The following is a 64,204-nucleotide window of genomic DNA, read 5'->3' on the forward strand; positions in this document are numbered from 1 at the left end:
AGGTCGGTATTTAGGGCTTGAGCCTGCCACTTGCCACAGCTGTCTGTACTTGAAATAAATCTTTCTCTCCCAAATCCTCCTTTCTTGAGTTACTGGCTTCTCTTGCAAAGAGTTTATCTGAGTTTGTTCAGGCAACACTGTTGATGAGCCCAGCCAGGGGCTGTGCTCTCAATTTGTCCACCCCCCTGGGGATTTCCAGGACCTGGCCATTGGCTGGGGCAGTGCCAGGGCCCACGTTCCTTTTCTGAGTTCCAGGCTGTGATTGATCATTCAGTAACAGCGCCTATATTCTTTGAGGGCAAAGCAGCAACATTTAAAAGTAACAGCAAACTAAAATAAGATGAAGACAGAGAGGAAGGCAAACCGTAAGAGCCTCTTAACTCTAGAAAACAAACTGAGAGTTGGGGGAGGGGAGGTGGGTTGTAGGATGGGGTAACCTGATGATGGACATTAAGGAGAGAGAGTGATGTGATGAACCCTGGGTGTTATGTGCAACTGATGAATCACCAAATTCTACCTCTGAAACTAACAATACAGTATATGTTAATTAAATTAAAATTAAATTAAAATTAAAAGATAAAAAATAATAGCAAAATTTAAAAATGCATACAAGTAGAATTGGATTGATGACATCATTTTTGAACCAGCAGAAAGGCAGGTCTGGGGTGAAAGTTAAGAGTTAATTTGGACATATTGAGCTCAAGATCCCTATCAGATGGCCATTTGGAGATGACCCCAGCAGCTTTTATAATCTGGAGACCTCTGCTCTGCCCCGTCCACCAGATGCATAGAGATGTCAGGAATCCTATTACTATTGCAAATCTTAAATTTTGTTTCATTAGGAAATAACTTAAGTCTACATACTTTCTGGTTATTTGTTTTTTACAGCTTATATTTTAATTAACTTCTTTCACTTTTCCATATTTTTAGATTTCATATTTATTTTAATTAGCAATAAAGAAACCTGGTTTTGAAAAACACCAGACATAGAGGGAGAACTTGCACACATGATAGACCTCTCATGTATCTTTTCACTGGTGAGCCTAGGGAAATCATACATGGACATCCATTTAAAATCTCTGGAAATGGTCCTGGGAGCATACAGCAAATGAAGACATGTTTACTTATTCCAGAACTGTGGTCCCTTTGCTAATGATGCACCCACAGAGCAGCACATTTCCCCATTGCTGGATTTTGGAATCTCCTGTAGGCAACATCTCCAATAGGACTTTGATCCCCTCTATCATGATTTGCCTTGGGCTTTGCACACATTCTTCCTTTAGGACAGGATGCTTCCATCCACTAAACCCACCTTCCCTAGTCCTGTAATTCTCCTAGTTTTTTTTTTTATCTTAGAATGCCTTTCACTTCCATTTTTGAAAGTTAGCTTTGCTGGATATATGAGCCTCTTTGTATCTTTCCTTGACCTGGTGGTCTTTCTCTTGAGGCACAGGTAGGTTCATGGAAACAAAAACTCAAATCATCACTAAGGAATCACTTCTGGGATTCTTGGAGAAGCCAGAAGATCAGTACCTTCTCTTTGGGCTGAACTTGACCTTCATCGTTGAGTCTTTGCTTAGTGTCACCCACCTCCACACCCCTCTTGGGCTTCATCTTCTCCAACTCTTCCTTTACTTGACATCTTTTCATCTCCATCATGGTCCCCGAGATACCAGATGGCATCCAGAAAGGAACAAAGCAATCACTTTGGCAGACTGCCTCGCCTGGATGGTTTTAGCTGGGATCAACAATTGTGTCCTTGACCATGATTTGTTTGTAGCCATTGCTGCCTGTAGTCTTGCCTGCCTTTATGGCCCACAGGCTTAGATCTCTGGACCCAGCCAGTTCTGCATCTTGGTTCATTACTCTTGTGCACACTCTGGTTAATCACCTGATTTTGATCAGGGTATTATTACATACACACTGAGACCTTTCTGATGTTTTCAGTTACCTTTTCAAGGTGCTTATGGGTACCAATACCTTTGATCTTCACTGAGTTCTCTTGTGTCTGAGAGTTCTGTGAGCACCCTTGGAGAATATGGATTAGAGAAGGGAATTACTCTAGAATAGGTCAAGTAAGTTAGAATAGATAAAATGAGTGGGGCTATTTCCTGGTTATTCTTCCAACATCAAAGCTTCATTATTTTGCTCAAAAGAGATTCTCTAAAATTAGAAATGTTTGTGTGTGTGTGTGTTCACGTTCATTTGTGTTCATGCTAAAAATAAATAAATAAAAGATCCTCACATCCCCTTCTTCCACAAGAGGACACATAAAGACTTCTGAATTATCTGATACTATTGTTTGGATTTAGATTTTTTTTAAAGTTGAGTAATCCACCACAGTGCTTCCCATCTTAATGGAATGGAAGGTTGGAGAATGTATCTCCTGGCATAATTTCAGTCTCAAGGGCTCTAGCTCCCATGGCTATTAATTTTCTCCCACTGACTAAAAAAGGGAGATTAAAAAAGAAGCTTTCTAATGCAACATGGTCCCCCAGAGCCTCTATCCTCAGACAATTTTGTCAGTCACCCCATAGACCAAGGCAAGACTCATTAACCAAAGGTGTTGGATTCCAGGGAGGTTTTATCAAGAAGGTATCCAGGATAAGGAGAGTTGAAGTATGCATGGGAGCCAAGAGGGGGTCTCAAACCCTAGAAAGTAGAGGTAAGAATCTGAAGCCTCACTGCTTGTGGAGATTTCCAGAGAGTAGGGATGGTTAGAGAGGAGATACTGATGTTAAGAAAGAGCCCCAGAAGTTGATAGTTTTATATTCATCTTTGTGATCCTGCCAAGTTTGAGTATATGCAGGCATTTGGAGGGACAAAGAGATTGTATATGCCTCTTAATCTTCCCTGACTCACAGGTGAGCATCTTCTTAAAAATATTTTTTAAGGATTTTATTTATTTATTCATGAGAGACACAGAGAGAAAGGTAGTGACATAGGCAGAGGGAGAAGCAGGCTCCATGCAGGGAGACTGATGTGAGGCTCAATCCGGGGACTCCAGGATCACGCCCTGGGCCAAAGGCAGACAGTGAAACACTGAGCCACCTAGGAGTCCCCACAGGTGAGGATCTTACTATTCGTTTTACCTCAGCCCATCAGTATTGCCTTGAGCCTCTGGTGGCAGGCGGGGGTGTGGGTGGGGGTTGTTTATTTTAACGTCCACACATGAACTTCCCTAGAAGCTGCTGAGCAGGAAAGACCTAGAGGTCTTGATCATTGCTGAGAGATCAGAGTTGACATACTCCCTGGCATAGCCCAGAGACACCTTCAGCTCTCCTTCCAGAAAGTATAAAACACTGACATCCCGAAGCAGTTTTCAGAGATCAGATCAGATCAGATCTGCTTGGAGAGCCAAGACAGAAAGAGCCAAACCTCTGCTCAACTGGTGGAGTAGAAAGAGCACATGACTGGAACTCATCAGAATATGTTTAGCTCCCAGCACTGCCAGTCAATCCCTGTGCCACCTTAAACATGGCATCACACTAAGTATCTCCTAGCAGATTTTGTTCATTCAGCCAATGTGGAATTCATGTTGCTATGCTCTTTGTACTGTGTGTGTAGGAGTGAGGGTCAAACAGGAAACACTTCATGAACTAGGCTCTCAAATACTCGTTGTTTGATTTCCAAACTAGCAAAGAGAGGGAAAGGCAGCAATGCAGTGTAATTTGAATGAGACAGGGGCACTTTCACTTCTGTAGACCCCTTCCTCCATAAATAACAACATTAAAAATTACATTTTAAAGCTTGTTTTGGGGTATAAAGACATTTATAGTTCTAATTGGATGCATTCTTCTTTTTGTTTCTGATTTTAAAAGAAATAAAAGCATATTAATGTACCCTGGACCTCCTGTCTGACAGAGGAAGGATTCAGCCATGCTTCCTCATAGGTGGGAGATGCTGTGGAGATTTTATTGGCAACAGATCTGCTAATTCCAGTGCCTCTTCTCTCTTTCATTTCAGTAAGGACATCAGATCTGAAAAGCAAACAGTAATGAGGGAAATGTAGAAAGAAAGAGGTTTAAAAGTCTTAAAAAACTGGTTGGAGGGGCACCTGGCTGGCTCAGTTGGTAGAGAATGTGACTCTTAATCTCAGGGTCATGAGATCAAGCCCCATGTTGGGGGTAGAGCATACTTTAGAAAAAAATGGTTGGAGTTGGAGGGACCCTTCATCCTAAGGTGTAAGATAGCTGACTTAAACAAGGAGACAACACACCCAAAGCCAAGGCTAGTCTCTGTCCAGTGCTTCCTGCTGCCTGATTGGGGAGGATAGGTTTACTGGGGGGGAAGCATCCTGTCCTAAAGGAAGGATGTGTGCAAAGCCCCAGGAAAACCATCAGAGAGTGGATCATAGCCCTACTGGAGATGCTGCTCACAGGAGATTCCAAAAGCCAGCAATGGGGTAAGGTGCTGCTCTGTGGATGCATCATTAGCAAAGGACCATCTGGCAATTGTGGAAGGGAAAGTGAGGTCAAGGAAACAGTGTTGAGTGTGAGGGAAGAAAGGGGGCCTTTCATGCATAAGACATTGGGAAGATATCATAGATATCATAGAGTCTTCAGAGGGAGGGGATCCCAGGTCCCAGGGCAAGTAGTACTGAGTTCACATCACACTCTAGACCAAGTGACACTATTTGGAGGTGAACCAGAGTGAACCTGGATGGCTTCTTAAGGTGGAACCTGCTGGACTTTGACTAAGCCACTGAAAAGACCACGGTGCCAAAGCCAGGTGAGTGAATGGGGAAGTGCCAGAGCCAGAGTATTCAAGACTGTGGAGCCATAGCTGGGGAGGTGGCTCCTTCCCCAGGCCAAGCAGTAGGATAATCGTCAAACAGAAGAGATAAACATTTCATGACTGGAGCAGGAATGCTAAGGTTTACCAGGAAAGCAGGATGTGAATGGTCCATTATTTTTTGTTGGAAAGTAAGATGTGAAGAATAAACACCGGAACCCTAAAATTATGCCAGCTGTTGTTTAAAAATGAATTCTACCACTTGTTTGCTGAGTAATCTTGGGTTGGTGTATGAGTGTCCTGGGTCTACTATAACATAGTACCACACACTGGGTGGTCTAAAAAAACAGACGTCTCTTCTCTCACAGTTTTGGAGACCAGATGTTCAAAATCAAGGTGTTGTCAGCATTGAAGCCTCCTGGAGGTTCTGAGGGAGACTCTGGCCCACAGCTCCCTCCTAGATTCTAGCAGCTCTGACAATCCTTCATGCTCCTTGGCTTGTAGCTGGATTAGTCCAATCTCCACCTCTGTCTTCACATAGCCACCTTCTCTGTGTCTCTCTGTGTCCTCTCCTTGTCTTTTTTTTTTTTGAGACCTTAAGTCCCATGACAATGGTTTATTATAAAGATGAATCCTCATCCTCATGACAGGTTTATCAGTAGGATTTCTGGTAGCGAGCACAGGCACCAGGACCACCAATTGCAGCGCTGGGGATTGGCCACAAGCAGGGTCCAGTTCTTTCCTTGTCTTACAAGAATGCTAGTCACTGGATCTAGAGAACACCTGAAATCCAGGATGATTTCATCTCAAGATCCTTAATAATTATATCTGAAAAGACTCTCTTTCCAAATAGGGACACATTCTGAGGTTCTAGAAGGACCTGATTTTGGGAAAAGCTATTCAACCCAATATAGCTGACTTACTATACTTCTTTGAACCTATGCTCCTTCACCTATACAAGGCAGATGATAACACCTACCAGTAAGATAAAGAAAAAAATGCCTGTAACATACTTAAAGTTATCCAGCCCAAAATGTCAATAGTGCAAACATTGAGACACCATTAACTGAAATCCATCAGCCTTTCTCTGACCTTACCACAGTGTCCAGTACACAGTAAATGCTCAATAGGAATTAACTCCCTTTTCTGCCCTTTGGTGAGGAGGTTGAGGGCAGATATAGGTGAAAAGAGAAGAACTAAGTACAATATCTGCTTGAAAATCCTTTGAGAGGGTCCAGAGGGACTATTAGCTGAGTTTGCCCCAAGAGATAATGATTAAAGAACAAACCCTTCTCCATACAGAGTCATGGAAATAATGCAATTATCCAGTGATTTAAGTTGAGACTAGACTTATTAATATTCCCTTTAAAATATATCTGGAAATTCAACTTCACAGACTAATCTCTAGGCATTCATATGACATGGAACTCATCCCCATCAGAGGAGCAAGACAATGGACTCAGGAGACCTCCCAGAGACTCTACTCCAGGTCAGAGAAGAGTTGTTGGATGTCAGTCTCAAACTTGGCACTGTTGAAATTTGGGACCAGACAATTCTTTCTGGTGGGACCATCCTGTGCATTATAAGATATTTGGTAGCAACCCTGATCTCTACTCACTAGATCCACTAGCAGCCCCAGTCATGACAACCAAAAATATCTCCAGACATTGCCAATGTCCAGGGAAAGAGGGCATAAACACCTCTGGTCGAGAACCACCAACTTAGGGTAAGAACAGAGAAATTGACATTTCAGGAGAGCATGACTGAGAATAAACTTGAATTGATTAGGTTTTGCCATGCAAGTTGACAAGAGTTATAATGTTGAATAACATCAACAAAAAGGGCTAATATTGCATAGTCTTACTATATACCAGATACTGAGCTAAGCACCAGGCATAAATTATCCTACTATAGGTGAACCATGCTACCCAGCTGAATTTTTTTATTTTTTTTATTTTTTTTAAGATTTTATTTATTTATTCATGATAGTCACACACAGAGAGAGAGAGGCAGAGACACAGGCAGAGGGAGAAGCAGGCTCCATGCACCGGGAGCCCGACGTGGGATTCGACCCCGGGTCTCCAGGATCGCGCCCCGGGCCAAAGGCAGGCGCCAAACCACTGCGCCACCCAGGGATCCCTGAATTTTTTTAATGAATATATTTCCTCTACAATGTGAGTAATAGTTGTGAACTTAAATCAAGAAATTGCCATATAAAAAAAAAAGAAATTGCCATATGGTTGTCACTGAGCTGAGCTGTTTAATTCATTATCTCATTTAATACTCACAGCTACTCCTACAAGTAAGTTGTTATTTATCCTTATAGATATATGGACAAACTGACCCCCAGAAAGATCAAACTTGTTCAAAGTCACAAGGTGAGGAAACAGCTGTGTTGGTATTCAAAGTTGGCTATATAATCCAGAGTATATCCCCTTAACCATATGCCAATCAATCCACACACCTCATATTCCTTCTCCAGCCTCATCATCCCTTCTTCTCTGGCAAGGTCAGCCTACTTGATATCTAATCTCTTTGGAATGAATACCACCTCTGCTTTGGCCCCACAGTGTCTGGGATGGGGTATATTCCAATATTTCACTGGGACTGACTTGTACTCCATAGTTTGAGGACAGGGAGTTCAACTGCAAGTGTTGGTGGATAGTGCATGCCTGGAGGGCGAAGGCAAGAACTTGCTGTTCCCCACCTTCTGACACTGAATCAGTGATGGATTGTTTTTGTTGTTGTTGTTGTTGTTGTTGTTTTCCTACAGAGACTGAATGTACTCATCATCCTTCTGGAGACTCCAAGGGACTGCTACCCAAACAATTCTACTCGGCATGTAAGACAAGACTACTATTCACTGAGTCTCCTTCCAAATATCCTGTTGTTCCTACAGATGAGTGATGCTTCCTGGAAGATGATGGAATCAAATCAGTCAGTGACCTCAGACTTCACCCTCATGGTGCTCTTCAGCCACTCAGGGCCACATGTGGTTCTATTCTTCCTTGTGACTGTCATATTCACTATGGGCCTTCTGGGCAATGCCATCCTGCTCTTCCTGATCCATACAGACTCCAGGCTCCACACACCCATGTACTTCCTGCTCAGTCAACTCTCCCTATTGGATGTTGGCTTTCCCTTGGTCACCATCCCCAAGATGGCAGCTGACTTCCTGCAAGGAGAGGGCTCCATCTCCTTTGGAGATTGTGCAGCTCAGATGTTCTTCCTGATGCTACTTGGTGTCTCCGAGGTTGTCCTACTATCCCTTATGTCTTATGACCGCTATGTTGCTGTGTGTCACCCCCTGCATTATCCTGTGCTCATGAGGCGTCAGGTCTGTCTGCTCATGGTGGGCACCTCCTGGTTGTCAGGTGTGCTTGTGGCCTCCATCCAGACCTCCATCACCCTGCACTTCCCCTACTGTGCCTCACACACTGTGGATCACTTCTTCTGTGAGTTGCCTGCTCTGTTGAAGCTCTCTTGTGCAGACACCTCTGCTTATGAGCTGTCGCTATCCATCTCAGGGGTGCTGATCCTGCTACTGCCCCTGTCACTCATCACCACCTCTTACAGCCATGTGTTGAGGGCTGTTCTCCGCATGCAGTCTGCCGAGGCCCGACACAAGGCCTTCACCACCTGCTCCTCGCACATCACTGTGGTGGGGCTCTTTTATGGAGCAGCCATGTTCATGTACATGGTTCCAGGTACCTACCACAGCCCACAACAGGACAATGTGGTCTCCCTCTTCTACAGCCTTGTCACCCCCACACTGAACCCCCTCATCTATAGCCTCAGAAACCGAGAAGTTCGAATGGCTTTGGTCAAAGTCATTGGCAGAACTGGCTTTAAGTCCAAGAGATGAATTCATGGAGGAATCTGGGTAGTTCCTGGGATCCTTCCTTACAGCTGAGCCTTGTCTCATTTGTAGTTCATGTGGTACAAGGTGTATTATCACCAACTCCCTTTCTTCTCCCAGACCAGCTTTATCTCTTGGGGATTTATAGAAAACAAAAATACTGAATCCAATCACTTAAGAGTAGGGGCTGTTTGCTTGGGGTTTTTTTTTCAGTCTTACACAGAAGGAAAATTTTACTAAAATAATGCCAACCCAACGGCTTGTAGATATTTTGGCCACCTGTTGTTAGTGTCCTGGCTTACACTCCATTCTTATACATTTCTGCACAGTGAGTGATGGGTCTAGGATCCTATCTCTGAAATCCAAGTAAGAAAGGGGATATGGGGGTTAGTGCTCTGGTAGTGATGTTCTATAAGTCCTTGCTCATTCATGTTGGTTCTCAGCAATATCTTTGAGTCACACTTTTAGGTTTCACAGAAGTAAAAGGCTGTCACTCAAGGTGATCCTGGTTGAACAGTCCAAGCTTGTGTTACTTTTACTGTTTCAATTACTATGAAGCAGAGATGTAAGATGGTAAAGCCCAGTCTTATCTGAATGTCAAAGCCATCTAAGATTGGATACTGCCATTTAAAATTTTTTGTTGTCATCACCATTGGGTACAAGAGTTAAGATTACTCAATGAAGGATTTCTAGAGGAAGGATACAATCCTGATCTTTATCTTTGCAGAGATATCTACCTAATATATCCTGTGGTTAAGAATCAGAGATGTTCTTATGCATACAAAGGCTGAGTTGACATGTTATCCTAAGCATTTTTGAATGATAGGTGCCAATTTATGTGTGTGTCAAAGAAAGGAGTTATTGATTGGGGGCTTTTAAGTATCTGGACTATGTCATGAAGCCCACATTTAAGTCCAAGCTCCATTTTTGGAGTTGTCTGGGACCAGTCAACTGATCATCAGGGATGATACCTATAGAATACTGTACTACGTGTAGTACACAATACTGCAATATACTATCACAACTTGACTACAAGTTGATACAGTATAGTATCAGGGTAGTATAGTGTGGTATCAAAGATGACCTACACTGGAATTTATTTGGGCAATAAATAAACTTTTACCTATAAAACCAATAGGGTTTCTATTATCACAGCATATACCCTCAACAACCCTGTGAGTGCATACTACTATTGTCTTATTTATAGGTGAAAAAACAAAAGCACAGGGAGTTCGGGCAACATATCCAAGGTCCCCCAGCTAGGAAATAGGGGAGCTGGGACTCTGCCACAGGCTGTCAGAGTCCATGTTCAATATATCACAGTGCTTCCAACTGGCAAATGGTTCCTGAAGACTAGAAAGGAAATTGTAAAAAATCAAGGTAAGGAGAATACTCTTGTCTCCTCCTGGCCGCAGTCATTCTTGGGCTGATCACTCTGAGGTCATAGGTGAAATGAAGGTCAGAGACATGAGTGGAAGCCCTTATCATGGTCTTGCTGCTCTCAGGACTAGGCAGTTGAGAGGGTTGCAGAGGGCATTTTTTTTCACTATACAGATATATTTATTTATAAATATTAGGTATGCAGTTTATAAAAGAATAAAAATCCTCTCTAGAGCATAAGACAATAGAACAAAGATAGGTGCTATTATACAAATGAAATGAGTGAACAAAAGACTATGTGATTTTCAAGCACATTTATATTACAGTTTTGAAACTATTGAATATTTGAAACTGTAGAATTGATAGAGGATAGTTTGGAGACTTATAAGACAATTTTACAAGTGATATTTATGTGTGGGGAGAAGAAACTTAATTGTACATAACTATCATGTTTTAACGGACATGACTTAATAGTAGAGTCAGTATTCTGCTTAAAGGCTAGCATGTATATTCTAAATTTTAATAACATGTCCACATAAATATATAAATTTAATCTAGAAGACCTTTTCTGGTGATGCACACTTACTTATATTTAATAGCTAACAATTTGAGACTATTAAAAGTGAACAAGCCAACATTATGATCAAACCTGTTTATATTCAAGGAATACAGCGAACTACTTGACAAAATTTACCTTTCTTAGTAACTCCCTCTGCTGAGATTGAAAAGGTAGGATTAGCTTTTTGCTGCACAGAAGGCAATCCCTGCTATGATGTGAGCATCAGTAAAAGAACTTACTGTCATGAATACTTAGGTATTTGGCCAACTCCTAAGAGACATACAAAACTATAACAAGCAAACAAAACCCTCAGAAACAATAAAAGCCCCATTTCTTATCATTGCTTTATTTCTCTCGTGCTGTTCCAGTCTCTGAGTACATCGGGCATAGGGCTGTGTTAGGACGCCATACAAAAGCATCAGTTTCACCTCCCAACTCTGTTAACTGCTCCAGTGAAGAGACACGTGGATAATGGTCTTTTAACATATCTGGCAATTTAGAAGTCTTCTCTTGAATACGTTGAGAATGTCTAACTGGTGTTAGAAACTTTAGCTCTTTAAATGTAGAATCTGTATTGTCAAACTGTATCTTCTTTTTTATACTTCGTAGGTATGGTGTAGTAGACACATTATATTTAATTAAGCAGCTCCCCCCAGTTTCTGCACTAGGAGTTTTAATATCATTGGTTAGATCTTTTGTTTTGTCATCTTGCTCTTTTTTGTCATCTTGAAATACCACATTTCTAGGTTTCTTTTCCATTTCTGGTTTTCCTGCCTCTAGATTAGCACCTATATCTTCACTGCTGACATCCTGGATGTATTCCTTGGTTGCACAAGTCTCAACATTTTCTCCATATTTGACTTTTTCTTGACTCTTCATTGTTAGAATATCTGCAATTACGTGTCGCATTTCTTTGATAGGCCGAGCCCCTGCCAAAATAGCTTTCTCATAGATTGTGATATTTTGAATAGGGCTTGTGAGTGGTTCAATACGTGCAAGGCATATACAATACTTAACACGTTTTTTGGTATCTGGAATATTTTTAATCAGGTCATTCAGTATGACTAATATTTCTTCTTTTGGGCACCTCTTATTAATCAGGTTTAGGCATTCAGAAAATGTCTTGTTCACATTTTCAGTAAATAATCTTTGTTCATCTTCTTCTACCATGGTAGTCCAAAAGGACCCAACTGAGTTTATTTCACCCTTCAGGCTGGGTAGTTCCTGAGCTAGGAGGGCTTTTCGGCACTTTTCTTTTGCTAGCTTTCCACTCACTCAGACAAGCTTTTCTTTCTTCTGCTGTTTCTTTGGGCTGAGTTGATCTATCAATAGTTGCTTTTGCTATAGTGTGTCTGTGAGAGTCAATGCTTTTTGACTTCTGAATCAGTCTGGAGTTAGAAGATGAAGCAGGCCTGGCTACAATTTCAGACGTCAGGTTTCTTGACAGTGTCTTCTTTCTCTCTACATCCTGAGAACTGGTTTTGGCTCTAGATGAAACTGTGTTTGACTGCAGTAATTCCTTCTCCTGAGGCCCTTTCTGGATTGTAACATTGGCAGCAGTTCTCTTGATGCCTTGTTTCACAAGGTCCCAAGCACTATTGCCGTGACTTCTGATAGGAGGCCACACCAGCTGTCTGTCTTGAGAGGCAGTGCTCACAAGTCTAGTGGTGGTCATCATGTTTCGGGCTGTGTCACTTCTCACTGTCAAACTGCAGGTGTCTGCAGGCAGAGGCTCTGGGGCTTTAGGATAGTAGCTGAAAGTTTCTTTGTTGCTGCAGAACTCTCATCTCTGACTGGTAGGGGCTTTCTTAATGAATTAATCTTAGACTGAACAGTTTGACCACAATAAGACCGAAGCACAAGCTTCTTGGACATGTTAGCATCTTGCTTCGGTTTTTCTGTGGATATTTGTTTCTTTTTACATTTTTGTTTTGAATTTCAGAACTTTAGTCTCTTCCTGGACCTGGCCTTCAGAGTTCATCACTTTCAGGTCTCTACTACCTGATACATGATTTACCTGTTTATGTACAAAAAAATGTTTCTCTTTTTAACATATGTTGAGTTTTTGTCTTCTTTGTTCTCTGAATGTGAGCTGAGTCCTCTGGCTTTGGGGCAGCTGCAGCTCCTGGGGCATGGCTAGGGTGCTCATTGCCCCATTTCTTATCATTGCTTTATTTCTCTCGTGCTGTTCCAGTCTCTGAGTACATCGGGCATAGGGCTGTGTTAGGACGCCATACAAAAGCATCAGTTTCACCTCCCAACTCTGTTAACTGCTCCAGTGAAGAGACACGTGGATTGTCAGTAGTGGAGCAGGACACATCTATGCTCTTACAGGCTCCCAGAGAGCATGTTTTAAACCAGTAAGAACAAGCCAGAAGGACCTGTGTCTTGTCTATTGCCTTTCTCTTTCATTTTTACCCCTGCTCCTCTCAGATCCAGTAAAGCTTCCCTGAAGTTTAAAAAAAGAGAGAGAGAGAGAGACTGGATGTGTATATATTTCTCCCCAAACTTGAGATATTTTTAAAGAAATATTTCACTGCAGTGGGTACAGTGAAGGGAACATAGGAAAGAGTAAGGTTTTGTGGGGCTGATTAGTTTTATTTCTTAGACATTTTATGAACATAGGCATGAGATGCTTTAAGCAAGTTTAGTGGAGAAAATGATACCAAACCTGGTTCTAGCTCTTTCTCCACCTTCACCTATACCACTGACCTTGTCAGAAGGACTGGGTCTCTCTCTCTTTCTCCCCTCTCTTTCTCCTTCTCACACCCAGCTGAGATCTGCAAAAGATGAATTGTAGGGCACTAAGTGCCTTAAGTCCATTAAGCCTTTGACTCTTGATTTGGCTCACATCATGACCTCAAGTCATGAGATCCAAACCCACATCACGCTGAGTGTGGAGCCTACTTAAGAGTCTCTTTCTCCCTCAATCTCTACCCCTCCTCCAGCTGCTCACCCACACTCTTTCTCTCAAAAAAATAAAGTAATTAAATTAAATTAAAAACTAAATAAAAGATGAATTGCTCCACAAAGTGTACACATTTTTGTTTGAATAGATATTGCCAAAGTATCCTGAAAATATTGCCACCCATGGAGGAGAGTGATCTTCCCAGCCATGTCACCAACATTTTGAATGATAAAACTTCAAAAATTTGACAGTTTCATGAAGGAAAATTACATGTCTTTGTTGCTTTACTTCCAACCTTCCCAATATCTAGTGAGGGTGAGCATCTTTTCATTGTTTACTGGCCATTCAAATTTCTTTGGCTATGGATTTCTTATAAAAGTATGGAAAGCAAATGATGAAAATACTAATCATAAGAAAATTGGGGCGTCTATATCAATATCAGAAAAAGCAGACTTGAAAGCAAGGAGAATTATCAGAGATAAAGGAGGACATTTCATAATGATAAAAGGATCAATTCATCAAGAAGATACAAACAAATGTTGTAGAGGAATTTGTTGCTCAACCTCATTCACCCTCTTCCTTGTTGTGTATTACAAACCAAGCGCTAGGGGACGCTAGTTTTTCTCAGTCAAGTGGATCATTCCCAAAGTTTTCCAGAGGCATATTTCACCCCTGGGGAATCTAACCAGGCCCTTATTTCTTTCTTCAAGCGTCAAAGCCAGAACTACCCACCAGCACTCTGCAGCATCCCAGGAGCTTCTGGAAATAATTGAGATCTAGGAATGAAAACAAAATGAAAAAAGAGAAGAGTTTTGCTCCAAGGCACCAAAGTAAAACCACAAAATTGAAATCAATACATGTTTAAAGAAATAACTAGCAAATGAAATGTTACATCAGTTTCACTAATCATTGGCTTTAGCATTTATAAAAATGACAATGCAGCCCACACACACAAAAATCCCTGCACATAAATATTCAGAGTCGCTTTATATGTAATAACCAAAACTTGGAAACTGTTCAAATGTCCTTCAATACATGGATGGTTGAACAAATACCAATACACCCATACAATGGATGTGTGTGTGTCTCTCTCTCTGTGTGTCTATCATAAATAAGTAAATAAATCTTAAAAAAAAAAAAAAAAAAAAAAAAAAAAAGTGTTGGCAGAGTTGGCTCCCTCTATGGGCCATGAGAGAAATTTGTCCCAGATCTCCCTCGGTTCATAGATGTCTTCTCCTTGTGTCTTCACATCATTTTTTCTCTGTGTGCAAAAGTCCTTTTCTTTTTTTTAAGATTTATTTATTTATTTCTGATAGACATAGAGAGAGAGAGAGAGAGAGAGAGGCAGAGACACAGGAGGAGGGAGAAGCAGGCTCCATGCCAGGAGCCTGACGTGGGACTCGATCCCGGGACTCCAGGATCGTGCCCTGGGCCAAAGGCAGGCACTAAACCGCTGAGCCACTCAGGGATCCCCGAAAAGTCCTTTTCTTATAGGGACACCAATCATATGGGATTAAGTCCAACCCTGATGAATTCATTTTAAACTTATTTATCTCTTTATCTCCAAACAGAAAAAAGGTCATATTCTGAGGTACTAGAAGTTAGAACGCAACATATGAATTTGGAGTGAGGGGCACAATTCAGCCCATGGCATACTCAGTAATAAAAACAACAACTTGAATGGATCTCCAGAGCACTGTGCTGAATGGGGGGGGGGAGCCAATCATAAAAGATTACATACTATGTGATTCCATTTCTATGATCCATCCTTGTGATAAAATCGCATACAACTATATAGACACATTGTACTAATGTGAATTTCTTGACTTTGATAATGAACTATACACATATACGATGTACTGCTGGATGAAATTCAGTGGAAGGTATGCAGAATTCTATGTACTATTTTTGAAACGTGTGTATCTGTAACTATTTTGAAATAAGTTGAACAAAAAAAAAACAACAAAATTCACTTTAATATACTCATTCTTGTGTTTAAAAAATCCAGTGGAAGTCATTTATGTGTTTGCTTTTTAACTTTTTTTTTCTTTTTAGCTTAATGAGAAAGTCTATTGATGCTCAAAGTATCCAGTTAAGGGTTAAATAGGCAATATACTCAGCAAAATGATTTCAAGAGAGAAATGTCCACTTTTTCCTCAAGAGATCATTTCCTTTTTTATAGAAAAAATACATATATGTTTATACATAAATATCTATTTCAAATATATATATGTCTTAATTTGTGCTATAGGAGATTGCGTGCTTGGTAAAGTGTATGAATGACTTGAATTGAGATTTCACTAAACCACCCTTCACATAATGGACAAGTGGCTTAAAGAAAGTTTCTTGAGGGGATCTCTGGGTGGCTCAGCGGTTTGGCGCCTGCCTTTGGCCTAGGGTGCCATCCTGGAGTCCTGGGATCAAGTCCCACGTCGGGCTCCCAGCATGGAGCCTGCTTCTCCCTCTGCCTGTGTCTCTGCCTCTCTCTCTCTCTCTCATGAATAAATAAATAAATAAATCTTTAAGGAAAAAAAAAAAAAAGAAAGTTTCTTGAAAAGAATCCACAGGACAAAAAGAAAGAAATGATGAGTATTGCTCGCTTTCCCCAAGAGGCCACTTCTAGCAGGGGTTCCATTTAAGGCAGACAATTATTTGGCACCTGGGTTCCTAACAAAGCACTCAGTCTCAGCCCAGGGTAATGGAATCGGAATATGAGCACTAAAGCCCCTTCCCAAGGGATTGAAGACCTACCTCCCTATCACTTACAGCCCCAGACCCCATTCTTTTTTTTTTTTTTTTTTTTTTTTTTTTTAAATTTTTTTTTTATTTATTTATGATAGGCACACAGTGAGAGAGAGAGAGGCAGAGACACAGGCAGAGGGAGAAGCAGGCTCCATGCACCGGGAGCCTGACGTGGGATTCGATCCCGGATCTCCAGGATCGCGCCCTGGGCCAAAGGCAGGCGCCAAACCGCTGCGCCACCCAGGGATCCCTCCCAGACCCCATTCTCCATGCAATCTAGCTCACCACTTAATAGATACCTCCAAATCCAGAAGGCAGAGGTATATGGCCTGCCCTGGGCTTAATGCCTGATGTCACAGCTCATCTGCCAGGTAAGTGCAGAGAGAAGCAGAACAACTGAGAACAGAAAGAAAGAGCATGAGTTCTGGAGATAGTCAGACCCATTATGTGACCTTGGGCAAGTGACTTTCACTCTCTGAGTTTTGACTAGTTAGTCTTCAAATTGTATGAATGGGACCAGAAAGTCTTTATGTGTGTAAGCCATGCTAATGTCTATGTTGTGTTGGTTTCTAGAAGTGGGCCTTGGAAGCAAGTAGATCTGAGCCATTCGACCTCCTGGCACCTCAAAGTCTTCCTCCTAGAGAAGAGGAGTAGCAGTAGGTGCCTTGAGAATCAGATACAGTCATGTGCGTAGAATCACTCACATAGTGAGCCCTCCGTACAGGTGAGCTGTCAGTAGGAAGAGCTATTTGCAAGGTTGCCAGCAAGAAGGAGGGTGAGGGAGAAATGGAGAATGTCCAACTTCTTGCTTCTGTTTCCCTTGCTGCTATGACCTGTAACTGAGAAACTTCTGATGAGCCCTGGGTGTAGGCATGTTAATCATCAAAGGAATTTTGCTTGTAGCTGAGATGTGCAAAAACTGCTTTTTTTATCCCAAACCTACCTCACTTGAGGAGATAAGAAAGGATGTACAAAAATGACTGTGCTAGATTTGCTATTTTCGGGAACAACATGACCAGATTCCTGTCTGCAAGGATCTATTGACCAAGAAGAAAGAAATCTCATAACCTTCCTGGGATGTCAGTCAACTTTCAACTCCAACATCCTCCTGTTTCCTCCTTTTGCTAACATAAAAGAAGCTCAAATTTTGTGTCCAGGGAGACGGCCCTTTGGGACAGTAGTCTACAATCCTCAGGTTCCTGGTTTAATAAATAAAGTCACTTTCCTACCCCCAACATCTTGCCTCTCCATTTACTGGCCTGTCCTGCAGGGAGCTTGGACTTGGTTACAAGGTTACTTTAGAGATTGTCCAGGAGACAGGAGAGAAAGAGGAGACATAAGAGTGGCTGATGAGGGCACAGACTAGTTGAGAGAGCAGAGAGGCAGGGGACTGGAGAGGAGAGTAGGGGACAGGAAGAAGGGACATTTTAGGAGGAAAGAGCAGCAGGAGGTGGTGACCTATTGGCCATTGATGTGAGGAGGTTAAGGGGAGGGGTGGACAGCTCCCAGGCTCTGCCTTGGGGATGGGAGGAATATCAGGGAGGCTGGAAGTCCTGGAGGATATCCACCAGGGAATGCCCCAAAGGGTGACATCACCCTGAGCATTGGGAACAGAACCAAGATACAGGCCAGTGGGTCTACTCTACTCGTTCCCACATTCTTCTTTAGGAATGGAGGACAGGAACCAGAAACTTTATCAAGAGTGTATGAGAGAGACAGGCAGAGACAGAGACCAGTACAGATACAGAGACAGGGAGAGAAATGGAGACAGAGAGACACAGATGCAGAGACATACAGAAACTGAGACAGAGATACAGAGAGAGAGAGTGAGGCAGAAACAAAGAGAGGCAGAGACAGAGAGGGAGAGAAATAAAAAGAGAAGTATTTGGATTTTAGGCATTCTAAAAATGTTCAGTATCTTGATTGTGGTAATAGCTTTACAGGCCATACATATTGTCCAAACTCCTCAAACTCTACATTCACATATACATCATTTATTACACAAGGTATACCTCAAAAAAGTAGTAATAAAGGTCAAAAGAAAAAAAATTTAAAGTATTGTTTATAATACAACAAATATCACCTACCTTAAGAAATAAAGCATCACATTGACAATTGAAACTCCGTGTGAACCTTCTCCTGTCCCACTATTTCTCTCCTCTACTGTGACCACTATTCTAAATACAGCATTTTTCATGCCCCTATGAGTTTTTAAATTTTTATGTAAATAAAGTCACTCTACACATCCTTCTGCATCTTGCTGGATTTTGTTTAGAATCATATTTTTAAGATCCATATCTGTTGGGGCAGCTGGGTGGCTTAGTCGGTTAAGCGTCTGCCTTTGGCTCAAGTCATGACCTCAGGGTCCTGGAATGAAGTCCTGCGTTGGGCTCTCTGCTCCTTGAGGAGTCTGCTTCTCCCTCTCCCCTCCCTCCACTCGTTCTCTCTCTGTCCTCTATCTCTCTTTTCTCTCTCAAATAAATAAATGAAATCTTGGAAAATGATTGATTCATATCTGTCAATACATGCGCCTCTTGCTTTATTGCTTCCAGAGTGATATGATATTTTATGGTAGAAATATACCCTCCTGTCTTTGTCCATGTTGCTGGTGATGGATGTCTAAGTATTTTCCAATTTTCCCTTACTATGAGAAGTGTTGTTCTTAATTTGTTTTCCAAATTTCATATTGTGGTAAAACACACATGACATCTCAACCACTTTTAAGTGCCCAGTTCAGTGGCATTAAATACATTTACACTATTGTATGACCTTCACCACTGTCCATATCCAGAACTCTCTACATCTTGCAAAACTGCAACTCTGTCCCCATTAAACACTGACTCCTCATACCCTCACTCTCACCATCTATTTCCTGTCTCTGACTTTGACTCCTCTAGGGATTTTACATGAGTGAAATCATACAGTATTTGTCCTTTTGTGCCTGGCTTATTGTGTTTAGCATAACGTCCTCAAGTTTCATTCATGTTGTGGCCTGGGTCAGAATGCCCTTCCTTTGTAGGGCCGTGTAATATTCCACTGTATGGATGCACCATATTTTGCTTACCCACCACGTACATTCCTGATCACACTTTCTCATGTGCTCACACAGAAGCATATACCCTACGCTTCCCATAGGGCTCATCTATATGTCCTATATCTCTGTAGCTATAAAGCTAAGAATTACTAAATTTTAGAACATGTGCATTATCAACCTTTCCAGACATTCTCAACTTATTCTCCTAAGTGATCTTACCAATTTGCTCTCTGCCAGCTGTGCATAAGGGTTTCTTTATTCTACATCCTGAAAAAGTCTTTTGGTTGCTAGATCTACGTTCACCTGGGGTGATGAGGGTGAGAGGGGATGTCGTAGTGGCTTCCAGCTCCACATTATTGGTAGGTTGAGGATCCTTGTATTTTCTCATATGCCATCTGAGTTCCCCTGTCTACTATATTGTTTCTTCACATCTCTGCTGCAGGAAAGGCAGAGGAGGGGGACTTACACTGATCATCAGAGTGTCTGGTCACAGTTTAGGAGTACCCCCAAGATAAGATGCTCAATAAGTGTTTGATGATTGAATGAGAAAGTGGAGGTTGTGCATGAAGACTCACTGGGAAAGGAAGAGAGTCAAGTGGCAGGCAGAGGAGCCCATGAGGCCAGAAAGGGTTTCATCCAAGTCCAGAAAATAGCAACCAACGGAGGCCTGCTGATGCAACCAAGAGAACTGCCAGCATTATGACAGCCACTTGTCTCTGAATCTACCTCCCTCTAACCTTCTGAGCCTTCTGAGGCACTCAGGGTAGAAGAAACTCATTGGAAGCCAGCTAGAAAGTGAGGAGGCAGCAACCCAGAGAAACAGGGGAATGGAAACAGGGAATGTGAGAAGGGAACGGGACTATGTCCCTCCTCAGGCCCTGGGAAGCACCACATCCTCTCTGGCCCTGGCACATTGCAGCCCATACACCCTCTGCCCACAAAACCACCTGCCCAAGCAGCCTTTGCTACCTCTTCCTCAGGACACCTCATCCCTTGGCCTCCTCAGAAACATCTGAACATGAGACTTCTGGGTCCCTAGAGAGGGAGAAAGAAACAGTATCGTGCACTTCCTAAAATGATGCGCTAAGGGGACTGTTTCCTGCCAAACCATACAACTTGAGTCTAATCATGAAGAAACATCTGATAACCCACATGGAGAGAGCGTCTACATAAAAATCCACCTGGATTCTTCAAATGCCAATGTTGCAACTTTGGGAACCATGGAACCTAGGTGACTGGCATATCAGAGTTCGTCGTAAAGCTTTCTCAATGTTTATATCCATTAGGAAATGTTATAATAAAAAATTAAATATGTTTTTAAGTGTCATGAAAGAGCAAGAAAAGCTGAGAGACTAGCCTTAGTGTAAGGAGACAAAGGAAACATGATAACTAGACATGGATGCTAGATCCTGGACTAGTAATAGATGCATCTGATCCCACTTCTACCTTCTGGAGGCTGGTTCAGAGGAGAAAACTACTATAAATCATAGTCATGCAGGGACAATTGGAGACATCGGAATCCAGACTAGCTATTAGATAATAAAATGTGTCAGTGATGAATTTCTTGAATTGCATAAATTTGCTGTGGTTACTTAAGAGAATGCTGTGTTCTTAGGAAATGCATATAAACTATTTAAGGGTAGAAGGGCAGGATATCTGCAAGTTACCCTCAAGTGGTTCAGGGAAAAAGTACATTTCTATTCAGAGATGGAGCTATAAAACAAATGTGAAAAATAAAGGTGAACAATTGGTCCAAGTAGAAGGACATGAAAGAATTCTTTGTAATATTCTTGCAACTCTTCTGTGAGTTTGAAATTATTATTTTAATTTTATATTATTTGTATTTTATATATTTAAAATTATTATTATAAATTATTTAAGAGCATACATATATACACATGAAAGAATTTATCAAATTGTGCACTCTAAATATTGCCATTTGTCATATGCCAATGATTCCCCAATCAAACTAGAAATAAATAAGTAAAAAAATGGATAGAGAATGTAATTTGCAAAAGCAGAGAGGTATGACAAGAATGTGTACGGAAGAAAGACCCTTCTTTCTAGCTGGAGTTTTCGTTTCATGGAGCAGGGACAACCAAGAGAGAAGGGTTTGTGGAACTGGAGGCCATCAGTGGCTTGAGGGTTGACTTTTTTTTTTTAAGATTTTATTTACTTATTAATGAGAGACACACAAAGAGAGAGGCAGAGACACAGGCAGAGGGAGAAGCAGTCTCCCTGAGGGGAACCTGATATGGGACTCGATCCTGGGCATCCAGGATCACACCCTGAGCCAAAGACAGAGGCTCAACCATTGAACCACCCAGCATCCCTAGGGCTGACTTGGGCCTAACCCGGTGTCCTCGCAGGATGCACTTCCCCTTATGGACGATCAGGGACGCCAGTTCGTCGACGGGCCAGAAGGTTTTCTACAAGTCTGAAAACGTTCAAGACCTGGAAGAAAACATTAAAACTCACACACTCTGATGTTTGAAAACATAAACGCAAGGCTGCAAAAATCAAAATAAACACTTGGAGGATCGCTTCTCGGCCTTTTGGCTAAGATCAAGTGTAATAAACACTTGGAGGAAATGAATGTCTTCTTAAACCAGCATAATATCAACTTCATTCATCGTTAACCTTAGCACTCCCCCCCCCCCCAAATGTCATTACATTTAGAAGTTATCTCTGGGTTAGTTGTTCTCCATCTGCAAGAATCCCCATAGACCCCAAATCAGCAAAACGTGCAATAATTTTCAAGACACCTAAATAATTTCAAAAGCAGAGTGATTTTCTATACTTCCTTTTTTTTTTTAACATAGGAAGAAATACACTTACTGCGAGTGGCTTGTTACAATGTTTGCTGTGAGGCAGGTTAGGACGTCTGAGAGTGCAGGTGCCCAGGGAAGTCCTGTCCAGCCTCCTGCCTTCACGCCAGCTGTTCCTGTGGACTCAGTCACTTTTCCCTCCCTACATTGGCCAACTCCACTCCCTTTCTTCCTTCCTATCTCAGCTGAGGCCATGTCCTCAAGGAAGCTTTCTTTAACCCCAACTCAGGCTCCCATTGCCCTCACACTAGCATCACATGCTTTGTAGACCATGTCACATCATAGCCACAAACTTATCATTTGTGCAATTATTGGATTTCTGTCTGTCTTCTCCATTCAAGGGTGAACTGATGAGGAGCAAAGATGCTGTCTTTCCTCCTCTGGCCCAGGGCTTTGACACATAGTAGGTGCTCAGTAATAAGGAAGGAAGGAAGGAAGGAAGGAAGGAAGGAAGGAAGGAAGGAAGGAAAGAAGGAAGGAAATGACCAAACAGCTGCATGAGAATGATAAACCTGTTCTTGTCTGGTCTTCTTTTTTAAAGTTTTTTTTTTTTTATTGGAGTTCAATTTGCCAACATGTAGCATATCACCCAGTGCTCATCCGTCAAGTGCCCCTCTCAGCACCCGTCACCCCAACCCCCCACCCACTTCCCTTTCCACTACCCTTTGTTGGTTTCCCAGAGTTAGGAGTTTCTCATGTTCTGTCATCCTCACTGATATTTTTATTCATGTTCTCTCCTTTACCCTTTATTCCCTTTCACTATTTTTTATATTCCCCAAATGAATGAGACCATATAATGTTTGTCCTTCTCCGACTGACTTATTTCACTCGGCATAATACCCTCCAGTTCCATCCTCGTTGAAGCAAATGGTGGGTATTTGTCATTTCTAATGGCTGAGTAATATTCCATTGTATACATAAACCACATCTTCTTTATCCCTTCATCTTTCGATGGACACCGAGGCTCCTTCCACAGTTTGGCTATTGTGGACATTGCTGCTAGAAACATCGGGGTGCAGGTGTCCCGGCATTTCACTGCATCTGTATCTTTGGGGTAAATCCCCAGCAGTGCAATTGCTGGGTCGTAAGGCAGGTCTATTTTTAACTCTTTGAGGAACCTCTGCACAGTTTTCTAGAGTGGCCGCACCAGTTCACATTCCCACCAACAGTGCAAGAGGGTTCCTCTTTCTCCACATCCTCTCCAACATTTGTGGTTTCCTGTCTTGTTAATTCTCACTGGTGTGAGGTGGTATCTCATTGTGGTTTTGATTTGTATTTCCCAGATGGCCAATGATGTGGAGCATTTTCTCATGTGCTTGTTGGCCATGTCTGTGTCTTCTTTGGTGAAATTTCTGTTCATGTCTTTTGCCCATTTCATGATGGGGTTGTTTGTTTCTTTGGTGTTGAGTTTCATAAGTTCTTTATAGATCTTGGATACTAGCCCTTTATCTGATATGTCATTTGCGAATATCTTCTCCCATTCTGTAGGTTGTCTTTTACTTTTGTTGACTGTTTCTTTGGCTGTGCAGAAGCTTTTCATCTTGATTAACTTCCAATAATTCATTTTTGCTTTTCTCTTGCCTTCATAAATGTATCTTGCAAGAAGTTGCTGTGGCCAAGTTCAAAAAGGGTGTTTCCTGTGTTCTCCTCTAGGATATTCATGGAATCTTGTCTCATATTTAGATCTTTCATCCATTTTGAGTTTATCTTTGTGTATGGTGTAAAATCATGGTCTAGTTTCATTCTTCTGCATGTAGATGTCCAATTTTCCCAGCACCATTTATTGAAGAGACTGTCCTTTTTCCAGTGGATAGTCTTTCCTGCTTTGTCAAATATTAGTTGACCATAGAGTTGAGGGTCCATTTCTGGATTCTGTGTTATGTTCCATTGATCTATGTGTCTGTTTCTGTTGGTACAGACAAGACAAGTATTACAAGACAGTATTACACTGTCTTGATGACCACAGCTTTGTAGTACAACCCAAAATCTGGCATTGTGATGCCCCCAGATATGGTTTTCCTTTTCAGTGTTCCCCTGGCTATTTGGGGCCTTTTCTGATTCCACACAAATCTTAAGATGATTTGTTCCAACTCTCTGAAGAAAGTCCATGGTATTTTGATAGGGATTGCATTAAATGTGTAAATTTCCAGGGTAGCCTTGGCATTTTCACAATATAAACTCTTCCAATCCATGAGCATGGAATATTTTTCCATTTCTTTGTGTCTTCCTCAATTTCTTTCAGAAGTGTTCTGTAGTTTTAAGAGTATAGATCCCTTACCTCTTTTGTTAGGTTTATTACTAGGTATCTCATGCTTTCGGGTGCAATTGTAAATGGGATTGACTCCTTAATTTCTCTTTCTTCAGTCTCATTGCTAGTGTATAGAAATGCCACTGATTTCTGGGAATTGGTTTTGTATCCTGCCATGATGCCAAATTGCTGTATGAGTTCTAGCAATTTGGGGTGGAGCCTTTTGGGTTTTCTACGTACGGTATCATGTCATCTGCGAAAGGGAGAGTTTGACTTCTTGTCTGGTCTTCTAATCCAAATCATAATTCCTATTATTCCATTGCAAAACTCTGAATATTAGCTGTCAAAATTCTCTTTAAATGCATGCTTATTATATCCACAAGAGTCCCATCTCTCCCTGCTGGTTCTCTCCAGTCTTAGGCTGAATAGTGTTGAGGTAGCAGAGAATGCTCAGTCCCAGACTCTGCCCTCAAGAAGTTCCGGCCTGGTTTGGGAACACATAGCTGGACACAGACACCTTCCAGCCTGGGAACACATAGCTGGACACATAACCTTCCAGCCTGAGTGTTTAGAGATGGGTCAAAGCGAGGGTTTTGGGGGCTGATGAGCAGTGAAGGAAAAGTATCCTAGAAAAGAGGCTTGAACATGGCATGGAGAGCAGAGTATAAAGATTCGTTAGTCCACGGTAGCTTTCCAGCTGAAAGACCACATATGCAATGGCCCTAAGGCTTGAGAAAGCATGATTTTAGGATAGAGTAGAGATAAGAACTGGCTATAGAGGAGACTGGCAAGGTCCACTGGAGTAAGGTTGTAAGGGATGCTGCTACCAAGGAAGTGAGGGAAGTGAGGGACTACATCCCACCCCAAAACAATAGATGAGCATCAGCTATTGTCAGTGTGGGGCAGGCAAGTGGCTCCAGTGAGAATCTGGCTACTAGGAACAGTGGAGCAGGTTGTGCACACCACACCAACCTCAGGGGGCGCCATTCACACAGGCAGCAGTGACAATGGTGCTCCACCACATGCTCCACACTGGGGAGTTATCTCTGTAGTGGCCCTGCATGTAGGGAGATCTCAGGACTTTATGTACATTAATTTTTACCTTCCAAATACTTTTAAGGTAATAGTAATTAGAGAATGGACAGAAGACTCGCGTACATGAACACTTCACCAAAGTGGATATACAGATGATAAAGACGCAGGTGAACAGATGTTCAACATCGTTAGCCGTTAGGGAAATGCAAATTAAAGCTAAGAAGGAGATACCATGACACACCTATCAGAATGGCTAAAATTAAAATACCGACAATACTGGGACGCCTGGGTGACTCAGGTCATGATCCCAGGGCTACTGGATCAAGTCCCACATGCGGCGCCTGCAGGGAGCCTGCTTCTCCCTCTGCCTATGTCTCTACCTCTCTCTCTGTGTGTGTCTCTCATGAATATTTAAATAAAATCTTTAAAAATAAAAAGTATATGTTGACTGGGTGCTGTTCTATATGTTGGCAAATTGAACACCAATAAAAAAATAAATTTATTTTTAAAAAAAGTAGCCACAATACCAAGTGCTGCCAACCAGGACTTACATACATTACTGGTGGGTATGCAAAACGGTGCGGCCACTCTCAAAAATAGTTTGACAGTGTCTTATCAAGTTAAACTTACACTTATCATATAACCCAGCAGTCTCACTCCTGAGTTTTACCCTCGAGAAACAAAGACTTATGTACATGAATATCCATATCAATTTTATTTGCTCTAACCAGAAGCTGAAACATCCTAAGTGTCCTTCTACTGGTGAATGTCTAACCAAACAGTGGTCCAGCCATAGGACGGAACACTACTCAGCAATGAAAAGGAGTGGGCTGATTTTTAAAAAAGATTTCTCCACTATTCATTTGAGAGGATGAGCAAGAGCAGATTGGTGGATGGTCAGAAGGAGAGGGAGGAGCAGGCTCCCAGCTGAGTAAGGACCTGTAGCTGGGCTGATCCCAGGACCCTAGGATCACGACCTGAGCAGAAGACAGACATTAACCAACAGAGCCATCCAGGCATCCCAGGAATGGACTATTCATACAAGTGACAACCTGGGTGGTTCTCAAGGGTATTATGCTGAGTAAAAGATTTGCCAATCTCAAAAGGTCACATACTGTATACACATGACTTTCTTGAAACATCAGAATTACTTTACTGACCAGATTATAGTTGCCAAAGGTTTGGGAGGGGAGTGTTGACAACAAAGGGAGGCACAGGGGAGATTCTTTGGGATGGTGGAACATTTAAGTGTCCTGACTATGGTGATAATTACATGAATCTATACAATTGGCAAAATTTCATAAAGCATTTCAAAAATTGAGTGCATATAAACAGTGGTCAATTCTCCCCCAAATAAAGATATGTGGCTAACAGTATTGTGCTACTTCAATGTTCTCATTTTTATAAATGTACCATGATTATATACTTTTAATACATATAAATCTATAATTATATATCTAATGTAATATATAATTATATTTTAATATGTTTGATATATAATTATAAAATGCTTTTATTGGGAGAATCTGAGTAAGGACTGAAGTGAAGGATTCTTTCACCAATGTTTGTCACTTTTTTGTGTCTAAAATTGTTTCAAAATAAAGAGCATTTAAGAAGAAAAAAGGGAAGAGGGGCACCTGTGTGCTCAGTGGTTGAGCGTCTGCCTTTGGCTCTGGTCTTAATCCCAGAGTCCTGGGATCGAGTCCCCATCAGGCTCCCTATGGGAAGCCTATTTCTCCCTCTGCCTATGTCTCTGCCTCTCTCTATGTGTCTCTCAGGAATAAATAAATAAAATATTTAAAAAACAAAAGTAAAGGGGAAGTGTGATTTGAAGTAACCAAGAGCCAATTTCATCCTAAGAGCTTCTCTTTTTAAGTTCTCTCTGGGGGGAGTGTTTTAGAATACTCTAAACGATAATCATAACACTATATAGTGGTGCAATACTTTTAAATACTTTTATATAAATATTCATACAGCAGGAGTATATGCCTGAATCTATTTTACCAGTAGATATGCAAGCTCTAAAGTATTTAGAACGTGAAAAGATGTTCCACTTGATTATTCTTGAAAGGAAGTGCAAGTCAAAACGACAGTGAGGCAACAATTCACACCACATAGTGGCCATCGTAAAAAGGATGAACAACAAGCATTGGTGAGATGGGGAGAAATTGGAACCTTGTGCACTGCTGGGGGGGAAGATAAAATGGTGGAGCCGTGGTGGAAAATACTTCGGCAGTTCCTCAAAAGGTTAAACATAGAATTGCTGCATGACTCAGCCACTCTGCACATAGGGATGTTCTGAAAAGACTTTAAACAGGCTCCTGAAGAGATACCAGTACACAGATGTTCCTAGCAGCACTATTCACAACAGCCAAAATGTGGCAACAGCCCAAATGTCCATGGTGAGTGGACAAACACTTCTGTACAAGGGAATACTACTAGGGCAGCCCAGGTGGCTCAGTGGTTTAGCGCCGACTTCAGCCCAGGGCATGATCCTGGAGACCCGGGATCAAGTCCCACGTCGGGCTCCCTACATGGAGCCTGTTTCTCCCTCTGCCTGTCTCTGCCTCTCTCTCTCTCTCCTTGTGTCTCTCATGGATAAATAAATAAAATCTTCAAAAAAAAAAAAAAACACAAGGGAATACTACTAAGCCATAAAAAGGAACAGAGTTCCAACACATACTACACCATGGATGAACCTTGAAAATATCACACTAAGTGAAAGAAGCCAGACACAAAACACCACAAAAGACCACACACTGTATGATTCCATGTCTAAGAAATGCCAGAATGAATAAATCCATAGGCAGAAAACAGACTGGGGGTGGCCTAAAACTGGGGAGAGGTGGGGGAAATGCCTGCTGACAAGAACAGGGCTTCCTTCTGTGGTGGTAAAAATGTTCTGGAACTAGGGAGAGGTGGTGGCTGCACTAAATTATGAATATGCTGCATGCCATTGACGTGCTTGCCTTTAAATGGTTAAATCTGTGTCGTATGAATATTACGTTAATTAAGAAATAATTGCCAGTAGGCTATTGAGCCCACAATGGGAGGCCATGGACATAGCCCAGTGGTGAGGCAGCTCCAGCAGAGCTCAGGGAATCAAATGGGCATGGGCCCTACAGCGAAGGTCACCCTGATGCGGCCCAGAGCTCCTGACACCCCCAGCCCAGGGATAGAGGGAAAGGCCCAGGGCTAGCTGAGGTCGCCCTCCTCCCCAAAGAGGCAGGCCAACAGGGACAGAGTGTGGGGCAGACAATTAGCAGGTGCCTTAACAAGGCACAAGGGACTAGGTCCGAGGAGTGGGATAGAGAGGTAAATCTGGCTCTGTCAGGTTCTCGAGCTTCCTCCTTCGAGCCCAAAGACTTGCCTCTACATCACATGTGGCCCACAGCACTCTCTCAGCCAAAGCTGGCTCACCTTTGGCCACATATCTCCACGGCCAGAGGGGATAATTTCATAGATCAGTAGGAAGAGAGGGAGATTGACAAGGTCAGTAAACAGCAAGCAGGGGGCCCTGGAGTCTCCAGCCAGGCCTGCTCTGTGACCTCAGGGAAGTGATGTTGCCTCTCTGGGCTCGGTTCATCTGTCTGTCTAATGAAAACAAACCCAAACAGGAAGCGTCCTGGGAGTGTAAGCCCTGCTCAAAGGTTCCAGCTTCTGGGTCCTCACAACAGAGCTTGAAGAGCTTTGGAACAAGAGGGACTGCGAGGTGTGTAGTTGGTGTTCTTCCCAAGGCTTCCTCATCCTAGAAGTGGAGGTAAAAGGGCCTCTCTGGAGGATTAAGTAAGACAAAACACATCAAACTCTTTACCATGGTGTGTAGTGTGCAGGAGGTGTGTAAGAAATATTAAGTGCTACCAGCAGGTGATGGGGCACCAGTGCAGGCTTCTCAGCAAGAGAGAGGCAGGTCATTTCACAGTGGTGGTGGCCATTATGGAGGCTCAACCAGAAGAAGAAGCCTGGCCTCAAAGCACCCAGAGCAGTGAAGAGTAGTGAGACGAGAAGCTGGGGCTGGGATGGGAGACTGGGAGGAGACAAAGAAGAGGAAGTTCAGGTAGAACCATAGGGATGCAGGGCGTAGGAGGAAGCAGAGGAGGCCGCCGACCACATCTCTGACCCAGGTGCCTGGGGGTCACCAGGGCCAGTGCTCAGCCTGGGCACAGAAGGCAGAAAGAATTGGGGGTAGATGCTGGGAGGGGCTTGACACAGGGTCTCTGGGAGCCAGGGTAAGTTCGGCAAAGCAGGAGCACCAAGAGGTGTGTCTGCAACCTTGGGATGGGACCTCAAGGGACACAGTGACCTTGGCCAGGGAATGAGGTAGAATCCATCATTTACTTATCCACCCATCTGGACTCAGTCTCCTATGAGTTCCTGAGGGTGGTGGGGACGTGTGTGTGTGTGTGTGTGTGTGTGTGTGTGTGTGTGTGTGTCTGTTATTGCAGGCACTCAAAAGACATAGATCATACTTCAAGCTGGAGTCTGGCTTGTATTCATCATCCAGATTAAGAAGTAAAACGTCTGTTTACATCCCCCCTCTGTTCCCATGCTCCCATACTGCCCGTGTCACACCCCTTCCTCCCTCTCCCTCCTTCCTCCTGCTCTGAGAGAACAAACATCCTATCACTAGTGTTGTTCACTCCCATACACATTTTTGCACCTTAACTACATGGGACATATCCACGAAGGATCCACAGAATTGTGTGCATGCCTCTAGACTTTACCTGAGCAACATGATTCGATGCACACCCTTCTATGTTTGGTTCTTCTGTTCATGCTTTTGAAATTCATCCAGGTTGGTGAGAGCCTTTCCACATGTCTTCCATTTCTCTGACTATAAAAATGTCCACTGAGTAAGAGTGTGCCGTTGGATGTATGCACCCCTATTGTGTGGGTGAGCACTACTCGTTCCAAACGTCCTTGAACCTATTTCACCATATTCCTTCTAGAGAACTCTTCTGTGGTGGATGTGCAGGGTCAGGAGGGGGTCCCTGAGTTTGCTGTCATCTCAGAATTCCCATCCACACCTTGGGGAATGCCATATTGAAGATGCTCCATAGATGGTCAGCAAATCAACAAGCAAGTGAAACAGGGTACATTTACAAGGCCCAACACAATTTCCAGGCTATTCCTTGGAGACTCAGTGCCTCAGGTTGTCCATTTGTGTCCAAATACACTTCCAATTTTCACTACTTTGATCCCCAGCTCTTCAGGCCATTGATTTGTTCTCTGTATGTTTAATGGACACACGGTGCATTTTGTAAAGTTTTAAGAGGCATATTTAAAGTGCTCTGTTTTAGTTGTATCTTTTCTGTATCATCCAGAAAAAGCTGAACAGAGAGACTTGAATGATACCAAATTGAAACATCCAGAAAATTCTGCATATTTTGCCCCAAATTATGGACTTACATTATATCAGTGAACTTCACTTTTTAAAATAAATTACTGAAACAACCTCAGTGACACTAGATCATGGTTGAGGTTTTCCCAAGTGGAGTAATTGTTCACCAAGTTGATTTCTCTTTTCAGGAAATGGGTTTTTTCCACAAGCAAATCCAAGAGTCTGAATGGCGGTGTCATGTCCATATTGATATTATGGTTTTTGATGTTTTACCAATTATTTCATATCTGGAAAGTCTCAGTTACTTCAACCCTATGTCAGAGTATGTTAAAAGGCGTATTGTTTTCTAAATGTTTTATGTCTGCTTTACCAACATACTTTGACATAACACAATTTTTTCCTGGAACTTTTTATTATTCTAATGCTTTTTAGTGTGACATATATTCTTTTGGTCTTTCATCATTCACTATTACAAATTTTCTTTGAACCTCTAGTGAACTGAGCATGATTGCCATTCACATGAAATCATTAGGTATCAACATTTCCAACCTCAGTGAACAGCTTGTGAGCAGTATTTGGATCCAGTATTTCTTTCACCTGTTACTATAAACTACCATATTTATACTGTTAAATAATTGTTTGCCAAAAATATATATTACTTGTCACATTTTACAGTGAGCTTTACACAGAAGCAAAACTGTTCTAGGTTGTTAGGACTTCTTCCCGCATTGGATGTTGCAGGGCTTCAATTCACTAAGAATATCATTCCTCCTCTATTCTCCCACAAATTTCAGCAGAGTACTATTCATGATACTTATTTTTTCATAAGATTTTATTTATTATTTATTTGAGAGGGAGAGCAAGCAGGGGAGGGCAGAGGGAGAGAGAGAAGCTCACGCCACCCTGAGTAGGGAGCCCAATACAGGGCTCTATCCCAGAACCCCAGGATAAGGATCAAAGCCTAACACAGACACTTAACCAACTGAGCCACCCAGGGCCCCCTACTCATGATATTTAATAGGAACATAAAAAAGCTTATCCAAGCTCTGTGCCTTTACATTCTGGATCCTTTCCTTTAATGTTTTATTGTGAACTTGATTTGATCATTATCCAAACATTGCGCACTTATGCAAAAATTATAATGCACAAATGTAAACACTGAAGAAAACCTTAACTATCTAAAACCAGAGCCAACCTCAGCTTTGAGAATACTGACAAACTGGTCCTCCTCCGATAGGGAAGAATACTTTTTAAGCACAAGGCCAAGTTGCTCACAGTGACGATAGCCAAACTGGCAAAAGTTTTACAAAAACTTCCAGATGTGGCGGGTGTATCAAAGCTCATTGCGACCTTCAACCACAATGAACTTGAAATATTGAGTTTATGTTATAATTTGTGTTGTCAATTAATAATTAATTTTACTATTCTTTGGAAGTACTATCAAGGTATTGTGTAGCCTGTGCCAAATATTTTCAGATTTTAGCAATGGACAGCTGTACTGGCACATACTGGCTGCATACTAGCCATGAAGTGGCGATAGCAGGTCATGGTTGCTCTTGACGTGCAAGGACAGGCAATATTTTTGAGCATTATTGAGTTTCAGGGAAGCAAAGAAAGGGGGCAGAAGCTGGAGAGCTATTTGAGATAAAGAAGGGATTCCCTCAAAGATGGAAGAAATTCTGGAATCCTTGAGTCTTACTTTGGATTCTCCCCAAAGCAGGTCCTGTCAGAATCAAGGACTTGAGTACAGATAGTATGTTTAGGAGGTGATCCCAGGAGATTCAATGAGCTTTGGGAAAGTGAGAGACATATGAGCAGACTCAGATGAGTAGCTGAGGGGTGATCCTTCTATGGATCCCCTCCCCCAAAAAAACCACTCCAAAATGGCCCTACTGAGGAGTGATGAAGCCAGGGGAGCCACCCAACAAGGACATGTTGTTTGCTGACTATAAGTCACTCCTGGGGGTGTTAATGCCCACATTTCACATTACCCCATGTACAGGAGGAGCTTGCTACTGTACCCAGATGACACTCTGCGGCATAGAGGTGTAGGGATTGAGGGTGAGAAATGGTCTGAGTGTGTGGCAGCTGTCCAGCCAGCCTGCAGGTGGGTTGTGGAGAATGAATGCTGTGTTCACTGATGGAAATGTTGCAGCAAACAGGTGGGAGGGTGGGTGGGTGGGGTCCTGTTGCAGGAAAGAGTGGGAAGAATTAATGAATGTCTGAACTAACAAGAGAGGATGAAATTCGGGTGCAGTGCAAGGGCTGTCCATATCAGGACCCCGGACAACCCTTGGGTTTCCTTTCTGATTGATCCAGGATGGTCATGGAAGGCGCAAATCTCACCTCAGTCACTGAGTTCCTGCTCCTGGGCCTTTCAGAGAACCCCAAGCAACAGCAGCTGCTGTTCATACTCTTCCTGACTATGTACCTGGTCACGGGGCTGGGAAACCTGCTCATCATCCTGGCTATCGCCACTGACCCCCGACTCCACACGCCCATGTACTTCTTCCTGGCTAACTTGGCCTTTGTGGACATTTGCTTCACCTCCACCACCATTCCCAAGATGCTGGCCAACCACGTGTCAGGACACAAAGGGATCCCTTATGCGGGCTGCCTGACCCAGATGTTCTTCTTCATCTGGTTTGCTGGCATCGATAGCTTCCTGCTGGCTGCCATGGCCTATGACCGCTATGTGGCCATCTGTCACCCTCTGCACTACACCACATCTGTAACGCCACAGCTCTGTGGAATCCTGGTGGCTGCATCCTGGACTGCAGCCTTCGGGAATGCCCTAACCCACACTGTATTACTGACTCGCCTCTCGTTCTGCACCCACAACCGGGTTCCCCATTTCTTTTGTGACCTCAGCCCTCTGCTGAAGTTGGCCTGCTCTGACATCTTTCTCAATAATGCAATGGTATACACCATGGGCGCCCTACCGACCATCATACCCTTTGTGGGCATCTTGGTCTCCTACACATGCATCTTTGCCACGGTGCTGAGGATCCCTTCCACCAAAGGCAAGCAGAAAGCTTTCTCCACCTGTGGCTCTCATCTGTCTGTGGTGTCCCTATTCTACGGGACACTCATTGGGGTTTATTTCAGCCCAATGTCCTCCCACACGGCCCAGAAGGACACAGCCGCTGCGGTGATGTACACCGTGGTCACTCCCATGCTGAACCCCTTCATTTACAGCCTACGCAACAGTGACATGAAGGGGGCTTTGGGGGCCCTCATCAATAGGAAGCCAGTTTTTAGTCAGTGACCACAGCACTGGGATGTTTGAGTGCCCTAATCCAGGGCCCGTCTGTATGAAATTTCCCTCCACAGTCCCAATCTTAGATGTTTCCTTCTTATTCACTCCTGTTTATTGCCTCATTCTTCCAACAATTATTCTTTGAACATCTACTACAGTGTAGACACTCTCTAAGGGCTGAGGGTCCAGCAGGGAACAAACAAAATCCCTGACCTTGTACTACTCACATTGCAACCTGAAGAACACATCACAATTAAAAGGAAGCAATCAGGGAACTAAAGAGACCGGATACAAGCCCCACTTTGGTTAACGTTCAGACTAATCTGCTATTATAAAAAGACGCAAATGCAGAGGCTCAAAAAGTCATATGATTTTGCAAACTGAACTCATTTCTTTCTGTAACAGCATAGTTCCTTCAAAAAACTTAGAGTAGACATCTGGTCTACTTGTCTCTACTTAGTTCATTGCTAGGCAACCTATCCGATGGGGTTTCCTAGCCAGAGTTCTTGTGTTTGTTGATTTTGCAATATTTGCTTCCTTGAACTACCTACTTTTTTGTTACTCAGTTGATGGTCATCTGAAACAATAGCTTTGGGCAGGAGGTAAGATCCTTATTTATACTGTTTTGAAGGACAGGAAGCTGTTGGCTCTTCCAACTTGTGTTGTTTCTGACTTTGAAAAGTGGCCAGTTCTTGTCTAGGATCATCTCATTCTTGTGATAGCACAAGAAAGATGGTCAACTCCAAGATGGCAGCTGACTTTCTGCAGGGAGAGGGCTCCATCTCCTTTGGAGGTTGTGCAGCTCAGATGTTCTTCCTGATGCTATTGTGTGTCTCTGAGGGTGTCCTACTATCCCTCATGTCCTATGACTGCTATGTTGCTTTGTGTCACCCCCTGCATTATCCTATGCTCATGAGGCGTCAGGTCTGTCTGCTCATGTTGGGCACCTCCTGGTTGTCAGGTGTGCTTGTGGCCTCCACCCAGACCTCCATCACCCTGCACTTCCCCTACTGTGCCTCACACACTGTGGATCACTTCTTCTGTGAGTTTCTTGGAATCACAATTTTAAGGTGCATATCTGTTGGGGCACCTGAGTGGCTCACTCAGTCAAGTGTCTGCCTTCAGCTCAGGTCATCATTCTAGCATTCTGGGATCTAGTCCTGCATCCAGCTCCCTGCCCATGAGGAGTCTGCTTCTCCCTCTGTCCTTTCTCTGTTTCTCTCTCTCTCTCTCTCTCTGTCTGTCTCTGTCTCTCTCTTTCTCTTTCTCTCTCAAATAAATAAATAAAATCTTCTTTAGGAAAAATATTCCTATCAGTCAATACACGTGAATCTAGTTTATTTGCTTTCAGAGAGATACAATATTTTATGGTGGAAATATGTCCTCCTGCTTTGTCCATGTTGCTGGTGATGGACATCTAAGTATTTTCCAATTTTCCATTACTATGAGAAGTGTTGTTCTTAATTTGTTTTCCAAATTTCTTATTGTGGTAAAATAACATGACATAAAATTTACCATCTTAACCATTTTTAAGTGTCCTGTTAAGTGGCATTAAGTACATTTACACTATTGTATGACCTTCACCACTGTCCATATCCAGAACTCTCTTCATCTTATAAAAGTGAAATGCTGCCCCCATGAAACATTGACTCATCCCCTCGCTCTATCTGCTTCCTATCTCTATGAATCTAACAACTCTAGGGACCTCACACAAGTCAAATCGTACAGTATCTGTCCTTTTGTGCCTGGATTACTGCGTTTAGCATAACATCCTCAAGTTTCATTCATGTTGTGGCCTGGGTCAGAATGCCCTTCCTTTGTAGGGTCGTGTAATATTCCACTATATGCATGCACCATATTTTGCTTACCCACCACGTACATTCCTGATCACACTTTCTCATGTGCTCACACGGAAGCATATACCCTACACTTCCCATAGGGCTCGTCTATATGCCCTATATCTCTGTAGCTATAAATCTAAGAATTACTAAATTTTAGAACATGTGTGTTACCAACCTTTCCAGACATCGTCAAATGATTCTCCTAAGTGATCGTGCCAATTCGCTCTCTGCCAGCTGTGCATAAGGGTTTCTTTATTCTACAGCCTGAAAAAGTCTTTTTGTTGCTATATTTGAGGGTGAGAGGGGATGTTGTAATGGCTTCTAGCTCCACATTATTGGTAGATTGAGGATCCTTGTATTTTCTCACGTGTCATCTGGGTTCCTCTGTCTACCATATTGTTTCTTCACATCTCTGCTGCAGGTAAGGCAGGGGAGGGGGGCTTACACTGATCATTAGAGTGTCTGGTTACAGTTTAGGAGTAACCCCAAGATGAGATGTTCAATAAGTGTTTGATGATTGAATGAGAACTTGGAGGCTGTGCATGCAGACTCACTGGGAAAGGAAGAGAGTCAAGTGGCAGGCAGAGGAGCCCATGAGGCCAAGAGGGTTTCATCCAAGTCTGGAAAATACCAACCAAAGGAGGCCTGCTGATGCAACCAAGAGAACTGCCAGCATTATGACAGCCACTTGTCTCTGAATCTACCTCCCTCTAACCTTCTGAGCCTTCTGAGGCACTTAAAGTAGAAGAAACTCATTGGAAGCCAGCTAGAAAGTGAGGAGGCAGCAACCCAGAGAAACAGGGGAATGTGAGAAGGTAACGGGACTATGTCCCTCCTCAAGCCCTGGGAAGCACCACATCCTCTCTGGCCCTGGCACATTGCAGCCCATACACCCTGAGCCCACAAAACCACCTGCCCAAGCAGCCTTTGCTACCTCTTCCTCAGGACACCTCATCCCCTGGCCTCCCCAGAAACATCTGAACGTGAGACTTCTGGGTCCCTAGAGAGGGAGAAAGAAACAGCATCGTGCACTTCCTAAAATGATGCGCTAAAAGGACTGTTTCCTGCCAAACCATACAATTTGAGTCTAATCATGAAGAAACATCTGATAACCCACATGGAGAGAGCGTCTACATAAAAATCCACCTGGATTCTTCAAATGCCAATGTCGCAACTTTGGGAACCATAGAACCTAAGTGACTGGCATATCAGAGTTTGTCGTAAAGCTTTCTCAATGTTTATATCCATTAGGAAATTTTATAATAAAAAATTAAATATGTTTTTAAGTGTCATGAAAGAGCAAGAAAAGCCGAGGGGGTAGCCTTTATGAAAAGAGACAAAGGAAACATGATAACTAGACATGGATGCTAGATCCTGGACTAGTAATAGATGCATCTGATCCCACTTCTACCTTCTGGAAGCTGGTTCAGAGGAGAGAACTACTATAAATCATAGTTATGCAGGGACAATTGGAGACATCAGAATCCGGACTAGCTATTAGATAATAAAATGTGTCAGTGATGAATTTCTTGAATTGCATGAATTTGCTGTGGTTACATAAAAGAATGCCCTTGTTCTTAGGAAATGCACATAAAGTGTTTAGGAGTAGAAGGACATGATATCTGCAAGTTACCTTCAAGTGGTTCAGGAAAAAAAGTATGTTTATAGACAGAGATGGAGCTATTGAACATATGTAAGAAAAAAAAGGTGAACAATCAGTCAAAGTAGGAGGAGGACATGAAAGAATTCTTTGTAATATTCTCGCAACACTTCCGTGAGTTTGAAATTATTATTTTAATTTTATGTTACTTTTATTTTATATATTTAAAATTCTTATAAATTATTATTTTTAAAGTATACACATACATGTACATCAGAACTTATCAAATCGTGCACTCTAAATATGTGCCACTTGTCTATAGGAATGATCCCTCAATCAAACTAGTTTAGAAATAAAATAAATAAGTAAAAGAATGGAGAGCGAACTCCATTTGCCAAGGCAGAGAGGTATGACAAGAATCTTGTGTAGGGGAGAAACACACTTCCTTCTAGCTGGAGTTTGGATTTCACGAAGCAGGGACAATGACAGAGGGGCTTGCTGAACTGTGAGGCCATCAGTGGCTTGAGGGTTGAGTTTTCTGCGCCCCAAGATGGGCCTAACCCTGCACCCTCGCAGGTGCATTTCCAAGTATGGACGCTCAGGGGCACCAGTTCGTCGACGTGCCAGAAGGTTATCTACAAGTCTGAAAATGTTCAAGACCTGGAAGAAAACGTTAAAACTCACACACTCTGATGTTTGAAAACATAAATGCAAGGCTGCAAAAATCAAAATCAATAAACAGAGGAAATATCTTCTCATTCATTGTTAACCTTAGTATCCCCCGCCAAATGTCATTACATTTAGAAGTTATCTCTGGGTTAGTTGTTCTCCATTTGCAAGAATCCCCATAGACCCCAAAATCAGCCAAACGTGCAATAATTTTCAAGACGCCGAAATAATTTCAAAAGCAGAGTGATTTTCTATACTTTCTTTTTTTAAACATAGGAATAAATACACTTAACTGTGAGTGGCTTGTTACAATGTTTGCTGTGAGGCAGGATAGGACCTCTGAGAGTGCAGGTGCCCAGGGAAGTCCTGTCCAGCCTCCTGCCTTCACACCAGCTGTTCCTGTGGACTCAGTCACTTTTCCCTCCCTACACTGTCCAACTCCACTCCCTTTCTTCCTTCCTATCTCAGCTGAGGACACATCCTCAGGGAAGCTTTCTTTAACCCCAACTCAGGCTTCCATTGCACTAGCATCACATGCTTTGTAGACCATGTCACATCATATCCATAAACTTATCATTTGTGCAATTATTGGATTTCTGTCTGTCTTCTCCATTCAAGGTTGAACTGATGAGGAGCAAAGATGCTGTCTTTCCTCCTCTGGCCCAGGGCTTTGACGCATAGTAGGTGCTCAGTAATAATGGAAGGAAGGAAGGAAGGAAGGAAGGAAGGAAGGAAGGAAGGGAGGGAGGGAGGAAAGAAAGAAAGAAGATGAAAGAAAGAAAGAAAGAAAGAAAGAAAGAAAGAAAGAAAGAAAGAAAGAAAGAAAATGACCAAACAGGTACATGACAATGATAAACCTGTTATTGTCTTGTCTTCTAATCTAAATCATAATTCCTATTATTCCATTGCAAAACTCTGAATATTAGCTGTCAAAATTCTCTTTAAATGCATGCTTATTATTTCCACAAGAATCCCCTCTTTCCCTGCTGGCTCTCTCCAGTATTAGGCTGAATAGTGTTGAGGTAGCAGAGAATGCTCAGTCCCAGACTCTGCCCTTGAGAAGTTCAGGTCTGGGTTGGGAACACATAGCTGGACACAGACACCTTCCAGCCTGGGAACACATAGCTGGACACAGACACCTTCCAGCCTGAGTGTTTAGAGATGGGTCAAAGCGAGGGTTTTGGGGGCTGATGAGCAGCAAAGGGAAAATATCCTAGAAAATATCCTAGAAAAGGGCTTGAACATGGCATGGAGAGCAGAGTATAAAGATTCATTAGTCCACGGTAGCTTTCCAGCTGAGAGACCACATATGCAATGGCCCTAAGGCTTGAGAAAGCATGACTTTAGGATAGAGTAAAGAACTGGCTATAGAGGAGACTGGCAAGGTCCACTGGAGTGAGGTTGTAAGGGATGCTGCTACCAAGGAAGTGAGGGAAGTGAGGGACTACATCCCACCCCAAAACAATAGATGAGCATCAGCTATTGTCAGTGTGGGGTAGGCAAGTGGCTCCAGTGAGAATCAGGCTACTAGGAACAGTGGAGCAGGTTGTGCACACCACACCAACCTCAGGGGGCGCCATTCACACAGGCAGCAGTGATAATGATGCTCCACCACGTGCTCCACACTGGGGAGTTATCTCTGTAGTGGCCCTGCATGTAGGGAGATCTCAGGACTTTATGTACATTAATTTTTACCTTCCAAATACTTTTAAGGTAATAGTAATTAGAGAATGGACAGAAGACTCGCGTACATGAACACTTCACCAAAGTGGATATACAGATGATAAAGACGCAGGTGAACAGATGTTCAACATCGTTAGCCGTTAGGGAAATGCAAATTAAAGCTATGAAGGAGATACCATGACACACCTATCAGAATGGCTAAAATTAAAATACCGACAATACTGGGACGCCTGGGTGACTCAGGTCATGATCCCAGGGCTACTGGATCAAGTCCCACATGCGGCTCCTGCAGGGAGCCTGCTTCTCCCTCTGCCTATGTCTCTACCTCTCTCTCTCTCTGTGTCTCTCATGAATATTTAAATAAAATCTTTAAAAATAAAAAAGTATCTATATGTTGACTGGGTGTTGTTCTATATGTTGGCAAATTGAACACCAATAAAAAAATAAATTTATTTTTTAAAAAAAGTAGCCACAGGGATCCCTGGGTGGCGCAGCGGTTTGGCGCCTGCCTTTGGCCCAGGGCGCGATCCTGGAGACCCAGGATCGAATCCCACGTCGGGCTCCCGGTGCATGGAGCCTGCTTCTCCCTCTGCCTGTGTCTCTGCCTCTCTCTCTCTCTCTGTGACTATCATAAATAAATAAAAATTTAAAAAAAATTAAAAAAAAAAAAAAAGTAGCCACAATACCAAGTGCTGCCAACCAGGACTTACATACATTACTGGTGGGTATGCAAAACGGTGCGGCCACTCTCAAATATAGTTTGACAGTGTCTTATCAAGTTAAACTTACACTTATCATATAACCCAGCAGTCTCACTCCTGAGTTTTACCCTCGAGAAACAAAGACTTATGTACATGAATATCCATATCAATTTTATTTGCTCTAACCAGAAGCTGAAACATCCTAAGTGTCCTTCTACTGGTGAATGTCTAACCAAACAGTGGTCCAGCCATAGGACGGAACACTACTCAGCAATGAAAAGGAGTGGGCTGATTTTTAAAAAAGATTTCTCCACTATTCATTTGAGAGGATGAGCAAGAGCAGATTGGTGGATGGTCAGAAGGAGAGGGAGGAGCAGGCTCCCAGCTGAGTAAGGACCTGTAGCTGGGCTGATCCCAGGACCCTAGGATCACGACCTGAGCAGAAGACAGACATTAACCAACAGAGCCATCCAGGCATCCCAGGAATGGACTATTCATACAAGTGACAACCTGGGTGGTTCTCAAGGGTATTATGCTGAGTAAAGAAGCCAATCTAAACGGTCACATATTGTATACACACGACTTTCTGGAAACATCAGAATTACTTTACTGACCAGATTATAGTTGCCAAAGGTTAGGGAGGGGAGTGTTGACTACAAAGGGAGGCACGGGGAGTTTCTTTGAGATGGTGGAACATTTAAGTGTCCTGACTATGGTGATAATTACATGGATCCATACAATTGACAAAATTTCATAAAGCATTTCAAAAATTGAGTGCATATAAACAGTGGTCAATTCCCCCCACCCAAATAAAGATATGTGGCTAACAGTATTGTGCTACTTCAGTGTCCTCATTTTTATAAATGTACCATGATTATGTACTTTTAATACATATAAATTTATAATTATATATCTAATGTAATATATAATTATATTTTAATATGTTTTATATAGAATTATAAAATGCTTTTATTGGGAGCATCTGACTAAAGGCTGAAGTGAAGGATCATTTCACTTATGTTTGTGATTTTTATGTGTCTGAAATGAGTTCAAAATAAAGAACATTTAAGAAGAAAAAGGGAAGAGGGACACCTGGGTGGCTCAGTGGTGGAGCATCTGCCTTTGGCTCTACTCTTAATCCTGGAGTCCTGGGATCAAGTCCCCATCAGGCTCCCTGTGGGAAGCCTATTTCTCCCTCTGCCTATGTCTCTGCCTCTCTCTATGTGTCTCTCAGGAATAAATAAATAAAATATTTAAAAAACAAAAGTAAAGGGGAAGTGTGATTTGAAGTAACCAAGAGCCAATTTCATCCTAAGAGCTTCTCTTTTTAAGTTCTCTCTGGGGGGAGTGTTTTAGAATACTCTAAACTATAAACATAACACTAAATAGTGGTGCAATACTTCTAAATACTTTTAAATAAATATTCATATAGCAGGAGTATGTGCCTGAATCTATTTTACTAGTAGATGTGCAAGCTAAAATGGTGGAGCCGTGGTGGAAAATACTTCGGCAGTTCCTCAAAAGTTTAAACATAGAATTGCTGCATGACTCAGCCACTCTGCACGTAGGGATGTTCTGAAAAGACTTTAAACAGGCTCCCGAAGAGATACCAGCACACAGATGTTCCTAGCAGCACTATTCACAACAGCCAAAATGTGGCAACAACCCAAATGTCCATGGTGAATGGACAAACAAAACGTTGTTCTTTTGTACAAGGGAATACTACTGAGCCATAAAAAGGAAGAGTTCTGACATATACTACACCATGGATGGACCTTGAAAATATCACGCTAAGTGAAAGAAGCCAGACACAAAAGACCACAAAAGACCACACACTGTATGATTCCATGTTTATGAAATGCCAGATAAATAAATCCATAGGCAGAAAACAGACTGGGGGTGGCCTAAAACTGGGAGAGGTGGGGGAAATGCCTGCTGACAAGAACAGGGCTTCCTTCTGTGGTGGTAAAAATGTTCTGGAACTAGAGAGATCTGGTGGCTGCACTAAAATATGAATATGCTGCATGCCATTGACGTGCTTGCCTTTAAATGGTTAATCTTGTGTCTTATGAACATCACATTAATTAAGAAATAATTGCCGGTAGGCTATTGAGCCCACAATGGGAGGCCATGGACATAGCCCAATGGTGAGGCAGCTCCAGCAGAGCTCAGGGAATCAACTGCACATGGGCCCTACAGCGAAGGTCACCCTGATGCGGCAGAGAGCTCCTGACACCCCCAGCCCAGGGATAGAGGGAAAAGCCCAGGGCTAGCTGAGGTCGCCCTCCTCCCCAAAGAGGCAGGCCAACAGGGACAGAGTGTGGGGCAGACAATTAGCAGGTGCCTTAACAAGGCACGAGGGACTAGGTCTGAGGAGTGGGATAGAGGGGTAAATCTGGCTCTGTCAGGTTCTCGAGCTTCCTCCTTCGAGCCCAAAGACTTGCCTCTACATCACATGTGGCCCACAGCGCTCTCTCAGCCAAAGCTGGCTCACCTTTGGCCACATATCTCCATGGTGGGTGGTTTTTATAGATGAGTAGGAAGAGAGGGAGATAGACAAGGTAAGCAAGCAGGGGGCCCTGGAGTCTCCAGCAGGCCTGCTCTGTGACCTCAGGGAAGTGATTTTGCCTCTCTGGGCTCGGTTCATCTGTCTGTCTAATGAAAACAAACCAAAACAGGAAGCGTCCTGGGAGTGTAAGCCCTGCTCAAAGGTTCCAGCTTCTGAGTCCTCACAACAGAGCTTGAAGAGCTTTGGAACAAGAGAGACTGCGAGGTGTGTAGTTGGTGTTCTTCCCAAGGCTTCCTCATCCTAGAAGTGGAGGTAAAAGGGCCTCTCTGGAGGATTAAGTAAGACAAAACACATCAAACTCTTTACCATGGTGTGTAGTGTGCAGGAGGTGTGTAAGAAATGTTAAGTGCTACCAGCAAGTGATGGGGCGCCAGTGCAGGCTTCTCAGCAAGAGAGAGGCAGGTCATTTCACAGTGGTGGTGGCCATTATGGAGGCTCAACCAGAAGAAGAAGCCTGGCCTCAAAGCACCCAGAGGAGGGGCAAGGATGAAGTGAAGAGTGGTGAGATGAGAAGCTGGGGCTGGGGCTGGGGTGGGAGACTGGGAGGAGACAAAGAAGAGGAAGTTCAGGTAGAACCATAGGGATGCAGGGCGTAGGAGGAAGCAGAGGAGGCCGCCGACCACATCTCTGACCCAGGTGCCTGGGGGTCACCAGGGCCAGTGCTCAGCCTGGGCACAGAAGGCAGAAAGAATTGGGGGTAGATGCTGGGAGGGGCTTGACACGGGGTCTCTGGGAGCCAGGGTAAGTTCAGCAAAGCAGGAGCACCAAGAGGTGTGTCTGCAACCTTGGGATGGGACCTCAAGGGACACAGTGACTTTGGCCAGGGAATGAGGTAGAATCCATCATTTACTTATCCACCCATCTGGACTCTGTCTCCTATGAGTTCCTGAGGGTGGTGGGGACGTGTGTGTGTGTGTGTGTGTGTGTGTGTGTGTGTGTGTGTCTGTTATTGCAGGCACTCAAAAGACATAGATCATACTTCAAGCTGGAGTCTGGCTTGTATTCATCATCCAGATTAAGAAGTAAAACGTCTGTTTACATCCCCCCTCTGTTCCCATGCTCCCATACTGCCCGTGTCACACCCCTTCCTCCCTCTCCCTCCTTCCTCTAACTCTGAGAGATCAAACATCCTATCACTAGTGTTGTTCACTCCCATACACATTTTTGCACCTTAACTACATGGGACATATCCCCGAAGGATCCACAGAATTGTGTGCATGCCTCTAGACTTTACCTGAGCAACATGATTCGATGCACACCCTTCTATCCTTCTATGCACATCCTTTCTTCTGTTCATGCTTTTGAAATTCATCCAGGTTGGTGAGAGCCTTTCCACATGTCTTCCATTTCTCTGACTATAAAAATGTCCACTGAGTAAGAGAGTGCCGTTGGATGTATGCACCCCTATTGTGTGGGTGAGCACTACTCGTTCCAAACGTCCTTGAACCTATCTCACCACATACCTTCTAGAGAACTCTTCTGTGGTGGATGTGCAGGGTCAGGAGGGGGTTGTGTTTGCTGTCTTCTCAGAATTCCCATCTACGGCTTGGGAAATGCCATATTGAAGATGCCCCATAGATGGCCAACAAACCAACAAGCAAGTGAAACATGGCACATTTACTTCCAGGTCAGGGGAGGAGAGAGAGTGCAGCAGGCAGAGGGACCCAGGGAAGAGGCTCTGTGTTCCAGAGAACACAGTCCCAGGAGGACGGATTGCAGCAGCCACGGTGTGTTGAGCTTCGGAGATGGAAGGATTTGAGGTGGGTCCCGACATCTAGGAATGGCTTTTTAAAGGCAGAGTGCTCGAGGCAGAGGGAACAACAAGTGCATGGGTTTAGAGGAAGGGCCAATTGGACACATCTGTGTGGCTGGAGGACAGTGCCATAGGTAGAAATTGGGGAGGTCCGCAGGGGATTACCTTGTACGAGTTGTCTTGTTTCATTATTTTGGTTTAGATTCTGCACATAAGAGATACCATGCAGTATTTGTCTTTTTCTGCCTGGATCATCTCACTTAGCACAAAGTCCTCTTGGTCCATCCTTGTTGCCACAAAAGGCAGGATTTCCTTCTTTCCTGTGGCTGAACGATAATCCAGTCGTGTATATGCTATATTTTCTTGACCCTTCATCCACCTACAGACACTTGGGGTGTTTGTATAACTCACCTACTGTGAATAACGCAGCGATGAACGTGGGATTGCAGATAGCTCCCAGATATTGTTTTCATTTCCTGTTTAGTTTTTCACGAAATCTCCACATTGACTTCCATAGCAGCTGCACCAGCAGTTGGAATTGTACTTTACATATTATGGAGAGGAGGGGGCTATGTGAAGGACAAGATCTAGTTTACCTCTGTAGGAGCTACTCCTGCCAGCTCAATGAAGATGTTATTTTAGGGGCCCGAAGTGGAAAGTAGAGCCATGTGGATATCTGGGGAAAAGAATGTTCTAAGCAGAGAGAACAGACAGTGCAAAAGTCCTGAGGCAGGAGCATGCCTGGCTTGTTCAAGAACCATCATGACACCAGAATGAGTGCAATGTAGAGTAGGAGGTGAGATCAGAGATGAGGACAGAAAGATGGAGGGAGGGACAGTTCAAGGTGACGGCCGTTAGGTCACTTGCAGTTTCCAACACTAAGATTTTTCTCTTAACCTCAATACTGTTGTTCTAAAGGTGCTAAAAGTCCTCTCTCACCTTCTCCTGAACAAACTATTTAAGAAAGCAGAGTCCTATCTCTCATAACCCCATCTGAGATTTTTATATATTCAATACCTCTCCATGTGATAAAGCTTTAGCAATGTTTAATTGTCTTATTTATTTGAAAAGCTTGATTTTATTAATATTTGTCCCTCAGATCTTCACAAATATACTTTGGTCCACACTTTGAAGTCAATAAATGGATTTATTTTTACTCTTGTCACTAAACAACAAATTCAATTTAATAAAATGTATTTTTTTAATTTTTTATTTATTTATGATAGGCGCACAGTGAGAGAGAGAGAGAGAGAGAGGCAGAGACACAGGCAGAGGGAGAAGCAGGCTCCATGCACCGGGAGCCCGACATGGGATTCGATCCCCCGTCTCCAGGATCGCGCCCTGGGCCAAAGGCATGCACTAAACCGCTGCGCCACCCAGGGATCCCCAATTTAATAAAATTTAGTTGTGAACCCCGTATAGTCTCCCAACCCCCACACCTGAGGATTGATACTTATTTTGTTGAATTTCAGAGAGTGTCCTAAGTATCTTCGTTCCTGTAATATCTCACACTTCTGTCTCAGAGGGGTTTTCTCACTTATTTTCAGGCGTTCAGTCCTTTTTACATATCAAATTATCATCAGCTTTAATAACCCAATCATTCCTTTCTTATAAAACCAGATAAATGTTGATGACACTGTTGGAATTGCATTTATTTAATTTAATTAATTTATTTGAGAGAGAGAGCAAGAGCATGAGTTGGGGGGCAGAGGGACAAGCAGATCCCCTGCTGAGCAGGGCCCCCCACGCAAGGCTCAACTGCAGTTCCTAAGATCGTGACCTGAACCGAAGTCATATATAATCAGCTGAGCCACTCAGGTGCCCCTAGAATTGCATTTATTAAAGGCAACTCTTTTTTTTTTACTTGAAATATTTTATTTTAAATTTTTTATAAATTAGTTTTTATTGGTGTTCAATTTGCCAACATATAGAACAACACCCAGTGCTCATCCCATCAAGTGCCCCCCTCAGTGCCTGTCACCCAGGCACCCCCACCCCCGCCCACCTCCCCTTCCACCACCCCTAGTTCGTTTCCCAGAATTAGAAGAGACTCCTATTAAAGGCAACTCTTAAAAACTAAAAGCAAACCAAAAAATACACCTTTATTTTCTAAGTGCTGGCTCCTTTCCCACAATTATTACTGAGAAGAATTTACAAGACCCGACACAATTGCCAGGCTATTCCTTGCAGACTCGGGTCCTCAGGTTGTCATTTGTGTCCATATACAATTCCAATTTTGGCTATTTCAATCCCCAGCTCTTCAGGTACGTTGCTTTATTCTCTGTGTGTTTATTGGACGCGTGGTGCCATATGTAAAGTTTTAAGAGGCATATTTAAAGTGCTCCATTTTAGTTGTATCTTCTCTGTATCATCCAGAAAAAGCTGAACAAAGAAATTTGAATGATACCAAATTAAAACATCCAGAAAGTTCTGCATATTTTGCCTGAAACTCTGGACTTACATTATATCTGTGAATTTCACTTTTTAAAGTAAATTATGAAAAAATCCTGTAGTGAAATTGATCATGGTTGAGGTTTTTCCTAGTTGAGTAATTGTTTACCAAAATGGTTCTCTTTTCAGGAAATGGGTTTTTCCACAAGCAAATCCACGAGTCTGAATGGTGGTGTTGTGTCCATTTTGATAGTATGATTTTTGATGTTTTATTGATTATTTCATATCTGGAAAGTCTCAGTTACATTCAACCATACATCAGAGTATGTTAAAAGGCATATTGCTTTCCAAATGCTTTATGTCTGCTTTACCAACATACTTTGACATAAAACAGTTTTTTCTAGTAGCTTTTTATTATTCCAGTGTTTTTTAGTGCGACACTTAATAACGATATTCTTTACATCTTTCGTGATTGACTATTACAAATTTTCTTTATTTGAACCCCAAATGAACTAAACACGAGTGCCATTCAGATGAAATCATTAGGTATCAGCATTTCCAACCTCAGTGAATAGCTTGTGAGCAGTACTTGGAACCAATATTTCTTTCACCTGTTACTATAAACTACACATATTTTTGTTGTTAAATAATTGTTTGCAAAAAATATAAATGAGTTGTCATATTTTACAGTGAGCCTTACGCAGAAGCAAAACTGTTTCAGGTTGTTTGGACTTCTTCTAGCATCAGATGTTGCAAGGCTACAATTCACTGTGACTATCATTCCTCCTCTGTTCTCCCACAAATTCAGCAGATACTGTTCATGATATATATATTTTTAATTATCTTTAAAATTATTTATTTGGGAGAGAGAGAGAAGGGGAGAAAGAAAGGGAGAGAGAGAGAGTGGTAGAGAGAAGCAAACTCCCCTTTGGGCAGGAAGCCCAAAAGAAGGCTCAATTTCAGGACGCAGGAAAACGATCTGACCCTAAGGCAGACACTTAACCAACTGAGGAACCCAGGGCCCCCTGCTCATGATATTTAATAGGAACACTAAAAATCCAAGCTCTGTGCCTTTTCATTCTGGATCCTTTCCTTTAATGTTTTATTGTAAACTTGATTTGATCATTATCCAAACATTGCACATTTATGCAAAAATTATAATGAGCATGTGTAAACACCGAAGTAAATCTTAACTATCTAAAACCAGAGCCAACCTCAGCTTTGAGAATACTGACAAACTGGTCCCTCTCCTATAGGGCAGAGCATTTTGTAAGCACAAGACCGAGCTGCTCACAGTGGTGGCCAAACTGGCAAAAGTTTTGCAAAAACTTCAGATGTTGCTGGTGTATCAAAGTTCATTCCAAATTTTGATAACAATGAGCTTGAAATACTGAGTATATTTTATAATTAGTGCTGTCAATTTTACTATTCTTTGGAAGTACTATAAGAGTTCTAGCCTGTGCCCAATACTTCTATATCTTGCAAATGGACAACTATACTGGCACATACTGGTGCATACTAGCCATGGAGTGGCGACAGCAGGTCATGGTTGCTCTTGACATGCAAGGACAAGGAATATTTTTGAGTGATATTGAGGTTCAGGGAAGCAGAGAAAGGGGGCAGAAGCTGGAGGACTATTTGGAATAAAGAATGGAAGGATGGCATTCTTCATTCTCAAGGATGGAAGAAATTCTGGAATCCTTGAGTCTTACCTTGGATCCTCCCCAAAGCAGGTCCTGCCTGAGTTAAGGACTTGAGTACAGATAGTATGTTTAGGAGGTGATCCCAGGAGATCCAATGAGCTTTGGGAAAGAGAGACAGATGGGCAGATTCCCATGTGGGGCAGCTAAGGGATGAATCTCTATGGATCCCCAAGAGAACACACTTCAGAACGGCCTTACTGGGGAGTGATGAAGCCAGGGGAGCCACCCAACAAGAACAGGTCCTTTGCCAGATATAAGTCACTCCTGGGGATGTTAATGCCCACATTTCCACATTACCCCGAGTACAGGCTGTGCTCGCTACTGTACCCAGATGACACCCTGTGGCATAGAGGTGTAGGGATTGAGGGTAAGAAATGGTCTGAGTGTGTGGCAGCAGTCCACCCAACCTGCGGGGGGGGGGGGGGATGAATGCTGTGTTCGATGATGGAAATATCGCAGCAAACAGGTAGGAGGGTGAGTGGGTGGGGTCCTGTTGCAGGAAAGAGTGGGAAGAATTAATGAATGTCTGAACTAACAAGAGAGGATGAAATTCGGGTGCAGTGCAAGGGCTGTCCATATCAGGACCCCGGACAACCCTTGGGTTTCCTTTCTGATTGATCCAGGATGGTCATGGAAGGCGCAAATCTCACCTCAGTCACTGAGTTCCTGCTCCTGGGCCTTTCAGAGAACCCCAAGCAACAGCAGCTGCTGTTCATACTCTTCCTGACTATGTACCTGGTCACAGGGCTGGGAAACCTGCTCATCATCCTGGCTATCGCCACTGACCCCCGACTCCACACGCCCATGTACTTCTTCCTGGCTAACTTGGCCTTTGTGGACATTTGCTTCACCTCCACCACCATTCCCAAGATGCTGGCCAACCACGTGTCAGGACACAAAGGGATCCCTTATGCGGGCTGCCTGACCCAGATGTTCTTCTTCATCTGGTTTGCTGGCATCGATAGCTTCCTGCTGGCTGCCATGGCCTATGACCGCTACGTGGCCATCTGTCACCCTCTGCACTACGCCACATCTGTAACGCCACAGCTCTGTGGACTCCTGGTGGCTGCATCCTGGACTGCAGCCTTCGGGAATGCCCTAACCCACACTGTATTACTGACTCGCCTCTCATTCTGCACCCACAACCGGGTTCCCCATTTCTTTTGTGACCTCAGCCCTCTGCTGAAGTTGGCCTGCTCTGACATCTTTCTCAATAATATAATGGTGTACACTGTGGGCGCCCTACCCATCATCACACCCTTTGTGGGCATCTTGGTCTCCTACACACGCATCTTTGCCACGGTACTGAGGATCCCTTCCACCAAAGGCAAGCAGAAAGCTTTCTCCACCTGTGGCTCTCATCTGTCTGTGGTGTCCCTATTCTACGGGACACTCATTGGGGTTTATTTCAGCCCAATGTCCTTGCACACGGCCCAGAAGGACACAGCCGCTGCGGTGATGTACACCGTGGTCACTCCCATGCTGAACCCCTTCATCTACAGCCTACGCAACAGTGACATGAAGGGGGCTTTGGGGGCCCTCATCAATAGGAAGCCAGTTTTTAGTCAGTGACCACAGCACTGGGATGTTTGAGTGCCCTAATCCAGGGCCCGTCTGTATGAAATTTCCCTCCACAGTCCCAATCTTAGATGTTTCCTTCTTATTCATTCCTGTTTATTGCCTCATTCTTCCAACAATTATTCCTTGAACATCTACTACAGTGTAGAAACTCTCTAAGGGCTGAGGGTCCAGCAGGGAACAAACAAAATCGCTGACCTTGTAGCACTCACACTGCAGCCTGAAGAACACATCACAATTAAAAGGAAGTGCTCAGCAAACTAGAGAGACCGGGATACAAGCCCCACTTTGGTTAAGGTTCAGGCAATAATCTGCTATTATAAAAAGACGCAAATGCAGAGGCTCAAAAAGTCATATGATTTTGCAAACTGAACTCATTTCTTTCTGTAACAGCATAGTTCCTTCAAAAAACTTAGAGTAGATATCTGGTCTACTTGTCTCTACTTAGTTCATTGCTAGGCAACCTATCCGATGGGGTTTCCTAGCCAGAGTTCTTGTGTTTATTGATTTTGCAATATTTGCTTCCTTGAATTACCTTTTTTTTTGTCACTCAGCTGATGGTCATCTGAAACAATAGCTTTGGGCAGGAGGTAAGATCCTTATTTATACTGTTTTGAAAGAAAGGAAGCTGTTGGCTCTTCTAATCTTGTTGTTAGACAACCCGTGTTGTTTCTGACTTTGAAATGTGGCCAGTTCTTGTCTATGATCATCTCTTTCTTGTGATTCCTTCCTTCAAGCAGCAGGAAGCAGCCAACTCACACTGATATTATAGCTCTTTCCAATCAGTTCTAGAAACATGGGCTCAGTGAACATATAGGATCTACTTCCCAAGTTATCACCAGTGATGGTATTACCAGATATTCATGGCATACAAGGGTCTCCAGCTTTCCAGGATAAAATATTTGTTTTTTTTAAAGATTTTATTTATTTATTCATGAGAGACACACACACACACACACACACAGAGAGAGAGAGAGAGAGAGAGAGAGAGAGAAGCAAAGACCCAGGCAGAAAGAGAAGAAGACTCCATGCAGGAAGCCCAATGCAGGACTTGATCCTGGGACTCCAGGACCATGCCCTGGCCCAAGGCAGGCACCAAACCGCTGAGCCATGCAGGTATCCCCTGGGGATGAAATATTTGTATCCTTACCACCAGACCACTCAGCTCATGCAACTAATTTTTCATTCTTGTGATGTCAGCATCTCACTTCAGATACCAGTCTCTGTATTTGTTAGGATGAATAGCGAATGTGCTGTATTAGTTTCCTGGGGATTCTGTAAAAACAAAACAAAATAAAAACCCAAAAGTGAGTTGTCTCACACAGAAATTTGTTGTCCCACAGTTCCAGAGGAGACCAGAAGTTCAAAATCAAGGTGCTGGTAGGTTGATTCCTTCTGAGGCTATGAGGGAGACTCTCCCTAGCTGGTGGGAATTGGTGCTTTGCTGGCTAGCTTTGGTGTCCCAAGACTTGCACATGATGCTTCTTCTCTATGTGGCATCCTCCTTGCATGCATGTCTATCTCCAATTGTCAGCTTTTCATAAAGACACCAGTTCTTTTGGATTAGGAGCCCAACCTAGTGTAGTATGACATCATTTTAATAATCATTTTAATGCAACAATCCTATTTCCAAGTAAGCTCAAATTCAGAAATACTGGGGATTAGGACTTAAGATATGAATTTGAGGAGGGAATGTAATTCAACCCATAACATTTGCTTTAAAAAAAGGACTAGAAAGGAATATGGCTTAAGTAAGGTAAAAGTTCATTTTTCTCTCATGTACCAGTTGGTGTTCTAGGTCAGTCGGTGACTCTGCTTTAAATCATTCACAGATGCAGGTTCCCCATGTCACTTCTGGCCCATTTCCCAGAAATTGTTATTACAATATTATTACAAAAAAAAATGAATCAGAGAGCACAGGGGAGGCAAACACTCAATCTCAAAGTGCCAAATACTTCTCACATCCCATGCCAGGCTACACCTAGCTGCAAGAGAGGCCAGGAAGTGTGGTACAGGTTGCCAGGCTGTGATTCTGTTACTACAGAAGAGAGAGAGAGTAGATTTTTGTCCAGAGTTAGCAGTCCACTTTCCATCCCTCTAGCCATCAATTACATGCATGCAGGCTTATCCTCACCCAGAGAATCTACTTAACACCCCACCTTGAAGACAGCCTGAAGTCCCATCTCACTGATGCATTCAACTTAGTCAAAATCTCTGGCTGATACACAGCCTTCTTCACCGCAGTGGAATGTTTCCCAGTGACCCAATAATTTGGAAACTAAAAGTCCATTTATCTGGCCTCCCCTCACCCAATATACAATGTAAGACCCACCTGCTACTCCATTATAATCATCAAGTCTCATGGGGCAGGATTCATTTAAGAATTCCCTGCCTGTGAACCTGAACATGTTCTTGGGCTAGCTGGGGGGAGTTTCCATTGTCTGTTGCTCACTCTGATCTCTGGGTTTGCCACCTCCTCCGTTACCCTCCATGACCACATTTATATTTTTTAATAATAAATTTATTTTTTATTGGTGTTCAATTTGCCAACATACAGAATAACACCCAGTGCTCATCCCGTCAAGTGCCCCCCTCAGTGCCCATCACCCATTCACCCCCACCCCCCGCCCTCCTCCCCTTCCACCACCCCTAGTTCATTTCCCAGAGTTAGGAGTCTTTATGTTCTGTCTCCCTTTCTGATATTTCCTATCCATTTCTTCTCCCTTCCCTTCTATTCCCTTTCACTATTATTTATATTCCCCAAATGAATGAGACCATATAATGTTTGTCCTTCTCCGATTGACTCATTTCACTCAGCATAATACCCTCCAGTTCCATCCACGTTGAAGCAAATGGTGGGTATTTGTCATTTCTAATGGCTGAGTAATATTCCATTGTATACATAGACCACATCTTCTTTATCCATTCATCTTTCAGTGGACACCGAGGCTCCTTCCACAGTTTGGCTATTGTGGCCATTGCTGCTAGAAACATTGGGGTGCAGGTGTCCCGGCATTTCATTGCATCTGTATCTTTGGGGTAAATCCCCAACAGTGCAATTGCTGGGTCGTAGGGCAGGTCTATTTTTAACTCTTTGAGGAATCTCCACACAGTTTTCCAGAGTGGCTGCACCAGTTCACATTCCCACCAACAGTGCAGGAGGGTTCCCTTTTCTCCGCATCCTCTCCAACATTTGTTGTTTCCTGCCTTGTTAATTTTCCCCATTCACACTGGTGTGAGGTGGTATCTCATTGTGGTTTTGATTTGTATTTCCCTGATGGCAAGTGATGCAGAGCATTTTCTCATGTGCATATTGGCCATGTCTATGTCTTCCTCTGTGAGATTTCTTCTTTTGCCCATTTCATGATTGGATTGTTTGTTTCTTTGCTGTTGAGTTTAATAAGTTCTTTATAGATCTTGGAAACTAGCCCTTTATCTGATACGTCATTTGCAAATATCTTCTCCCATTCTGTAGGTTGTCTTTTTAGTTTTGTTGACTGTATCCTTTGCTATGCAAAAGCTTCTTATCTTGATGAAGTCCCAGTAGTTCATTTTTGCTTTTGTTTCTTTTGCCTTTGTGGATGTATCCTGCAAGAAGTTACTGTGGCTGAGTTCAAAAAGGGTGTTGCCTGTGTTCTCCTCTAGGATTTTGATGGAATCTTGTCTCACATTTAGATCTTTCATCCATTTTGAGTTTATCTTTGTGTATGGTGAAAGAGAGTGGTCCAGTTTCATTCTTCTGCATGTGGATGTCCAATTTTCCCAGCACTATTTATTGAAGAGACTGTCTTTCTTCCAATGGATAGTCTTTCCTCTTTTATCGAATATTAGTTGACCATAAAGTTCAGGGTCCACTTCTGGATTCTCTATTCTGTTCCATTGATCTATGTGTCTGTTTTTGTGCCAGTACCACACTGTCTTGATGACCACAGCTTTGTAGTACAACCTGAAATCTGGCATTGTGATGCCCCCAGCTATGGTTTTCTTTTTTAAAATTCCCCTGGCTATTTGGGGTCTTTTCTGATTCCACACAAACCTTAAAATAATTTGTTCTAACTCTCTGAAGAAAGTCCATGGTATTTTGATAGGGATTGCATTAAACGTGTAAATTGCCCTGGGTAACATTGACATTTTCACAATATTAATTCTGCCAATCCATGAGCATGGAATATTTTTCCATCTCTTTGTGTCTTCCTCAATTTCTTTCAGAAGTGTTCTCTAGTTTTTAGGGTATAGATCCTTTACCTCTTTGGCTAGGTTTATTCCTAGGTATCTTATGCCATTGGGTGCAATTGTAAATGGGATTGACTCCTTAATTTCTCTTTCTTCAGTCTCATTGTTAGTGTATAGAAATGCCACTGACTTCTGGGCATTGATTTTGTATCCTGCCACGTACCAAATTGCTGTATGAGTTCTAGCAATCTGGGGGTGGAGGCTTTTGGGTTTTCTATGTAGAGTATCATGTCATCGGCGAAGAGGGAGAGTTTGACTTCTTCTTTGTCAATTCGAATGCCTTTAATGCATGACCACATTTAAAGTCAACATAGAAGTTGATGCCTTTCTTAGAAACTCTGCAGCCATCATAGATTGATTCTTCTGGTGCAAATTAGAGCAAATTGGTTTGTTTTAAGGCTCAAAAAGGCATAGGCTGGGCTCTTGATTTCCAAGGAATTCTCTAGAACATTTAGGAGGCCAAGTTTGCTTTGAGTTCAGTAACCACACCCAAAGGTCTTTCCTGGATAGAATTTTTGCATTCCTTGATTTACTCAGATCTGTCTATCATGTTAATGGTTGCTACTTGAGGTCATTTGAAACAAAGGTCTTGAGTGGAATGGTGTGCTGGTCTCAGCCTACTAATAGTGATGCTCTGGCTAGGAACGCCTGAGGCCCTCACCTGGCCTGTGTTATTTGTGGGAGTTCCCACAGACATTTCCCCTCCGGAGTCAATATCGTGGTGGAACCAGCCTTCCTGGTTCTTATTATGGCTGTGGGATGCACCTCAGTAACAAACACCAGGAAACTTTGAAAAAATATCTATTACTGATTTTCCTAGAAGGTACACAACACATCTGGGGGCCGTGCAGCAAGGTTGTGGGGAGACAGAGCACAAACCTCGGCCTCCGCATTTACTAGGGTCCTTGGATGACGTGTCCAGGATTTCAAGGGTTCACTCTGTATTGGCTAAGTTAAGCATTAGAGTAAAGGTACCTGGCTGACTCAGTCAGTGGAGTATGCAACTTTTGATCTCGGAGTTGTGGGTTTGAGCCCCATACTGGGTACAGAGATTACTAAAAAAATACATTTAAAACCTTAAAAAAAAATGTCTTTAAAGTTAAGCATAAGAGCAGGAATTAGGGAGTGGGGAGGGAAAAGTGGGGTCTCTCAAGAGGTTAGTTACCAAGATTATTCAGAGCTTTCTAAAAGACAAACTTCATGGTGAGGGTGTCCTAATTCCTCACCTGGTTGTTCTGCTAGTAACCCTGTCATTCTGATGGCAATACATTTCTTCAGGATGGATGAATTATTTGAAATCCTGCCATTTGCGACAGCATGAATGGCCTGAGGGCATTATGCTAAGTGAAATGAGTCAGGTAAAGAAAAACAAATACTGTTTGATCTCACTTATATGTAGAGTCTAAAACAAAACAAACAAAAAAGAAAAAAATTCCTAGATTCAGAGGACTGATTGATGGTTGCCAGAGGCTGAGGGAGAGTGATAGGGAAAGTGGGTGAAGGAGGTCAGAGGTACAAACTTCTAGCTATAATGGAGTCATCAAGCAAAGTATCCAGTGTGGTGACTGTAGTTAACTGTATTGTATATCTGAAAGTCTCTAAGAGAATAGGTCTTAAAAATTCTCGTCACAAGAAAAAGTAGTATACCTATGTGTGGTGGTAGATATTAACTACACTTATTGTGGTCCTTCACAATATATACAAATATCGAATCATTATATTATACACCTGAAACTAAAAACAAACAAACAAAAAAAAAAACAAGCAAGCAAACACAACAATCTGAGTTAGGACAAGACTCAGCAAGCTATAGCCTATGGGCCAAGTCTAGCCCATCCCGTTTTGGTAAATAAATTTGGATTGAAATACACTTTTTTAAAAATGGACATCTTTTGAAATGGATGCCTCAGCACTTAAAGGCTTAAGTCAGCCACTCCCCCTGCAGAAGGCAAAGCCCCACATACCACTGTTTCAGAAATCAGGATTCTGGAGCTTCTCCAACCCTTTGAGGACACTCAGCTATGGACTTTTATGCCTCTGTAGGCTAACGCTCGTTCCCCCAAGTCCACATCTTTCTAGTAACACTTTGCAAAAATTGGCAAGGAGCCAACAACTCACAGTGATTTCTTGTTCATCCTAATCTCTTCATCTAGAGATGCAGGCTTCGTAACCATTTGACTGATCTTTCAAATTCTCAACAATTACAGTTTCTCCTTGCCTTTGACCTAAAGAGGATACCCAGCTTTCTAGCCTGAAATCCTGTGTCCTCACAACCCAGCCATTAAGATAATGTCATCAACTGCTATAGCAGCACCTCACTTTTAAAACAAATTAGTACCTCAAGTTTACATTAGGATGAGGCCAAAGAAGTTATTTGAGGGTTTTTTTTTTTAAATAAAAACAATCCTACAGCATTTATTGTCATCTGGTAATAACATAAGGGTAACAACATGAACAAGGTCTTAGAACTATACTCCTAACAAAGGACAACTAAAAAAAACCAAACTATTGTCTCTTCAACAATTTCTCACTTCGTTGGTCATTTTTTTTTTTTAAGTCGTATTTATTTTAAGTCATCTCTACACCCAGCGTGGGGCTTGCACTCATGATCCCAACATCAAGAGTCACATGCTCCCCTCACTGAGCCAGCCAGGTACCCCTGATCATTTCATTTGGAGCAAAATAATATCATCTCCTTTTAGCATGATCCAAATCAGTTGTTCTCTTGACTCTATTTTTTTTTTAAGATTTATTTATTTATTTATTTATTTATTTATTTATTTATTTATTTATTCATGCTAGACACACAGAGAGAGAGGCAGAGACATAGCCAGAGGGAGAAGCAGGCTCCATGCAGGGACCCTGATGTGGCACTCAATTCCGGGACTCCAGGATCACGACCTGAGCTGAAGGCAGATGCTTAACCCCTGAGCCACCCCAGGTGTCCCTTGATTTTGTTTTAGAATGAATCTCTTTGAATCATCTACTACAAGGTCCCTATACTCATCAAAACCAATCATGTAGCCCTCTGTCCACACATTCACTTGCTTATATATAAAGCCACTCCTGAATCCAAAATCTCTTTCAGAAGTATCTGAAAATGATGTGTTGTACTGTCACCTTCTGCGTTTTAGCCTTGATCATAGTATGCCTGGTGGAAGCTCACAGGGACCATACTAATCCTCTTTGAGACTTTTTTTTTTAATTTTTATTTATTGATGATAGTCACAGAGAGAGAGAGAGAGAGAGAGAGAGAGAGAGAGAGAGAGAGGCAGAGACATAGGCAGAGGGAGAAGCAGGCTCGATGCACCGGGAGCCCCATGTGGGATTCGATACCGGGTCTCCGGGATCAGGCCCTGGGCCAAAGGCAGGCGCTAAACCGCTGTGCCACCCAGGGATCCCATCTCTTGAGACTTTTTCAAATGATAGACTTACAGAAAAAAAAAATCAAGTACATAGTAGTACCTTTGGTACACAGATATGGCCTTAGCAGACTGGAGATGGCTCCTTCCCTATATTCCTTCAACCCACCCATAGTTCACCCGTCAGATGGTTCCCATTACATGCCTACGATTTCCAACAGAGCATTCACCCCCTTGGGGCAGACCAGGAGCTCTAGAGCATCAATGCCTAGAGGGTAAACATCAGCCAGTGATGGTCAACAGTTGGTAGGCAACTGCCCCTTGCTTCCTGATCTTCAGTTAGGTGACTCTAAACTGTCTGTGGAGTAAAGGTTAGAAGTTGCTCAGAAGATCCCAAGAGGAACCAATCCCCAGTTGCTCATAGAAGTGGCTTACTCATGAATGAATCTCCTCTCCCTGTCTCCTTTCCCCATTCTCTCAACAGGCTTCTAGGACCATCTCCCACAAATCCTTGTTTTGGGGTCTACTTTTTGGGAAACCCAAAATAAGACATGCAGATAAAGGTAGAGGTGTTGTAGGAGTGACTGAAGCTTGTAAACCCTGAGATAGTGCATCTAAAACACTCAGCGCCTGGCACATAGTAGGTTTTCAACAAATGTTATTATTTTTTTTTCTTTTTAAAATTATAGAAAAATACATGAAACAGGAAATTTACCATCTTCACCATTTTTAAGTAGCACTGAGCACATTCACATGGTTGTGCAACCATCACTACCATCCAGAACTCTTCTCGTCTTGCAAAACTGGAATTCTGTTCCCATTAAACACTGACTTCTCATTCCCTCCCCCAGCCCCTGGCGCCCACCATCCTCTTCCTGTCTCTATGAATCTGACTCTTGTAGGGACCTCCTATAAGTGGGGTCAAACCGCATTTATGCTTTTGTGACTGGCTTCTTTCACCCTGCATGACGTTTTCAAGGTTCATGCATGCTGTAGCCTGTGAATTTCCTTCCTTTTGAAGACTGAATAATCCATTGTATAGATGTGCCACGTTTGTTTATCCATTCATCTGTCAGTGGACACGCGGGTTGCTTCCAGCTGTTGGCTTTGGTGAATGATGCTGCTGTGAATGTGGGTTCACACTGCTGTTGTCACTTTTTTTTTTTTAAGATTGTATTTATTTGAGAGACAGAGAACAAACAGTGAGGAGCGGCGGCGGGAGAGAGAGAGAGAGAGAGAGAGAGAGAGAGAAGAAGAAGAAGACTCCCCAATGAGCAGGGAGCCTGACCCAGGGCTTGATCCCAAGACCCTGGGATCATGACCTGAGCCGAAGGCAGCTGCTCAACCACTGAGCCACCAGGCGACCCCTATTGTTACTTTTTATCATCCATTCATTCAAAGTCCCAGGAATTTTGATATGCCAATGTTCAAACTGAGGGTATTTCAGGAATCATTTCCATATAATGTGGGAGTAGAGAGGGATTCCTCAAAAAAAGAAAAAAAACCAAACAGACTTCCTGAGTCAAAGAAGGCAGCTTTGCTGGATGCTCAAGATGTTGGTCCTTCCTAGAAGGAGTGGTTCTCAACAAGGAGGACAATTTAGACTGCCCCCTCTCTCCCAGGGGACATTTGGCAATGTATGGGAACATTTTTGGCTTGTCATGACTGGGGGTGGGGTGCTAGTGGCATCTAATGGGTGGAGACCAGGGATGCTGCTCCACATCCACTGCACAGAACAGCCTTGAACTATGGAGAATGATCTGGACCCAAATGTCAATAGTGCCAAGATTGAGAACTAAGCCTTAAAAAGATGGCACGCTTTAACTCTTACTGCCCCATTCTACACTAGCTCAGAAAGGCAGCAGCAGAGATGAGACCTCAACATGCTATTCCAGGATCTCATGGGAGACACCTTGGTGACAGGTGACATCAGAGAAAGCAAATAGGTATCAAGAACTATGAAGGGTCTGGGATTTCACCCTACTTGCAAGTTGGCAATTTAACCGGCCACCGATATGGATGCCTGCAGAAGACACGAGTCTCCAGGGTCGGAGACAGAAGACTTTATTACTTGTGGTGCAGGCAGCATGAACTTCCTATTTGTCCTGGTTCCTCCTGAGTCCCACAGAGACCACGTGGGTGAACCCAGATAGCCACTGGATGCAAACTGTGTTTTACTACAGCTGAGGAACTCCAAGCTGACAAACCCCAGTCCTTTCTAGTAGATTACAGACAAACCTGCCCTACTTATATCTCAGAGGGAGGCATTATCTTTTTTATATGGACAGTAAACAAACCTGCCCTCTGCAGTAAGAAATTCTCTGTCTTCTGTGGCTGTTTGCTATACAAACATCCTTGAAAAGATAGCCAGAAAAAAATGTTGCCCACACCACTGCTTGTGAGCTACACAGAAATGCCAAGGCCTCAGAGAGTTGTTTCTCAATAGCAGTAGCAGTGACACCCAATGGGGTGGTGACCATTGTCTGTAAGGGTAACTGGGGCTGGAAGCTGGGGTCAGCAGCATCCCTGGTCTCTACCCATTAGATGTCTGGGAGCACAGAAGGCTGCCCAGGGTACAGTGTAGTGGTTCAGTGAATAGACTCTAGAGCCAGTCTAGACAGTCTGGCTTCAAATCCTGGTTCTGTTACTTTTTAGCTGTGTGGCCTTGAACAAGGACTTGACCTTTCTGTGCTCCAGTTTCTCCTGCTATATAATGGTAATAGCTCTTATAAGGTTATGTGAAAATTAATATATGAGCTTACATATGCAAGGCACTTAGAAGACTGTGAGCAGATTGAGAGCCACGTCGGTGTTAACTATAATTATTATTAATTATCATGACAATGCCACAGAGCTTGTGGTCATGCCTGTTTTTTGGCATTTGTGGGCAAGCTCTGTAACCCACACAGTTCCCTTGGAGTCTGTCTCAGAGATTTCTGGGAGGACACAGGCACCTTTGCTCCCTCCTCCCCACACTGACTTAATAAACAGGGCAGTAGGGCTGCAGTGGTGGTGGTTTCAGGTCCCAGGGAATCAGTCAGGCTTCAGTTCGAATCTTGGCTTTACCATGTGCTTTCTGTGTGACTGTGGTGAACAGTGTCCCTGTGGAGGGGACTCCAGGTTCTTACTACACAAGGGTCTGGATAAAGGGTCAATGAATCTCCCCTCACACAAGTACCACACACACACACACACACACACACACACACTGCATGTGACCCACCCGGTATAGACTCTGGGTCATCTTTGCCAGTGCCATTTTATCATTGTTGTCATATTATTATCCAATGAGAAAGACTCCAGAGGGTATAAGATGAGACCTTTGCTCTTTTCCACCAATACTAAGTTCATCCTGGCCCTCTCGGTCTTTCTGCATGCCTCAAACTCCAGGAGACACATCAGCCCCCCGCCCCCCCCTGCCCCTGCATACTCTCCTCTGCCATCTGATGTTTGAGGGCTCATTTCCCACCTACCACACTCTTCCCACCTGTCTCTCCAGTCAAGACATACTCCCCTCCTGTCAGACCTTCTCACCTGTGGTTTTATGTATGCAGCACCTGTTTCTACCACCCCACCTCTCCATCCTCCTTCAGACCTGACTTCAATTGCCACCTCCCCAGGGAGGGCTTTCCTTACTTCCATCCAAGACCAGTCAGGTCCCCCATGCTGCACACGCCATTAACATTTTATCAGACATGCTCAGTGCCTACCTAGGCACCCTGGGCTCCCACTGTCCCCCCTGGCATGGAAGGCCTCCTTCCTGCACCTGCATGGGAGTGGGGGAGGGGGAAGGTGCCCCATGCAAGGGCACCCACTTCCACACATAAGCTACTTTCAACCAAGGAGGTTGGGGATTGGTGGATAAATACCCATTTTTCACCCCCACCCCCACCACCCCCACCACCATTGCCCACCCCCATCAACCCCTAGGACTCTGAGGAGTGTTCTGTGCTGCGCCGCCAGAGGTCTCCTGTGGGACTGCACCCTGTTGTCCAGAGAAGTAACCGGCTTCAGTAGGGCAGCCTTTACTGGCCTCCTTCCCTTCTCTGTCTCACTTTCCCACCCTCTACCCATGTTTCCTTGGGTTGCCTCCAAAATAAATTGTTTGCCCTCAAATTCTTGCCTCAGCATCTCCTTCTGGGGGAGTCCAACCTAAGGCAGCAGTTTGCCCTATTATAATGAATTCCATATCTATTTGTAGTTGTTGGTCATCTCTCCCCCTGGATTGAGTCCGGTCCACTGCCATGTCTTCAAAGCCCATATAGTGTCTGGCACATAGTAAATGCTCAATAAATGATCCCAAGTTTCACGGCTGTGAGGTGGCCAGGATGGCAGCTGGTCACTCGACGCTCACCAGCATCCACAAAACCCATTGTTGGGGGCGGGGCAGGAGTTGACTCCTTCTGAGCTGTAAAGGCCCCACATGCCCCACAGCCTGGACAGCTGGGCCAGCCCCCCAGGAACCCTGGATGACCCTTTCCAGCCCTGGTCATCACTCCTCGGGTGTCCCTGGAGCAGACACGCAGAGAGGGCACAAGTCCCAAGGCTGCAGGGCAGCCTAGTTGGGCTCTAACACCATTCCCGGCCTCTTTCTCCCCTACCCAGTATCAGATTCCCCCTCAGGGAGCTCCCTGAGCAAAAGGACATTCCAGTGACGAGGGTCTACCCTACAAGGCCACGGTGCTAGCCAGCAGCTCCTGAGGGAGGGATCCCTTTCCTGAGCCGCTAGTGTCAGGCCTGGAATTAGCCACACCACCTGTGGTAAGGCTGGTCTCGGGGACTCCCAGGAGGCAGGGGTGGGGTAGGGGGTGGGGTGAGGGATGGGGTGGAGGGAGGAGGGAGATGACCTCTGATGACTCGGTCTGAGACAGTCAGAGGATAGGAGAAGGGCACAGAAAGACGTGGGGGCAGGGCATCTTAGGACCTCCCTCCGACTCTGTCTAGAGGCACCTGGGTCCGGTTCCAGCTCTGCCATTCACAAGATGGGTGACCCTGGGTGGGTGACTCTGGGTCTCAGGCTTCCTCCTCTGTAAATGGGAATAAATACAGTCTTCTACCTCCCAGGGTTCAGAGGCCTGAAGTGAGTTGCTTTGAGTGGAGTACTCGGCATGGCACTAGGCACAGCACGTCATTATCTATCCCAAGTCTTTCAATCATCACTGACATTCTCCAAGACGCAATTATGATGGTCTGTTTGTATCATAAGAGGAAACCAGGTCTGTGCAACCAGGACGTTGGGAGGGGTGGGGTATGGGAGAGAGATGGAGACAGAGTTGGGGAGGGATCTGGGCTGAGTCCCCTTGATTCCTGAACATGGGGAGAAGCCAATGTCCTTGGAGTATGAGAAAGGTTCCAGAATGTTCAGTTTGCTACTGTTTGGGCCCCAATGTTGGTGGGGGAGGGACAGGACTTCTCAACGTGACAAAAAAAGGAAGCTGGCTTAAGATGGGCAGAGAGAAGCAGGGACTCTATATCTGGGCCTGACACCCGTGCTCCCCAGCGATGCTGGCCACTGCCCAGTCCCTCCTTATCCCACTCCTTCTGTGGTCTTGGGCAGGAAACACAGAAGCCTCAGTCCTATGTCATCCCACATGGAAGCTTTGATGGTGGGTTGCATAGGGGTCCAGGGCTCTGTCTAGGTGTCCAGGAGGGCTTTCTGGAGGAGGAGCCATCTGATCTAGACTTTAAAGGATGAATAGAGGGGCACCTGGGTGGCTCAGCCAGTTAAGCGTCTGCCTCCAGCTCAAGTCATGATCTCAGGGTCCTGGGGTCAAGCCCCACATCGGGCTCCCTGCTCAGCCGGAGAGCCTGCTTCTCCCTCTACCCTCCACCCCCACCCTGCTCTGCTTGTTCACTCTGTCTCATGCTCATTTCTCTTTCTCCTAAATAAAATCTTTAGGAAAAAAAAAATAAAGGATGAATAGAGTTTCCTAGTGGAGAAGTATGGGGTACGGGCAGTGGTATGTGAATGCCTAGGGGTAACCATTCACTTTAATTAACAAGAGTTCTCTGATCTCCTAGAGGACACCCACAGACAAGGCTGAGGCACAGGCCCGCCCCAAAGCAGCTCACAGTCCAGAACTGACAACAGAACAACATACTGTGCACACACAGGCAACAGAACAATAGGAGGTGCCACGTTCTGAAACGTGAAAGGCTCTCAGTGTTCATCACATGAAAAAATGAGTGAATAC

The 64,204-nt window shown here is 43.5% G+C and overlaps 4 protein-coding genes across 4 annotated transcripts; 3 read left to right on the forward strand and 1 right to left on the reverse strand.

Moving 5' to 3' along the window:
* Nucleotides 1-7,654: 7,654 nt before the first annotated feature.
* Nucleotides 7,655-8,599, forward strand: LOC121494638 (olfactory receptor 2Z1-like). The gene has a single exon (XM_041761293.1). It carries the CDS (start codon nucleotides 7,655-7,657, stop codon nucleotides 8,597-8,599), a length of 945 nt encoding a protein of 314 aa, XP_041617227.1.
* A 2,278-nt stretch (nucleotides 8,600-10,877) lies between these two features.
* LOC121495104 (cytoskeleton-associated protein 2-like) lies at nucleotides 10,878-32,216 on the reverse strand. The gene is given in 6 exon segments (XM_041762393.1): nucleotides 10,878-11,727; nucleotides 11,729-12,281; nucleotides 12,284-12,446; nucleotides 21,571-21,645; nucleotides 31,864-31,959; nucleotides 32,178-32,216. Coding segments are annotated over 6 exon segments (1,776 nt in total).
* A 778-nt stretch (nucleotides 32,217-32,994) lies between these two features.
* Nucleotides 32,995-33,936, forward strand: LOC121496160 (olfactory receptor 1361-like). Its single transcript, XM_041764470.1, has one exon. The coding sequence runs from the start codon at nucleotides 32,995-32,997 to the stop codon at nucleotides 33,934-33,936; it is 942 nt and encodes a 313-aa protein (XP_041620404.1).
* A 15,531-nt stretch (nucleotides 33,937-49,467) lies between these two features.
* On the forward strand, nucleotides 49,468-50,409 carry LOC121495780 (olfactory receptor 1361-like). The gene has a single exon (XM_041763719.1). The coding sequence runs from the start codon at nucleotides 49,468-49,470 to the stop codon at nucleotides 50,407-50,409; it is 942 nt and encodes a 313-aa protein (XP_041619653.1).
* The last annotated feature ends 13,795 nt before the right edge of the window (nucleotides 50,410-64,204 follow it).

Source organism: Vulpes lagopus, chromosome 7, assembly GCF_018345385.1.
Source record: "Vulpes lagopus strain Blue_001 chromosome 7, ASM1834538v1, whole genome shotgun sequence".
Taxonomy (NCBI): Eukaryota; Metazoa; Chordata; class Mammalia; order Carnivora; family Canidae; genus Vulpes; species Vulpes lagopus.

Coding starts and splice junctions, on each gene's coding strand:
- LOC121496160 (XM_041764470.1), top strand. CDS start 32,995: ATGGAAGGCGCAAATCTCACCTCAGTCACTGAGTTCCTGCTCCTGGGC.
- LOC121495780 (XM_041763719.1), top strand. CDS start 49,468: ATGGAAGGCGCAAATCTCACCTCAGTCACTGAGTTCCTGCTCCTGGGC.
- LOC121494638 (XM_041761293.1), top strand. CDS start 7,655: ATGATGGAATCAAATCAGTCAGTGACCTCAGACTTCACCCTCATGGTG.